The 63426-nt window shown below is 62.5% G+C and overlaps 16 pseudogenes; all 16 read right to left on the bottom strand.

Moving 5' to 3' along the window:
* Nucleotides 1-1997: 1997 nt before the first annotated feature.
* On the bottom strand, nucleotides 1998-2116 carry LOC142869340 (uncharacterized; annotated as a pseudogene).
* Nucleotides 2117-5971: 3855 nt separating this feature from the next.
* Nucleotides 5972-6090, bottom strand: LOC142869338 (uncharacterized; annotated as a pseudogene).
* A 3853-nt stretch (nucleotides 6091-9943) lies between these two features.
* On the bottom strand, nucleotides 9944-10062 carry LOC142869337 (uncharacterized; annotated as a pseudogene).
* A 3857-nt stretch (nucleotides 10063-13919) lies between these two features.
* Nucleotides 13920-14038, bottom strand: LOC142869336 (uncharacterized; annotated as a pseudogene).
* A 3858-nt stretch (nucleotides 14039-17896) lies between these two features.
* On the bottom strand, nucleotides 17897-18015 carry LOC142869335 (uncharacterized; annotated as a pseudogene).
* Nucleotides 18016-21872: 3857 nt separating this feature from the next.
* LOC142869334 (uncharacterized) lies at nucleotides 21873-21991 on the bottom strand (annotated as a pseudogene).
* Nucleotides 21992-25849: 3858 nt separating this feature from the next.
* Nucleotides 25850-25968, bottom strand: LOC142869333 (uncharacterized; annotated as a pseudogene).
* A 3859-nt stretch (nucleotides 25969-29827) lies between these two features.
* On the bottom strand, nucleotides 29828-29946 carry LOC142869332 (uncharacterized; annotated as a pseudogene).
* Nucleotides 29947-33802: 3856 nt separating this feature from the next.
* Nucleotides 33803-33921, bottom strand: LOC142869331 (uncharacterized; annotated as a pseudogene).
* A 3859-nt stretch (nucleotides 33922-37780) lies between these two features.
* LOC142869330 (uncharacterized) lies at nucleotides 37781-37899 on the bottom strand (annotated as a pseudogene).
* A 3861-nt stretch (nucleotides 37900-41760) lies between these two features.
* Nucleotides 41761-41879, bottom strand: LOC142869329 (uncharacterized; annotated as a pseudogene).
* A 3857-nt stretch (nucleotides 41880-45736) lies between these two features.
* On the bottom strand, nucleotides 45737-45855 carry LOC142869343 (uncharacterized; annotated as a pseudogene).
* A 3861-nt stretch (nucleotides 45856-49716) lies between these two features.
* Nucleotides 49717-49835, bottom strand: LOC142869342 (uncharacterized; annotated as a pseudogene).
* Nucleotides 49836-53692: 3857 nt separating this feature from the next.
* Nucleotides 53693-53811, bottom strand: LOC142869341 (uncharacterized; annotated as a pseudogene).
* Nucleotides 53812-57664: 3853 nt separating this feature from the next.
* Nucleotides 57665-57783, bottom strand: LOC142869339 (uncharacterized; annotated as a pseudogene).
* Nucleotides 57784-61639: 3856 nt separating this feature from the next.
* LOC142869328 (uncharacterized) lies at nucleotides 61640-61758 on the bottom strand (annotated as a pseudogene).
* Nucleotides 61759-63426: the final 1668 nt, after the last annotated feature.

Below are 63426 nucleotides of genomic sequence, written 5' to 3'. Positions count from 1 at the left end.
GGATGTTTTTGCCACTCTAAGGACCCGCAGGCCAGCTGGGCCTTCGGGCAGGACAGAGAGCCCCGGAATCCGACGTGGAGAGCTGCGTGTACGTCCCCATCAGGAGGCGGTCCCCACCTCCGGGGCTCTCCCCTTGCGGGGAGCGGCAGCCCCAGGGCCTCAGGCAAGACACCAGGCTGGGCCCCCCCACGGCACAGCGGGGGGGGGGGGGAGGGGGCACAGCGGGGGGGGGCACGTTCCCCCGCACAAGCGCCTTAGGGACGGCTGCTGGAGACTGCTGCGGCCACCCTGCTGCCGGGTTTCTGGAGGGCTTCCTGGAAGCAGCGTCCACACCAAGCCCTTGGAAGGCCCAGGCGACGGAGGAGCCAGCCGGTCAGGCAGGGGCCGAGGACGGTGAGAGGCCGGGCGGGAAGGAGCATGTCAGGCAGGGGCAGAGGACGGTGACAGGCCGGGCGGGAAGGAGCCGGTCAGGCGGGGGCCCAGGACAGTGACGGGCCTGGCCGGGGAGGAGCGAGTCAGGCAGGGGCAGAGGAGACGGGCTGGGTAAGGGTTAGGGTTACAGTTAGGGCACAATTCACAATCGCAAAGATGTGGAAGCCACCCGAGTGCCCATCCATCCAGGAGTGCATTAATAAAATGTGGCGCGTGGACACCACGGAGTGCCATTCGGCTGTGAGGAGCAGCGGTGAGAGGGCACCTCTCGTGTTCTCCTGGCCAGAGCTGGAACCCGTTCCAGTAAGCCAAGTATCCCAAGAATGGACACACGAGCACCACGTGAGCGCGCTCACCGGCAAATTGGTACGAACGGATGGACACCTAAGTGGACAGAGAGGAATCCCCTTCCTCGGGTGGGTGTCGGGCGGGTGGGGGGAGGGGATGGGCATACACATCCATTAGGAATGGGGTGGGTGCGCACCGACTGGGGCATGGGCGCACTTGAAGCTAATGACCCGAGGGGGGAGGCTGGGAGAGGGCAACGTACCCGACCTTAACATTGGTACCCCCACAATACGCTGGAGGTATACAACATGAGAGGTAAATGAATAAGAACACAGGGGGGAGGGGGGCACGGGCAACACATGTCACCTGAATACTTGTACTCCCATCATCTGCTTGAAAAGAGAGAGAAAAGAAAATGCAATAATAGAGGCCGGGCGCGGTGGCTCACGCCTGTAATCCTAGCTCTTGGGAGGCCGAGGCGGGTGGATTGCTCAAGGTCAGGAGTTCAAAACCAGCCTGAGCAAGAGCGAGACCCCGTCTCTACTATAAATAGAAAGAAATTGATTGGCCAACTGATATATATATATATATAAAAAAAATTAGCCGGGCATAGTGGCGCATGCCTGTAGTCCCAGCTACTCGGGAGGCTGAGGCAGAAGGATCACTCGAGCCCAGGAGTTTGAGGTTGCTGTGAGCTAGGGTGACGCCACGGCACTCACTCTAGCCTGGACAACAAAGTGAGACTCTGTCTCAAAAAAAAAAAAAAAAAAGAAAAAAAAAAAAAAGAAAATGCAATAATAGAGGTAAGAGACACTTTTTAAAAATAATGAATCCGAAGAGAAAAGTAAAAGGAGGCCTGTGGAGCAGGTCTGGGTGTGACTCCGGATCCCCCAACATCAGGTGCCACCACCAAAGATTCCTACGTGGAGCCCGTAGAACCCCAAAAGCAACGGGACGAGTTCTGGTCACATACTCCCTCAAAATGACATCCTGGCCTTCTTCTGGAACTCCCTCCCCTCTCAGACTCTCAAGGTTTCCTCCAGCGTGTCGGTTCCCACAGAGCAGACCTTTGGTCTGAGACCTGACAGTCCAGATGCCACGCGTGCTGCCGCGTGGCGGCGGTGTCGCGGCTTGGGACAAGAGGAGGCCCCACGGTGCGGGCTGGGGCGCCAGGCACAGCGGCGGGCGCTGAGGGTGGGGGTGACCCCCACCCCGGGCCGCCGCCGCGCTCCCAGAAAGGGGACAGAACGAGAGGCAAAAAAAAAAAAAAAAGCCGCCGCCTAGGGCACCCGTGATTCCCGGGCGGTCTCCCATCCAAGTACTAACGAGGCCCGACCCTGCTTAGCTTCCGAGACCAGAGGAGATGGGGGGCGTTCAGGGTGGTGTGGCCCTAGACGGCGGAGGGCGCCCCTGCCCCGCTCGAGAAGCCGAGCCTCTCTGCGCTTCCCCGCCGCCGCCTCCCGCCCCAGGCCCCGCGCCGGGCCGGGCCTGTTGAGTTCGCCGGCGGCCGGGTCCGGCGGGCTCCGAGGGACCGGGGTGATGGGCGGGGCGGGGCGGGGCGGGGCGGGGCGGGGGGCTGTCTCTCTCTACACACACACACACTCACACTCACTCACACTCACACAAGATGCGCCTCCACGGCTGGACTCGCCAAGGTGGAGACCTTCCAGCCCCCCTCCTCTCCCCGCCTGGCCTCCTTCACCTACCCGCCGCCCACCCCCAGCGCGTCGCCGCCGCTGACTGCGCACGCGCCCGGCGCTCGCCCTCTGACCCCAGCCAGGGGCCGCCCTCCCCCACAACCGCTTTCAGCTGTGCCCCCCTCCCCCCGCCCTGTGGGTGGGCTGCCGCCTATTCCCCCGGGCCAGGACTGGGGCACAGCGCAAGGGGGAGGGGAGCGAGTGTATGGGGCATCTCTCTCTGGGGATGTGTCCCATGGGTGGGGTGGGGTGGGGTGGCGTGGTTTGTGGGGCGCTGAAGAAATCAGTCCCCTCCATCTCCCACCTCTGGAAAACGCCCAAGCCCTTGGAGAACTGCCGGCACCGCTACCGTGGGGGCCGGGACCCTCCTCTGTGTCCTCCTGTGGCCCAGTCCAAGGGGCCTGGGCCTGGCCGGGGCTGCATTGGACCCCGACCACCCTGGCGTGTGGACTCGCCAAAAATCGGCCATTAGATATTGGATTCCAGCTTCCTTGAGGTCATTTCACTAATGAGTGCACCGGAAAGAGTTTCCTAATCCATCTGTGAGGGTGGCAACTGAAAGAGAATTTGAAAGCTGACAGAATAGGCGAGGGAAGGCATAGGAGATTTCCACACCCAGCAAGGAAGCCTTTCCCGAAATGGAAGAAAGAAACGAGCAAACAGAGACACCGGTAGCCCGCCCGGATCAGAGTCTGCCCCCGAGAGAAAGCACCCTGACCAGGTTCACCCGTGGGTGGGTGGCGAGCTAGCGGCATTCAGAAGAGCGAGGCCCGCAGTCTGTGCGGAAGACACCTGCACTCGGGTGTGTGTGGCGGCACAATTCCCAAGCAGCTCCAGATGTTAAACCAAGGAGAAGCCAGGGAGTTCCCAACGCCCCAGGTGTCCTCAGCCCACGACTGGCTGCTGTGGGAATGCGAAGCCCGGCTCCTTGTCTCAGAGCGGGGTTCCCAGGAGGATCAGGCTGAAGCTGGGACTTGGCCTCAAAGTGTCCCCTCGAATGGCCACCCCCTTCCCCTTCCTGCTCCTCTACTCCTGGTGCCCCTCCATCCAGGGGCCAGACCTTAGAGTCACCGCAAGAGAATCCTGGTCCCAAAGGAGCCTTCTGGGGGACCGGTGCTGAGAGAGGTTGTGGGCATGGCCCGCTGGGGCTCTGCCCGACCCAGGGCTGAGAGACGCAACCTCCCAGCTCTGGGTCCCTGCAGGAAGTGTTGGCAAGCACAGGGCCGGTCCTCCAAAGGCCCAGGTGCAGGGAGCCCAGGCCAAGCAGCCTGTGGAAGAAGCCACTTGCCGTGCCACCCCGGGAACAGGACTGCAGGCCCCGGCCCTTCCCACCTCCTCCTCCTCCTCTTCCCCCCCACCCCCCGCCCCCACCCCTCCACCGACATGGCACAGGGCTCAGAGACACCTCAGACCCTTGCTACCCAAAGTGCAAAGGGCATCGGTTGCTCCTCCAAACCCCCCGCCCAGCAGACCACGTTGTCCAGCCAGCCCCCGGGCCTCCCTGGGGTGCCCAGCACAAAAGTGCAGACACCCACGGGACCCTCAGTCTCAGTTTTCGGATGTTTTTGCCACTCTAAGGACCCGCAGGCCAGCTGGGCCTTCGGGCAGGACAGAGAGCCCCGGAATCCGACGTGGAGAGCTGCGTGTACGTCCCCATCAGGAGGCGGTCCCCACCTCCGGGGCTCTCCCCTTGCGGGGAGCGGCAGCCCCAGGGCCTCAGGCAAGACACCAGGCTGGGCCCCCCCACGGCACAGCGGGGGGGGGGGGGGAGGGGGCACAGCGGGGGGGCACGTTCCCCCCGCACAAGCGCCTTAGGGACGGCTGCTGGAGACTGCTGCGGCCACCCTGCTGCCGGGTTTCTGGAGGGCTTCCTGGAAGCAGCGTCCACACCAAGCCCTTGGAAGGCCCAGGCGACGGAGGAGCCAGCCGGTCAGGCAGGGGCCGAGGACGGTGAGAGGCCGGGCGGGAAGGAGCATGTCAGGCAGGGGCAGAGGACGGTGACAGGCCGGGCGGGAAGGAGCCGGTCAGGCGGGGGCCCAGGACAGTGACGGGCCTGGCCGGGGAGGAGCGAGTCAGGCAGGGGCAGAGGAGACGGGCTGGGTAAGGGTTAGGGTTACAGTTAGGGCACAATTCACAATCGCAAAGATGTGGAAGCCACCCGAGTGCCCATCCATCCAGGAGTGCATTAATAAAATGTGGCGCGTGGACACCACGGAGTGCCATTCGGCTGTGAGGAGCAGCGGTGAGAGGGCACCTCTCGTGTTCTCCTGGCCAGAGCTGGAACCCGTTCCAGTAAGCCAAGTATCCCAAGAATGGACACACGAGCACCACGTGAGCGCGCTCACCGGCAAATTGGTACGAACGGATGGACACCTAAGTGGACAGAGAGGAATCCCCTTCCTCGGGTGGGTGTCGGGCGGGTGGGGGGAGGGGATGGGCATACACATCCATTAGGAATGGGGTGGGTGCGCACCGACTGGGGCATGGGCGCACTTGAAGCTAATGACCCGAGGGGGGAGGCTGGGAGAGGGCAACGTACCCGACCTTAACATTGGTACCCCCACAATACGCTGGAGGTATACAACATGAGAGGTAAATGAATAAGAACACAGGGGGGAGGGGGGCACGGGCAACACATGTCACCTGAATACTTGTACTCCCATCATCTGCTTGAAAAGAGAGAGAAAAGAAAATGCAATAATAGAGGCCGGGCGCGGTGGCTCACGCCTGTAATCCTAGCTCTTGGGAGGCCGAGGCGGGTGGATTGCTCAAGGTCAGGAGTTCAAAACCAGCCTGAGCAAGAGCGAGACCCCGTCTCTACTATAAATAGAAAGAAATTGATTGGCCAACTGATATATATATATATATAAAAAAAATTAGCCGGGCATAGTGGCGCATGCCTGTAGTCCCAGCTACTCGGGAGGCTGAGGCAGAAGGATCACTCGAGCCCAGGAGTTTGAGGTTGCTGTGAGCTAGGGTGACGCCACGGCACTCACTCTAGCCTGGACAACAAAGTGAGACTCTGTCTCAAAAAAAAAAAAAAAAAAGAAAAAAAAAAAAAAGAAAATGCAATAATAGAGGTAAGAGACACTTTTTAAAAATAATGAATCCGAAGAGAAAAGTAAAAGGAGGCCTGTGGAGCAGGTCTGGGTGTGACTCCGGATCCCCCAACATCAGGTGCCACCACCAAAGATTCCTACGTGGAGCCCGTAGAACCCCAAAAGCAACGGGACGAGTTCTGGTCACATACTCCCTCAAAATGACATCCTGGCCTTCTTCTGGAACTCCCTCCCCTCTCAGACTCTCAAGGTTTCCTCCAGCGTGTCGGTTCCCACAGAGCAGACCTTTGGTCTGAGACCTGACAGTCCAGATGCCACGCGTGCTGCCGCGTGGCGGCGGTGTCGCGGCTTGGGACAAGAGGAGGCCCCACGGTGCGGGCTGGGGCGCCAGGCACAGCGGCGGGCGCTGAGGGTGGGGGTGACCCCCACCCCGGGCCGCCGCCGCGCTCCCAGAAAGGGGACAGAACGAGAGGCAAAAAAAAAAAAAAAAGCCGCCGCCTAGGGCACCCGTGATTCCCGGGCGGTCTCCCATCCAAGTACTAACGAGGCCCGACCCTGCTTAGCTTCCGAGACCAGAGGAGATGGGGGGCGTTCAGGGTGGTGTGGCCCTAGACGGCGGAGGGCGCCCCTGCCCCGCTCGAGAAGCCGAGCCTCTCTGCGCTTCCCCGCCGCCGCCTCCCGCCCCAGGCCCCGCGCCGGGCCGGGCCTGTTGAGTTCGCCGGCGGCCGGGTCCGGCGGGCTCCGAGGGACCGGGGTGATGGGCGGGGCGGGGCGGGGCGGGGCGGGGCGGGGGGCTGTCTCTCTCTACACACACACACACTCACACTCACTCACACTCACACAAGATGCGCCTCCACGGCTGGACTTGCCAAGGTGGAGACCTTCCAGCCCCCCTCCTCTCCCCGCCTGGCCTCCTTCACCTACCCGCCGCCCACCCCCAGCGCGTCGCCGCCGCTGACTGCGCACGCGCCCGGCGCTCGCCCTCTGACCCCAGCCAGGGGCCGCCCTCCCCCACAACCGCTTTCAGCTGTGCCCCCCTCCCCCCGCCCTGTGGGTGGGCTGCCGCCTATTCCCCCGGGCCAGGACTGGGGCACAGCGCAAGGGGGAGGGGAGCGAGTGTATGGGGCATCTCTCTCTGGGGATGTGTCCCATGGGTGGGGTGGGGTGGGGTGGCGTGGTTTGTGGGGCGCTGAAGAAATCAGTCCCCTCCATCTCCCACCTCTGGAAAACGCCCAAGCCCTTGGAGAACTGCCGGCACCGCTACCGTGGGGGCCGGGACCCTCCTCTGTGTCCTCCTGTGGCCCAGTCCAAGGGGCCTGGGCCTGGCCGGGGCTGCATTGGACCCCGACCACCCTGGCGTGTGGACTCGCCAAAAATCGGCCATTAGATATTGGATTCCAGCTTCCTTGAGGTCATTTCACTAATGAGTGCACCGGAAAGAGTTTCCTAATCCATCTGTGAGGGTGGCAACTGAAAGAGAATTTGAAAGCTGACAGAATAGGCGAGGGAAGGCATAGGAGATTTCCACACCCAGCAAGGAAGCCTTTCCCGAAATGGAAGAAAGAAACGAGCAAACAGAGACACCGGTAGCCCGCCCGGATCAGAGTCTGCCCCCGAGAGAAAGCACCCTGACCAGGTTCACCCGTGGGTGGGTGGCGAGCTAGCGGCATTCAGAAGAGCGAGGCCCGCAGTCTGTGCGGAAGACACCTGCACTCGGGTGTGTGTGGCGGCACAATTCCCAAGCAGCTCCAGATGTTAAACCAAGGAGAAGCCAGGGAGTTCCCAACGCCCCAGGTGTCCTCAGCCCACGACTGGCTGCTGTGGGAATGCGAAGCCCGGCTCCTTGTCTCAGAGCGGGGTTCCCAGGAGGATCAGGCTGAAGCTGGGACTTGGCCGCAAAGTGTCCCCTCGCATGGCCACCCCCTTCCCCTTCCTGCTCCTCTACTCCTGGTGCCCCTCCATCCAGGGGCCAGACCTTAAAGAGTCACCGCAAGAGAATCCTGGTCCCAAAGGAGCCTTCTGGGGGACCGGTGCTGAGAGAGGTTGTGGGCATGGCCCGCTGGGGCTCTGCCCGACCCAGGGCTGAGAGACGCCACCTCCCAGCTCTGGGTCCCTGCAGGAAGTGTTGGCAAGCACAGGGCCGGTCCTCCAAAGGCCCAGGTGCAGGGAGCCCAGGCCAAGCAGCCTGTGGAAGAAGCCACTTGCCGTGCCACCCCGGGAACAGGACTGCAGGCCCCGGCCCTTCCCACCTCCTCCTCCTCCTCTTCCCCCCCACCCCCCGCCCCCACCCCTCCACCGACATGGCACAGGGCTCAGAGACACCTCAGACCCTTGCTACCCAAAGTGCAAAGGGCATCGGTTGCTCCTCCAAACCCCCCGCCCAGCAGACCACGTTGTCCAGCCAGCCCCCGGGCCTCCCTGGGGTGCCCAGCACAAAAGTGCAGACACCCACGGGACCCTCAGTCTCAGTTTTCGGATGTTTTTGCCACTCTAAGGACCCGCAGGCCAGCTGGGCCTTCGGGCAGGACAGAGAGCCCCGGAATCCGACGTGGAGAGCTGCGTGTACGTCCCCATCAGGAGGCGGTCCCCACCTCCGGGGCTCTCCCCTTGCGGGGAGCGGCAGCCCCAGGGCCTCAGGCAAGACACCAGGCTGGGCCCCCCCACGGCACAGCGGGGGGGGGGAGGGGGCACAGCGGGGGGGCACGTTCCCCCCGCACAAGCGCCTTAGGGACGGCTGCTGGAGACTGCTGCGGCCACCCTGCTGCCGGGTTTCTGGAGAGCTTCCTGGAAGCAGCGTCCACACCAAGCCCTTGGAAGGCCCAGGCGACGGAGGAGCCAGCCGGTCAGGCAGGGGCCGAGGACGGTGAGAGGCCGGGCGGGAAGGAGCATGTCAGGCAGGGGCAGAGGACGGTGACAGGCCGGGCGGGAAGGAGCCGGTCAGGCGGGGGCCCAGGACAGTGACGGGCCTGGCCGGGGAGGAGCGAGTCAGGCAGGGGCAGAGGAGACGGGCTGGGTAAGGGTTAGGGTTACAGTTAGGGCACAATTCACAATCGCAAAGATGTGGAAGCCACCCGAGTGCCCATCCATCCAGGAGTGCATTAATAAAATGTGGCGCGTGGACACCACGGAGTGCCATTCGGCTGTGAGGAGCAGCGGTGAGAGGGCACCTCTCGTGTTCTCCTGGCCAGAGCTGGAACCCGTTCCAGTAAGCCAAGTATCCCAAGAATGGACACACGAGCACCACGTGAGCGCGCTCACCGGCAAATTGGTACGAACGGATGGACACCTAAGTGGACAGAGAGGAATCCCCTTCCTCGGGTGGGTGTCGGGCGGGTGGGGGGAGGGGATGGGCATACACATCCATTAGGAATGGGGTGGGTGCGCACCGACTGGGGCATGGGCGCACTTGAAGCTAATGACCCGAGGGGGGAGGCTGGGAGAGGGCAACGTACCCGACCTTAACATTGGTACCCCCACAATACGCTGGAGGTATACAACATGAGAGGTAAATGAATAAGAACACAGGGGGGAGGGGGGCACGGGCAACACATGTCACCTGAATACTTGTACTCCCATCATCTGCTTGAAAAGAGAGAGAAAAGAAAATGCAATAATAGAGGCCGGGCGCGGTGGCTCACGCCTGTAATCCTAGCTCTTGGGAGGCCGAGGCGGGTGGATTGCTCAAGGTCAGGAGTTCAAAACCAGCCTGAGCAAGAGCGAGACCCCGTCTCTACTATAAATAGAAAGAAATTGATTGGCCAACTGATATATATATATATATAAAAAAAATTAGCCGGGCATAGTGGCGCATGCCTGTAGTCCCAGCTACTCGGGAGGCTGAGGCAGAAGGATCACTCGAGCCCAGGAGTTTGAGGTTGCTGTGAGCTAGGGTGACGCCACGGCACTCACTCTAGCCTGGACAACAAAGTGAGACTCTGTCTCAAAAAAAAAAAAAAAAAAGAAAAAAAAAAAAAAGAAAATGCAATAATAGAGGTAAGAGACACTTTTTAAAAATAATGAATCCGAAGAGAAAAGTAAAAGGAGGCCTGTGGAGCAGGTCTGGGTGTGACTCCGGATCCCCCAACATCAGGTGCCACCACCAAAGATTCCTACGTGGAGCCCGTAGAACCCCAAAAGCAACGGGACGAGTTCTGGTCACATACTCCCTCAAAATGACATCCTGGCCTTCTTCTGGAACTCCCTCCCCTCTCAGACTCTCAAGGTTTCCTCCAGCGTGTCGGTTCCCACAGAGCAGACCTTTGGTCTGAGACCTGACAGTCCAGATGCCACGCGTGCTGCCGCGTGGCGGCGGTGTCGCGGCTTGGGACAAGAGGAGGCCCCACGGTGCGGGCTGGGGCGCCAGGCACAGCGGCGGGCGCTGAGGGTGGGGGTGACCCCCACCCCGGGCCGCCGCCGCGCTCCCAGAAAGGGGACAGAACGAGAGGCAAAAAAAAAAAAAAAAGCCGCCGCCTAGGGCACCCGTGATTCCCGGGCGGTCTCCCATCCAAGTACTAACGAGGCCCGACCCTGCTTAGCTTCCGAGACCAGAGGAGATGGGGGGCGTTCAGGGTGGTGTGGCCCTAGACGGCGGAGGGCGCCCCTGCCCCGCTCGAGAAGCCGAGCCTCTCTGCGCTTCCCCGCCGCCGCCTCCCGCCCCAGGCCCCGCGCCGGGCCGGGCCTGTTGAGTTCGCCGGCGGCCGGGTCCGGCGGGCTCCGAGGGACCGGGGTGATGGGCGGGGCGGGGCGGGGCGGGGCGGGGCGGGGGGCTGTCTCTCTCTACACACACACACACTCACACTCACTCACACTCACACAAGATGCGCCTCCACGGCTGGACTCGCCAAGGTGGAGACCTTCCAGCCCCCCTCCTCTCCCCGCCTGGCCTCCTTCACCTACCCGCCGCCCACCCCCAGCGCGTCGCCGCCGCTGACTGCGCACGCGCCCGGCGCTCGCCCTCTGACCCCAGCCAGGGGCCGCCCTCCCCCACAACCGCTTTCAGCTGTGCCCCCCTCCCCCCGCCCTGTGGGTGGGCTGCCGCCTATTCCCCCGGGCCAGGACTGGGGCACAGCGCAAGGGGGAGGGGAGCGAGTGTATGGGGCATCTCTCTCTGGGGATGTGTCCCATGGGTGGGGTGGGGTGGGGTGGCGTGGTTTGTGGGGCGCTGAAGAAATCAGTCCCCTCCATCTCCCACCTCTGGAAAACGCCCAAGCCCTTGGAGAACTGCCGGCACCGCTACCGTGGGGGCCGGGACCCTCCTCTGTGTCCTCCTGTGGCCCAGTCCAAGGGGCCTGGGCCTGGCCGGGGCTGCATTGGACCCCGACCACCCTGGCGTGTGGACTCGCCAAAAATCGGCCATTAGATATTGGATTCCAGCTTCCTTGAGGTCATTTCACTAATGAGTGCACCGGAAAGAGTTTCCTAATCCATCTGTGAGGGTGGCAACTGAAAGAGAATTTGAAAGCTGACAGAATAGGCGAGGGAAGGCATAGGAGATTTCCACACCCAGCAAGGAAGCCTTTCCCGAAATGGAAGAAAGAAACGAGCAAACAGAGACACCGGTAGCCCGCCCGGATCAGAGTCTGCCCCCGAGAGAAAGCACCCTGACCAGGTTCACCCGTGGGTGGGTGGCGAGCTAGCGGCATTCAGAAGAGCGAGGCCCGCAGTCTGTGCGGAAGACACCTGCACTCGGGTGTGTGTGGCGGCACAATTCCCAAGCAGCTCCAGATGTTAAACCAAGGAGAAGCCAGGGAGTTCCCAACGCCCCAGGTGTCCTCAGCCCACGACTGGCTGCTGTGGGAATGCGAAGCCCGGCTCCTTGTCTCAGAGCGGGGTTCCCAGGAGGATCAGGCTGAAGCTGGGACTTGGCCGCAAAGTGTCCCCTCGCATGGCCACCCCCTTCCCCTTCCTGCTCCTCTACTCCTGGTGCCCCTCCATCCAGGGGCCAGACCTTAAAGAGTCACCGCAAGAGAATCCTGGTCCCAAAGGAGCCTTCTGGGGGACCGGTGCTGAGAGAGGTTGTGGGCATGGCCCGCTGGGGCTCTGCCCGACCCAGGGCTGAGAGACGCCACCTCCCAGCTCTGGGTCCCTGCAGGAAGTGTTGGCAAGCACAGGGCCGGTCCTCCAAAGGCCCAGGTGCAGGGAGCCCAGGCCAAGCAGCCTGTGGAAGAAGCCACTTGCCGTGCCACCCCGGGAACAGGACTGCAGGCCCCGGCCCTTCCCACCTCCTCCTCCTCCTCTTCCCCCCCACCCCCCGCCCCCACCCCTCCACCGACATGGCACAGGGCTCAGAGACACCTCAGACCCTTGCTACCCAAAGTGCAAAGGGCATCGGTTGCTCCTCCAAACCCCCCGCCCAGCAGACCACGTTGTCCAGCCAGCCCCCGGGCCTCCCTGGGGTGCCCAGCACAAAAGTGCAGACACCCACGGGACCCTCAGTCTCAGTTTTCGGATGTTTTTGCCACTCTAAGGACCCGCAGGCCAGCTGGGCCTTCGGGCAGGACAGAGAGCCCCGGAATCCGACGTGGAGAGCTGCGTGTACGTCCCCATCAGGAGGCGGTCCCCACCTCCGGGGCTCTCCCCTTGCGGGGAGCGGCAGCCCCAGGGCCTCAGGCAAGACACCAGGCTGGGCCCCCCCACGGCACAGCGGGGGGGGGGGGGGAGGGGGCACAGCGGGGGGGCACGTTCCCCCCGCACAAGCGCCTTAGGGACGGCTGCTGGAGACTGCTGCGGCCACCCTGCTGCCGGGTTTCTGGAGGGCTTCCTGGAAGCAGCGTCCACACCAAGCCCTTGGAAGGCCCAGGCGACGGAGGAGCCAGCCGGTCAGGCAGGGGCCGAGGACGGTGAGAGGCCGGGCGGGAAGGAGCATGTCAGGCAGGGGCAGAGGACGGTGACAGGCCGGGCGGGAAGGAGCCGGTCAGGCGGGGGCCCAGGACAGTGACGGGCCTGGCCGGGGAGGAGCGAGTCAGGCAGGGGCAGAGGAGACGGGCTGGGTAAGGGTTAGGGTTACAGTTAGGGCACAATTCACAATCGCAAAGATGTGGAAGCCACCCGAGTGCCCATCCATCCAGGAGTGCATTAATAAAATGTGGCGCGTGGACACCACGGAGTGCCATTCGGCTGTGAGGAGCAGCGGTGAGAGGGCACCTCTCGTGTTCTCCTGGCCAGAGCTGGAACCCGTTCCAGTAAGCCAAGTATCCCAAGAATGGACACACGAGCACCACGTGAGCGCGCTCACCGGCAAATTGGTACGAACGGATGGACACCTAAGTGGACAGAGAGGAATCCCCTTCCTCGGGTGGGTGTCGGGCGGGTGGGGGGAGGGGATGGGCATACACATCCATTAGGAATGGGGTGGGTGCGCACCGACTGGGGCATGGGCGCACTTGAAGCTAATGACCCGAGGGGGGAGGCTGGGAGAGGGCAACGTACCCGACCTTAACATTGGTACCCCCACAATACGCTGGAGGTATACAACATGAGAGGTAAATGAATAAGAACACAGGGGGGAGGGGGGCACGGGCAACACATGTCACCTGAATACTTGTACTCCCATCATCTGCTTGAAAAGAGAGAGAAAAGAAAATGCAATAATAGAGGCCGGGCGCGGTGGCTCACGCCTGTAATCCTAGCTCTTGGGAGGCCGAGGCGGGTGGATTGCTCAAGGTCAGGAGTTCAAAACCAGCCTGAGCAAGAGCGAGACCCCGTCTCTACTATAAATAGAAAGAAATTGATTGGCCAACTGATATATATATATATATAAAAAAAATTAGCCGGGCATAGTGGCGCATGCCTGTAGTCCCAGCTACTCGGGAGGCTGAGGCAGAAGGATCACTCGAGCCCAGGAGTTTGAGGTTGCTGTGAGCTAGGGTGACGCCACGGCACTCACTCTAGCCTGGACAACAAAGTGAGACTCTGTCTCAAAAAAAAAAAAAAAAAAGAAAAAAAAAAAAAAGAAAATGCAATAATAGAGGTAAGAGACACTTTTTAAAAATAATGAATCCGAAGAGAAAAGTAAAAGGAGGCCTGTGGAGCAGGTCTGGGTGTGACTCCGGATCCCCCAACATCAGGTGCCACCACCAAAGATTCCTACGTGGAGCCCGTAGAACCCCAAAAGCAACGGGACGAGTTCTGGTCACATACTCCCTCAAAATGACATCCTGGCCTTCTTCTGGAACTCCCTCCCCTCTCAGACTCTCAAGGTTTCCTCCAGCGTGTCGGTTCCCACAGAGCAGACCTTTGGTCTGAGACCTGACAGTCCAGATGCCACGCGTGCTGCCGCGTGGCGGCGGTGTCGCGGCTTGGGACAAGAGGAGGCCCCACGGTGCGGGCTGGGGCGCCAGGCACAGCGGCGGGCGCTGAGGGTGGGGGTGACCCCCACCCCGGGCCGCCGCCGCGCTCCCAGAAAGGGGACAGAACGAGAGGCAAAAAAAAAAAAAAAAGCCGCCGCCTAGGGCACCCGTGATTCCCGGGCGGTCTCCCATCCAAGTACTAACGAGGCCCGACCCTGCTTAGCTTCCGAGACCAGAGGAGATGGGGGGCGTTCAGGGTGGTGTGGCCCTAGACGGCGGAGGGCGCCCCTGCCCCGCTCGAGAAGCCGAGCCTCTCTGCGCTTCCCCGCCGCCGCCTCCCGCCCCAGGCCCCGCGCCGGGCCGGGCCTGTTGAGTTCGCCGGCGGCCGGGTCCGGCGGGCTCCGAGGGACCGGGGTGATGGGCGGGGCGGGGCGGGGCGGGGCGGGGCGGGGGGCTGTCTCTCTCTACACACACACACACTCACACTCACTCACACTCACACAAGATGCGCCTCCACGGCTGGACTCGCCAAGGTGGAGACCTTCCAGCCCCCCTCCTCTCCCCGCCTGGCCTCCTTCACCTACCCGCCGCCCACCCCCAGCGCGTCGCCGCCGCTGACTGCGCACGCGCCCGGCGCTCGCCCTCTGACCCCAGCCAGGGGCCGCCCTCCCCCACAACCGCTTTCAGCTGTGCCCCCCTCCCCCCGCCCTGTGGGTGGGCTGCCGCCTATTCCCCCGGGCCAGGACTGGGGCACAGCGCAAGGGGGAGGGGAGCGAGTGTATGGGGCATCTCTCTCTGGGGATGTGTCCCATGGGTGGGGTGGGGTGGGGTGGCGTGGTTTGTGGGGCGCTGAAGAAATCAGTCCCCTCCATCTCCCACCTCTGGAAAACGCCCAAGCCCTTGGAGAACTGCCGGCACCGCTACCGTGGGGGCCGGGACCCTCCTCTGTGTCCTCCTGTGGCCCAGTCCAAGGGGCCTGGGCCTGGCCGGGGCTGCATTGGACCCCGACCACCCTGGCGTGTGGACTCGCCAAAAATCGGCCATTAGATATTGGATTCCAGCTTCCTTGAGGTCATTTCACTAATGAGTGCACCGGAAAGAGTTTCCTAATCCATCTGTGAGGGTGGCAACTGAAAGAGAATTTGAAAGCTGACAGAATAGGCGAGGGAAGGCATAGGAGATTTCCACACCCAGCAAGGAAGCCTTTCCCGAAATGGAAGAAAGAAACGAGCAAACAGAGACACCGGTAGCCCGCCCGGATCAGAGTCTGCCCCCGAGAGAAAGCACCCTGACCAGGTTCACCCGTGGGTGGGTGGCGAGCTAGCGGCATTCAGAAGAGCGAGGCCCGCAGTCTGTGCGGAAGACACCTGCACTCGGGTGTGTGTGGCGGCACAATTCCCAAGCAGCTCCAGATGTTAAACCAAGGAGAAGCCAGGGAGTTCCCAACGCCCCAGGTGTCCTCAGCCCACGACTGGCTGCTGTGGGAATGCGAAGCCCGGCTCCTTGTCTCAGAGCGGGGTTCCCAGGAGGATCAGGCTGAAGCTGGGACTTGGCCGCAAAGTGTCCCCTCGCATGGCCACCCCCTTCCCCTTCCTGCTCCTCTACTCCTGGTGCCCCTCCATCCAGGGGCCAGACCTTAAAGAGTCACCGCAAGAGAATCCTGGTCCCAAAGGAGCCTTCTGGGGGACCGGTGCTGAGAGAGGTTGTGGGCATGGCCCGCTGGGGCTCTGCCCGACCCAGGGCTGAGAGACGCCACCTCCCAGCTCTGGGTCCCTGCAGGAAGTGTTGGCAAGCACAGGGCCGGTCCTCCAAAGGCCCAGGTGCAGGGAGCCCAGGCCAAGCAGCCTGTGGAAGAAGCCACTTGCCGTGCCACCCCGGGAACAGGACTGCAGGCCCCGGCCCTTCCCACCTCCTCCTCCTCCTCTTCCCCCCCACCCCCCGCCCCCACCCCTCCACCGACATGGCACAGGGCTCAGAGACACCTCAGACCCTTGCTACCCAAAGTGCAAAGGGCATCGGTTGCTCCTCCAAACCCCCCGCCCAGCAGACCACGTTGTCCAGCCAGCCCCCGGGCCTCCCTGGGGTGCCCAGCACAAAAGTGCAGACACCCACGGGACCCTCAGTCTCAGTTTTCGGATGTTTTTGCCACTCTAAGGACCCGCAGGCCAGCTGGGCCTTCGGGCAGGACAGAGAGCCCCGGAATCCGACGTGGAGAGCTGCGTGTACGTCCCCATCAGGAGGCGGTCCCCACCTCCGGGGCTCTCCCCTTGCGGGGAGCGGCAGCCCCAGGGCCTCAGGCAAGACACCAGGCTGGGCCCCCCCACGGCACAGCGGGGGGGGGGGGGGGAGGGGGCACAGCGGGGGGGCACGTTCCCCCCGCACAAGCGCCTTAGGGACGGCTGCTGGAGACTGCTGCGGCCACCCTGCTGCCGGGTTTCTGGAGGGCTTCCTGGAAGCAGCGTCCACACCAAGCCCTTGGAAGGCCCAGGCGACGGAGGAGCCAGCCGGTCAGGCAGGGGCCGAGGACGGTGAGAGGCCGGGCGGGAAGGAGCATGTCAGGCAGGGGCAGAGGACGGTGACAGGCCGGGCGGGAAGGAGCCGGTCAGGCGGGGGCCCAGGACAGTGACGGGCCTGGCCGGGGAGGAGCGAGTCAGGCAGGGGCAGAGGAGACGGGCTGGGTAAGGGTTAGGGTTACAGTTAGGGCACAATTCACAATCGCAAAGATGTGGAAGCCACCCGAGTGCCCATCCATCCAGGAGTGCATTAATAAAATGTGGCGCGTGGACACCACGGAGTGCCATTCGGCTGTGAGGAGCAGCGGTGAGAGGGCACCTCTCGTGTTCTCCTGGCCAGAGCTGGAACCCGTTCCAGTAAGCCAAGTATCCCAAGAATGGACACACGAGCACCACGTGAGCGCGCTCACCGGCAAATTGGTACGAACGGATGGACACCTAAGTGGACAGAGAGGAATCCCCTTCCTCGGGTGGGTGTCGGGCGGGTGGGGGGAGGGGATGGGCATACACATCCATTAGGAATGGGGTGGGTGCGCACCGACTGGGGCATGGGCGCACTTGAAGCTAATGACCCGAGGGGGGAGGCTGGGAGAGGGCAACGTACCCGACCTTAACATTGGTACCCCCACAATACGCTGGAGGTATACAACATGAGAGGTAAATGAATAAGAACACAGGGGGGAGGGGGGCACGGGCAACACATGTCACCTGAATACTTGTACTCCCATCATCTGCTTGAAAAGAGAGAGAAAAGAAAATGCAATAATAGAGGCCGGGCGCGGTGGCTCACGCCTGTAATCCTAGCTCTTGGGAGGCCGAGGCGGGTGGATTGCTCAAGGTCAGGAGTTCAAAACCAGCCTGAGCAAGAGCGAGACCCCGTCTCTACTATAAATAGAAAGAAATTGATTGGCCAACTGATATATATATATATATAAAAAAAATTAGCCGGGCATAGTGGCGCATGCCTGTAGTCCCAGCTACTCGGGAGGCTGAGGCAGAAGGATCACTCGAGCCCAGGAGTTTGAGGTTGCTGTGAGCTAGGGTGACGCCACGGCACTCACTCTAGCCTGGACAACAAAGTGAGACTCTGTCTCAAAAAAAAAAAAAAAAAAGAAAAAAAAAAAAAAGAAAATGCAATAATAGAGGTAAGAGACACTTTTTAAAAATAATGAATCCGAAGAGAAAAGTAAAAGGAGGCCTGTGGAGCAGGTCTGGGTGTGACTCCGGATCCCCCAACATCAGGTGCCACCACCAAAGATTCCTACGTGGAGCCCGTAGAACCCCAAAAGCAACGGGACGAGTTCTGGTCACATACTCCCTCAAAATGACATCCTGGCCTTCTTCTGGAACTCCCTCCCCTCTCAGACTCTCAAGGTTTCCTCCAGCGTGTCGGTTCCCACAGAGCAGACCTTTGGTCTGAGACCTGACAGTCCAGATGCCACGCGTGCTGCCGCGTGGCGGCGGTGTCGCGGCTTGGGACAAGAGGAGGCCCCACGGTGCGGGCTGGGGCGCCAGGCACAGCGGCGGGCGCTGAGGGTGGGGGTGACCCCCACCCCGGGCCGCCGCCGCGCTCCCAGAAAGGGGACAGAACGAGAGGCAAAAAAAAAAAAAAAAGCCGCCGCCTAGGGCACCCGTGATTCCCGGGCGGTCTCCCATCCAAGTACTAACGAGGCCCGACCCTGCTTAGCTTCCGAGACCAGAGGAGATGGGGGGCGTTCAGGGTGGTGTGGCCCTAGACGGCGGAGGGCGCCCCTGCCCCGCTCGAGAAGCCGAGCCTCTCTGCGCTTCCCCGCCGCCGCCTCCCGCCCCAGGCCCCGCGCCGGGCCGGGCCTGTTGAGTTCGCCGGCGGCCGGGTCCGGCGGGCTCCGAGGGACCGGGGTGATGGGCGGGGCGGGGCGGGGCGGGGCGGGGCGGGGGGCTGTCTCTCTCTACACACACACACACTCACACTCACTCACACTCACACAAGATGCGCCTCCACGGCTGGACTCGCCAAGGTGGAGACCTTCCAGCCCCCCTCCTCTCCCCGCCTGGCCTCCTTCACCTACCCGCCGCCCACCCCCAGCGCGTCGCCGCCGCTGACTGCGCACGCGCCCGGCGCTCGCCCTCTGACCCCAGCCAGGGGCCGCCCTCCCCCACAACCGCTTTCAGCTGTGCCCCCCTCCCCCCGCCCTGTGGGTGGGCTGCCGCCTATTCCCCCGGGCCAGGACTGGGGCACAGCGCAAGGGGGAGGGGAGCGAGTGTATGGGGCATCTCTCTCTGGGGATGTGTCCCATGGGTGGGGTGGGGTGGGGTGGCGTGGTTTGTGGGGCGCTGAAGAAATCAGTCCCCTCCATCTCCCACCTCTGGAAAACGCCCAAGCCCTTGGAGAACTGCCGGCACCGCTACCGTGGGGGCCGGGACCCTCCTCTGTGTCCTCCTGTGGCCCAGTCCAAGGGGCCTGGGCCTGGCCGGGGCTGCATTGGACCCCGACCACCCTGGCGTGTGGACTCGCCAAAAATCGGCCATTAGATATTGGATTCCAGCTTCCTTGAGGTCATTTCACTAATGAGTGCACCGGAAAGAGTTTCCTAATCCATCTGTGAGGGTGGCAACTGAAAGAGAATTTGAAAGCTGACAGAATAGGCGAGGGAAGGCATAGGAGATTTCCACACCCAGCAAGGAAGCCTTTCCCGAAATGGAAGAAAGAAACGAGCAAACAGAGACACCGGTAGCCCGCCCGGATCAGAGTCTGCCCCCGAGAGAAAGCACCCTGACCAGGTTCACCCGTGGGTGGGTGGCGAGCTAGCGGCATTCAGAAGAGCGAGGCCCGCAGTCTGTGCGGAAGACACCTGCACTCGGGTGTGTGTGGCGGCACAATTCCCAAGCAGCTCCAGATGTTAAACCAAGGAGAAGCCAGGGAGTTCCCAACGCCCCAGGTGTCCTCAGCCCACGACTGGCTGCTGTGGGAATGCGAAGCCCGGCTCCTTGTCTCAGAGCGGGGTTCCCAGGAGGATCAGGCTGAAGCTGGGACTTGGCCGCAAAGTGTCCCCTCGCATGGCCACCCCCTTCCCCTTCCTGCTCCTCTACTCCTGGTGCCCCTCCATCCAGGGGCCAGACCTTAAAGAGTCACCGCAAGAGAATCCTGGTCCCAAAGGAGCCTTCTGGGGGACCGGTGCTGAGAGAGGTTGTGGGCATGGCCCGCTGGGGCTCTGCCCGACCCAGGGCTGAGAGACGCCACCTCCCAGCTCTGGGTCCCTGCAGGAAGTGTTGGCAAGCACAGGGCCGGTCCTCCAAAGGCCCAGGTGCAGGGAGCCCAGGCCAAGCAGCCTGTGGAAGAAGCCACTTGCCGTGCCACCCCGGGAACAGGACTGCAGGCCCCGGCCCTTCCCACCTCCTCCTCCTCCTCTTCCCCCCCACCCCCCGCCCCCACCCCTCCACCGACATGGCACAGGGCTCAGAGACACCTCAGACCCTTGCTACCCAAAGTGCAAAGGGCATCGGTTGCTCCTCCAAACCCCCCGCCCAGCAGACCACGTTGTCCAGCCAGCCCCCGGGCCTCCCTGGGGTGCCCAGCACAAAAGTGCAGACACCCACGGGACCCTCAGTCTCAGTTTTCGGATGTTTTTGCCACTCTAAGGACCCGCAGGCCAGCTGGGCCTTCGGGCAGGACAGAGAGCCCCGGAATCCGACGTGGAGAGCTGCGTGTACGTCCCCATCAGGAGGCGGTCCCCACCTCCGGGGCTCTCCCCTTGCGGGGAGCGGCAGCCCCAGGGCCTCAGGCAAGACACCAGGCTGGGCCCCCCCACGGCACAGCGGGGGGGGGGGGGGAGGGGGCACAGCGGGGGGGCACGTTCCCCCCGCACAAGCGCCTTAGGGACGGCTGCTGGAGACTGCTGCGGCCACCCTGCTGCCGGGTTTCTGGAGGGCTTCCTGGAAGCAGCGTCCACACCAAGCCCTTGGAAGGCCCAGGCGACGGAGGAGCCAGCCGGTCAGGCAGGGGCCGAGGACGGTGAGAGGCCGGGCGGGAAGGAGCATGTCAGGCAGGGGCAGAGGACGGTGACAGGCCGGGCGGGAAGGAGCCGGTCAGGCGGGGGCCCAGGACAGTGACGGGCCTGGCCGGGGAGGAGCGAGTCAGGCAGGGGCAGAGGAGACGGGCTGGGTAAGGGTTAGGGTTACAGTTAGGGCACAATTCACAATCGCAAAGATGTGGAAGCCACCCGAGTGCCCATCCATCCAGGAGTGCATTAATAAAATGTGGCGCGTGGACACCACGGAGTGCCATTCGGCTGTGAGGAGCAGCGGTGAGAGGGCACCTCTCGTGTTCTCCTGGCCAGAGCTGGAACCCGTTCCAGTAAGCCAAGTATCCCAAGAATGGACACACGAGCACCACGTGAGCGCGCTCACCGGCAAATTGGTACGAACGGATGGACACCTAAGTGGACAGAGAGGAATCCCCTTCCTCGGGTGGGTGTCGGGCGGGTGGGGGGAGGGGATGGGCATACACATCCATTAGGAATGGGGTGGGTGCGCACCGACTGGGGCATGGGCGCACTTGAAGCTAATGACCCGAGGGGGGAGGCTGGGAGAGGGCAACGTACCCGACCTTAACATTGGTACCCCCACAATACGCTGGAGGTATACAACATGAGAGGTAAATGAATAAGAACACAGGGGGGAGGGGGGCACGGGCAACACATGTCACCTGAATACTTGTACTCCCATCATCTGCTTGAAAAGAGAGAGAAAAGAAAATGCAATAATAGAGGCCGGGCGCGGTGGCTCACGCCTGTAATCCTAGCTCTTGGGAGGCCGAGGCGGGTGGATTGCTCAAGGTCAGGAGTTCAAAACCAGCCTGAGCAAGAGCGAGACCCCGTCTCTACTATAAATAGAAAGAAATTGATTGGCCAACTGATATATATATATATATAAAAAAAATTAGCCGGGCATAGTGGCGCATGCCTGTAGTCCCAGCTACTCGGGAGGCTGAGGCAGAAGGATCACTCGAGCCCAGGAGTTTGAGGTTGCTGTGAGCTAGGGTGACGCCACGGCACTCACTCTAGCCTGGACAACAAAGTGAGACTCTGTCTCAAAAAAAAAAAAAAAAAAGAAAAAAAAAAAAAAGAAAATGCAATAATAGAGGTAAGAGACACTTTTTAAAAATAATGAATCCGAAGAGAAAAGTAAAAGGAGGCCTGTGGAGCAGGTCTGGGTGTGACTCCGGATCCCCCAACATCAGGTGCCACCACCAAAGATTCCTACGTGGAGCCCGTAGAACCCCAAAAGCAACGGGACGAGTTCTGGTCACATACTCCCTCAAAATGACATCCTGGCCTTCTTCTGGAACTCCCTCCCCTCTCAGACTCTCAAGGTTTCCTCCAGCGTGTCGGTTCCCACAGAGCAGACCTTTGGTCTGAGACCTGACAGTCCAGATGCCACGCGTGCTGCCGCGTGGCGGCGGTGTCGCGGCTTGGGACAAGAGGAGGCCCCACGGTGCGGGCTGGGGCGCCAGGCACAGCGGCGGGCGCTGAGGGTGGGGGTGACCCCCACCCCGGGCCGCCGCCGCGCTCCCAGAAAGGGGACAGAACGAGAGGCAAAAAAAAAAAAAAAAGCCGCCGCCTAGGGCACCCGTGATTCCCGGGCGGTCTCCCATCCAAGTACTAACGAGGCCCGACCCTGCTTAGCTTCCGAGACCAGAGGAGATGGGGGGCGTTCAGGGTGGTGTGGCCCTAGACGGCGGAGGGCGCCCCTGCCCCGCTCGAGAAGCCGAGCCTCTCTGCGCTTCCCCGCCGCCGCCTCCCGCCCCAGGCCCCGCGCCGGGCCGGGCCTGTTGAGTTCGCCGGCGGCCGGGTCCGGCGGGCTCCGAGGGACCGGGGTGATGGGCGGGGCGGGGCGGGGCGGGGCGGGGCGGGGGGCTGTCTCTCTCTACACACACACACACTCACACTCACTCACACTCACACAAGATGCGCCTCCACGGCTGGACTCGCCAAGGTGGAGACCTTCCAGCCCCCCTCCTCTCCCCGCCTGGCCTCCTTCACCTACCCGCCGCCCACCCCCAGCGCGTCGCCGCCGCTGACTGCGCACGCGCCCGGCGCTCGCCCTCTGACCCCAGCCAGGGGCCGCCCTCCCCCACAACCGCTTTCAGCTGTGCCCCCCTCCCCCCGCCCTGTGGGTGGGCTGCCGCCTATTCCCCCGGGCCAGGACTGGGGCACAGCGCAAGGGGGAGGGGAGCGAGTGTATGGGGCATCTCTCTCTGGGGATGTGTCCCATGGGTGGGGTGGGGTGGGGTGGCGTGGTTTGTGGGGCGCTGAAGAAATCAGTCCCCTCCATCTCCCACCTCTGGAAAACGCCCAAGCCCTTGGAGAACTGCCGGCACCGCTACCGTGGGGGCCGGGACCCTCCTCTGTGTCCTCCTGTGGCCCAGTCCAAGGGGCCTGGGCCTGGCCGGGGCTGCATTGGACCCCGACCACCCTGGCGTGTGGACTCGCCAAAAATCGGCCATTAGATATTGGATTCCAGCTTCCTTGAGGTCATTTCACTAATGAGTGCACCGGAAAGAGTTTCCTAATCCATCTGTGAGGGTGGCAACTGAAAGAGAATTTGAAAGCTGACAGAATAGGCGAGGGAAGGCATAGGAGATTTCCACACCCAGCAAGGAAGCCTTTCCCGAAATGGAAGAAAGAAACGAGCAAACAGAGACACCGGTAGCCCGCCCGGATCAGAGTCTGCCCCCGAGAGAAAGCACCCTGACCAGGTTCACCCGTGGGTGGGTGGCGAGCTAGCGGCATTCAGAAGAGCGAGGCCCGCAGTCTGTGCGGAAGACACCTGCACTCGGGTGTGTGTGGCGGCACAATTCCCAAGCAGCTCCAGATGTTAAACCAAGGAGAAGCCAGGGAGTTCCCAACGCCCCAGGTGTCCTCAGCCCACGACTGGCTGCTGTGGGAATGCGAAGCCCGGCTCCTTGTCTCAGAGCGGGGTTCCCAGGAGGATCAGGCTGAAGCTGGGACTTGGCCGCAAAGTGTCCCCTCGCATGGCCACCCCCTTCCCCTTCCTGCTCCTCTACTCCTGGTGCCCCTCCATCCAGGGGCCAGACCTTAAAGAGTCACCGCAAGAGAATCCTGGTCCCAAAGGAGCCTTCTGGGGGACCGGTGCTGAGAGAGGTTGTGGGCATGGCCCGCTGGGGCTCTGCCCGACCCAGGGCTGAGAGACGCCACCTCCCAGCTCTGGGTCCCTGCAGGAAGTGTTGGCAAGCACAGGGCCGGTCCTCCAAAGGCCCAGGTGCAGGGAGCCCAGGCCAAGCAGCCTGTGGAAGAAGCCACTTGCCGTGCCACCCCGGGAACAGGACTGCAGGCCCCGGCCCTTCCCACCTCCTCCTCCTCCTCTTCCCCCCCACCCCCCGCCCCCACCCCTCCACCGACATGGCACAGGGCTCAGAGACACCTCAGACCCTTGCTACCCAAAGTGCAAAGGGCATCGGTTGCTCCTCCAAACCCCCCGCCCAGCAGACCACGTTGTCCAGCCAGCCCCCGGGCCTCCCTGGGGTGCCCAGCACAAAAGTGCAGACACCCACGGGACCCTCAGTCTCAGTTTTCGGATGTTTTTGCCACTCTAAGGACCCGCAGGCCAGCTGGGCCTTCGGGCAGGACAGAGAGCCCCGGAATCCGACGTGGAGAGCTGCGTGTACGTCCCCATCAGGAGGCGGTCCCCACCTCCGGGGCTCTCCCCTTGCGGGGAGCGGCAGCCCCAGGGCCTCAGGCAAGACACCAGGCTGGGCCCCCCCACGGCACAGCGGGGGGGGGGGGGGGAGGGGGCACAGCGGGGGGGCACGTTCCCCCCGCACAAGCGCCTTAGGGACGGCTGCTGGAGACTGCTGCGGCCACCCTGCTGCCGGGTTTCTGGAGGGCTTCCTGGAAGCAGCGTCCACACCAAGCCCTTGGAAGGCCCAGGCGACGGAGGAGCCAGCCGGTCAGGCAGGGGCCGAGGACGGTGAGAGGCCGGGCGGGAAGGAGCATGTCAGGCAGGGGCAGAGGACGGTGACAGGCCGGGCGGGAAGGAGCCGGTCAGGCGGGGGCCCAGGACAGTGACGGGCCTGGCCGGGGAGGAGCGAGTCAGGCAGGGGCAGAGGAGACGGGCTGGGTAAGGGTTAGGGTTACAGTTAGGGCACAATTCACAATCGCAAAGATGTGGAAGCCACCCGAGTGCCCATCCATCCAGGAGTGCATTAATAAAATGTGGCGCGTGGACACCACGGAGTGCCATTCGGCTGTGAGGAGCAGCGGTGAGAGGGCACCTCTCGTGTTCTCCTGGCCAGAGCTGGAACCCGTTCCAGTAAGCCAAGTATCCCAAGAATGGACACACGAGCACCACGTGAGCGCGCTCACCGGCAAATTGGTACGAACGGATGGACACCTAAGTGGACAGAGAGGAATCCCCTTCCTCGGGTGGGTGTCGGGCGGGTGGGGGGAGGGGATGGGCATACACATCCATTAGGAATGGGGTGGGTGCGCACCGACTGGGGCATGGGCGCACTTGAAGCTAATGACCCGAGGGGGGAGGCTGGGAGAGGGCAACGTACCCGACCTTAACATTGGTACCCCCACAATACGCTGGAGGTATACAACATGAGAGGTAAATGAATAAGAACACAGGGGGGAGGGGGGCACGGGCAACACATGTCACCTGAATACTTGTACTCCCATCATCTGCTTGAAAAGAGAGAGAAAAGAAAATGCAATAATAGAGGCCGGGCGCGGTGGCTCACGCCTGTAATCCTAGCTCTTGGGAGGCCGAGGCGGGTGGATTGCTCAAGGTCAGGAGTTCAAAACCAGCCTGAGCAAGAGCGAGACCCCGTCTCTACTATAAATAGAAAGAAATTGATTGGCCAACTGATATATATATATATATAAAAAAAATTAGCCGGGCATAGTGGCGCATGCCTGTAGTCCCAGCTACTCGGGAGGCTGAGGCAGAAGGATCACTCGAGCCCAGGAGTTTGAGGTTGCTGTGAGCTAGGGTGACGCCACGGCACTCACTCTAGCCTGGACAACAAAGTGAGACTCTGTCTCAAAAAAAAAAAAAAAAAAGAAAAAAAAAAAAAAGAAAATGCAATAATAGAGGTAAGAGACACTTTTTAAAAATAATGAATCCGAAGAGAAAAGTAAAAGGAGGCCTGTGGAGCAGGTCTGGGTGTGACTCCGGATCCCCCAACATCAGGTGCCACCACCAAAGATTCCTACGTGGAGCCCGTAGAACCCCAAAAGCAACGGGACGAGTTCTGGTCACATACTCCCTCAAAATGACATCCTGGCCTTCTTCTGGAACTCCCTCCCCTCTCAGACTCTCAAGGTTTCCTCCAGCGTGTCGGTTCCCACAGAGCAGACCTTTGGTCTGAGACCTGACAGTCCAGATGCCACGCGTGCTGCCGCGTGGCGGCGGTGTCGCGGCTTGGGACAAGAGGAGGCCCCACGGTGCGGGCTGGGGCGCCAGGCACAGCGGCGGGCGCTGAGGGTGGGGGTGACCCCCACCCCGGGCCGCCGCCGCGCTCCCAGAAAGGGGACAGAACGAGAGGCAAAAAAAAAAAAAAAAGCCGCCGCCTAGGGCACCCGTGATTCCCGGGCGGTCTCCCATCCAAGTACTAACGAGGCCCGACCCTGCTTAGCTTCCGAGACCAGAGGAGATGGGGGGCGTTCAGGGTGGTGTGGCCCTAGACGGCGGAGGGCGCCCCTGCCCCGCTCGAGAAGCCGAGCCTCTCTGCGCTTCCCCGCCGCCGCCTCCCGCCCCAGGCCCCGCGCCGGGCCGGGCCTGTTGAGTTCGCCGGCGGCCGGGTCCGGCGGGCTCCGAGGGACCGGGGTGATGGGCGGGGCGGGGCGGGGCGGGGCGGGGCGGGGGGCTGTCTCTCTCTACACACACACACACTCACACTCACTCACACTCACACAAGATGCGCCTCCACGGCTGGACTCGCCAAGGTGGAGACCTTCCAGCCCCCCTCCTCTCCCCGCCTGGCCTCCTTCACCTACCCGCCGCCCACCCCCAGCGCGTCGCCGCCGCTGACTGCGCACGCGCCCGGCGCTCGCCCTCTGACCCCAGCCAGGGGCCGCCCTCCCCCACAACCGCTTTCAGCTGTGCCCCCCTCCCCCCGCCCTGTGGGTGGGCTGCCGCCTATTCCCCCGGGCCAGGACTGGGGCACAGCGCAAGGGGGAGGGGAGCGAGTGTATGGGGCATCTCTCTCTGGGGATGTGTCCCATGGGTGGGGTGGGGTGGGGTGGCGTGGTTTGTGGGGCGCTGAAGAAATCAGTCCCCTCCATCTCCCACCTCTGGAAAACGCCCAAGCCCTTGGAGAACTGCCGGCACCGCTACCGTGGGGGCCGGGACCCTCCTCTGTGTCCTCCTGTGGCCCAGTCCAAGGGGCCTGGGCCTGGCCGGGGCTGCATTGGACCCCGACCACCCTGGCGTGTGGACTCGCCAAAAATCGGCCATTAGATATTGGATTCCAGCTTCCTTGAGGTCATTTCACTAATGAGTGCACCGGAAAGAGTTTCCTAATCCATCTGTGAGGGTGGCAACTGAAAGAGAATTTGAAAGCTGACAGAATAGGCGAGGGAAGGCATAGGAGATTTCCACACCCAGCAAGGAAGCCTTTCCCGAAATGGAAGAAAGAAACGAGCAAACAGAGACACCGGTAGCCCGCCCGGATCAGAGTCTGCCCCCGAGAGAAAGCACCCTGACCAGGTTCACCCGTGGGTGGGTGGCGAGCTAGCGGCATTCAGAAGAGCGAGGCCCGCAGTCTGTGCGGAAGACACCTGCACTCGGGTGTGTGTGGCGGCACAATTCCCAAGCAGCTCCAGATGTTAAACCAAGGAGAAGCCAGGGAGTTCCCAACGCCCCAGGTGTCCTCAGCCCACGACTGGCTGCTGTGGGAATGCGAAGCCCGGCTCCTTGTCTCAGAGCGGGGTTCCCAGGAGGATCAGGCTGAAGCTGGGACTTGGCCTCAAAGTGTCCCCTCGAATGGCCACCCCCTTCCCCTTCCTGCTCCTCTACTCCTGGTGCCCCTCCATCCAGGGGCCAGACCTTAGAGTCACCGCAAGAGAATCCTGGTCCCAAAGGAGCCTTCTGGGGGACCGGTGCTGAGAGAGGTTGTGGGCATGGCCCGCTGGGGCTCTGCCCGACCCAGGGCTGAGAGACGCAACCTCCCAGCTCTGGGTCCCTGCAGGAAGTGTTGGCAAGCACAGGGCCGGTCCTCCAAAGGCCCAGGTGCAGGGAGCCCAGGCCAAGCAGCCTGTGGAAGAAGCCACTTGCCGTGCCACCCCGGGAACAGGACTGCAGGCCCCGGCCCTTCCCACCTCCTCCTCCTCCTCTTCCCCCCCACCCCCCGCCCCCACCCCTCCACCGACATGGCACAGGGCTCAGAGACACCTCAGACCCTTGCTACCCAAAGTGCAAAGGGCATCGGTTGCTCCTCCAAACCCCCCGCCCAGCAGACCACGTTGTCCAGCCAGCCCCCGGGCCTCCCTGGGGTGCCCAGCACAAAAGTGCAGACACCCACGGGACCCTCAGTCTCAGTTTTCGGATGTTTTTGCCACTCTAAGGACCCGCAGGCCAGCTGGGCCTTCGGGCAGGACAGAGAGCCCCGGAATCCGACGTGGAGAGCTGCGTGTACGTCCCCATCAGGAGGCGGTCCCCACCTCCGGGGCTCTCCCCTTGCGGGGAGCGGCAGCCCCAGGGCCTCAGGCAAGACACCAGGCTGGGCCCCCCCACGGCACAGCGGGGGGGGGGGGGGGAGGGGGCACAGCGGGGGGGGGGCACGTTCCCCCGCACAAGCGCCTTAGGGACGGCTGCTGGAGACTGCTGCGGCCACCCTGCTGCCGGGTTTCTGGAGGGCTTCCTGGAAGCAGCGTCCACACCAAGCCCTTGGAAGGCCCAGGCGACGGAGGAGCCAGCCGGTCAGGCAGGGGCCGAGGACGGTGAGAGGCCGGGCGGGAAGGAGCATGTCAGGCAGGGGCAGAGGACGGTGACAGGCCGGGCGGGAAGGAGCCGGTCAGGCGGGGGCCCAGGACAGTGACGGGCCTGGCCGGGGAGGAGCGAGTCAGGCAGGGGCAGAGGAGACGGGCTGGGTAAGGGTTAGGGTTACAGTTAGGGCACAATTCACAATCGCAAAGATGTGGAAGCCACCCGAGTGCCCATCCATCCAGGAGTGCATTAATAAAATGTGGCGCGTGGACACCACGGAGTGCCATTCGGCTGTGAGGAGCAGCGGTGAGAGGGCACCTCTCGTGTTCTCCTGGCCAGAGCTGGAACCCGTTCCAGTAAGCCAAGTATCCCAAGAATGGACACACGAGCACCACGTGAGCGCGCTCACCGGCAAATTGGTACGAACGGATGGACACCTAAGTGGACAGAGAGGAATCCCCTTCCTCGGGTGGGTGTCGGGCGGGTGGGGGGAGGGGATGGGCATACACATCCATTAGGAATGGGGTGGGTGCGCACCGACTGGGGCATGGGCGCACTTGAAGCTAATGACCCGAGGGGGGAGGCTGGGAGAGGGCAACGTACCCGACCTTAACATTGGTACCCCCACAATACGCTGGAGGTATACAACATGAGAGGTAAATGAATAAGAACACAGGGGGGAGGGGGGCACGGGCAACACATGTCACCTGAATACTTGTACTCCCATCATCTGCTTGAAAAGAGAGAGAAAAGAAAATGCAATAATAGAGGCCGGGCGCGGTGGCTCACGCCTGTAATCCTAGCTCTTGGGAGGCCGAGGCGGGTGGATTGCTCAAGGTCAGGAGTTCAAAACCAGCCTGAGCAAGAGCGAGACCCCGTCTCTACTATAAATAGAAAGAAATTGATTGGCCAACTGATATATATATATATATAAAAAAAATTAGCCGGGCATAGTGGCGCATGCCTGTAGTCCCAGCTACTCGGGAGGCTGAGGCAGAAGGATCACTCGAGCCCAGGAGTTTGAGGTTGCTGTGAGCTAGGGTGACGCCACGGCACTCACTCTAGCCTGGACAACAAAGTGAGACTCTGTCTCAAAAAAAAAAAAAAAAAAAGAAAAAAAAAAAAAAGAAAATGCAATAATAGAGGTAAGAGACACTTTTTAAAAATAATGAATCCGAAGAGAAAAGTAAAAGGAGGCCTGTGGAGCAGGTCTGGGTGTGACTCCGGATCCCCCAACATCAGGTGCCACCACCAAAGATTCCTACGTGGAGCCCGTAGAACCCCAAAAGCAACGGGACGAGTTCTGGTCACATACTCCCTCAAAATGACATCCTGGCCTTCTTCTGGAACTCCCTCCCCTCTCAGACTCTCAAGGTTTCCTCCAGCGTGTCGGTTCCCACAGAGCAGACCTTTGGTCTGAGACCTGACAGTCCAGATGCCACGCGTGCTGCCGCGTGGCGGCGGTGTCGCGGCTTGGGACAAGAGGAGGCCCCACGGTGCGGGCTGGGGCGCCAGGCACAGCGGCGGGCGCTGAGGGTGGGGGTGACCCCCACCCCGGGCCGCCGCCGCGCTCCCAGAAAGGGGACAGAACGAGAGGCAAAAAAAAAAAAAAAAGCCGCCGCCTAGGGCACCCGTGATTCCCGGGCGGTCTCCCATCCAAGTACTAACGAGGCCCGACCCTGCTTAGCTTCCGAGACCAGAGGAGATGGGGGGCGTTCAGGGTGGTGTGGCCCTAGACGGCGGAGGGCGCCCCTGCCCCGCTCGAGAAGCCGAGCCTCTCTGCGCTTCCCCGCCGCCGCCTCCCGCCCCAGGCCCCGCGCCGGGCCGGGCCTGTTGAGTTCGCCGGCGGCCGGGTCCGGCGGGCTCCGAGGGACCGGGGTGATGGGCGGGGCGGGGCGGGGCGGGGCGGGGCGGGGGGCTGTCTCTCTCTACACACACACACACTCACACTCACTCACACTCACACAAGATGCGCCTCCACGGCTGGACTCGCCAAGGTGGAGACCTTCCAGCCCCCCTCCTCTCCCCGCCTGGCCTCCTTCACCTACCCGCCGCCCACCCCCAGCGCGTCGCCGCCGCTGACTGCGCACGCGCCCGGCGCTCGCCCTCTGACCCCAGCCAGGGGCCGCCCTCCCCCACAACCGCTTTCAGCTGTGCCCCCCTCCCCCCGCCCTGTGGGTGGGCTGCCGCCTATTCCCCCGGGCCAGGACTGGGGCACAGCGCAAGGGGGAGGGGAGCGAGTGTATGGGGCATCTCTCTCTGGGGATGTGTCCCATGGGTGGGGTGGGGTGGGGTGGCGTGGTTTGTGGGGCGCTGAAGAAATCAGTCCCCTCCATCTCCCACCTCTGGAAAACGCCCAAGCCCTTGGAGAACTGCCGGCACCGCTACCGTGGGGGCCGGGACCCTCCTCTGTGTCCTCCTGTGGCCCAGTCCAAGGGGCCTGGGCCTGGCCGGGGCTGCATTGGACCCCGACCACCCTGGCGTGTGGACTCGCCAAAAATCGGCCATTAGATATTGGATTCCAGCTTCCTTGAGGTCATTTCACTAATGAGTGCACCGGAAAGAGTTTCCTAATCCATCTGTGAGGGTGGCAACTGAAAGAGAATTTGAAAGCTGACAGAATAGGCGAGGGAAGGCATAGGAGATTTCCACACCCAGCAAGGAAGCCTTTCCCGAAATGGAAGAAAGAAACGAGCAAACAGAGACACCGGTAGCCCGCCCGGATCAGAGTCTGCCCCCGAGAGAAAGCACCCTGACCAGGTTCACCCGTGGGTGGGTGGCGAGCTAGCGGCATTCAGAAGAGCGAGGCCCGCAGTCTGTGCGGAAGACACCTGCACTCGGGTGTGTGTGGCGGCACAATTCCCAAGCAGCTCCAGATGTTAAACCAAGGAGAAGCCAGGGAGTTCCCAACGCCCCAGGTGTCCTCAGCCCACGACTGGCTGCTGTGGGAATGCGAAGCCCGGCTCCTTGTCTCAGAGCGGGGTTCCCAGGAGGATCAGGCTGAAGCTGGGACTTGGCCTCAAAGTGTCCCCTCGAATGGCCACCCCCTTCCCCTTCCTGCTCCTCTACTCCTGGTGCCCCTCCATCCAGGGGCCAGACCTTAGAGTCACCGCAAGAGAATCCTGGTCCCAAAGGAGCCTTCTGGGGGACCGGTGCTGAGAGAGGTTGTGGGCATGGCCCGCTGGGGCTCTGCCCGACCCAGGGCTGAGAGACGCAACCTCCCAGCTCTGGGTCCCTGCAGGAAGTGTTGGCAAGCACAGGGCCGGTCCTCCAAAGGCCCAGGTGCAGGGAGCCCAGGCCAAGCAGCCTGTGGAAGAAGCCACTTGCCGTGCCACCCCGGGAACAGGACTGCAGGCCCCGGCCCTTCCCACCTCCTCCTCCTCCTCTTCCCCCCCACCCCCCGCCCCCACCCCTCCACCGACATGGCACAGGGCTCAGAGACACCTCAGACCCTTGCTACCCAAAGTGCAAAGGGCATCGGTTGCTCCTCCAAACCCCCCGCCCAGCAGACCACGTTGTCCAGCCAGCCCCCGGGCCTCCCTGGGGTGCCCAGCACAAAAGTGCAGACACCCACGGGACCCTCAGTCTCAGTTTTCGGATGTTTTTGCCACTCTAAGGACCCGCAGGCCAGCTGGGCCTTCGGGCAGGACAGAGAGCCCCGGAATCCGACGTGGAGAGCTGCGTGTACGTCCCCATCAGGAGGCGGTCCCCACCTCCGGGGCTCTCCCCTTGCGGGGAGCGGCAGCCCCAGGGCCTCAGGCAAGACACCAGGCTGGGCCCCCCCACGGCACAGCGGGGGGGGGGGGGGAGGGGGCACAGCGGGGGGGGGCACGTTCCCCCGCACAAGCGCCTTAGGGACGGCTGCTGGAGACTGCTGCGGCCACCCTGCTGCCGGGTTTCTGGAGGGCTTCCTGGAAGCAGCGTCCACACCAAGCCCTTGGAAGGCCCAGGCGACGGAGGAGCCAGCCGGTCAGGCAGGGGCCGAGGACGGTGAGAGGCCGGGCGGGAAGGAGCATGTCAGGCAGGGGCAGAGGACGGTGACAGGCCGGGCGGGAAGGAGCCGGTCAGGCGGGGGCCCAGGACAGTGACGGGCCTGGCCGGGGAGGAGCGAGTCAGGCAGGGGCAGAGGAGACGGGCTGGGTAAGGGTTAGGGTTACAGTTAGGGCACAATTCACAATCGCAAAGATGTGGAAGCCACCCGAGTGCCCATCCATCCAGGAGTGCATTAATAAAATGTGGCGCGTGGACACCACGGAGTGCCATTCGGCTGTGAGGAGCAGCGGTGAGAGGGCACCTCTCGTGTTCTCCTGGCCAGAGCTGGAACCCGTTCCAGTAAGCCAAGTATCCCAAGAATGGACACACGAGCACCACGTGAGCGCGCTCACCGGCAAATTGGTACGAACGGATGGACACCTAAGTGGACAGAGAGGAATCCCCTTCCTCGGGTGGGTGTCGGGCGGGTGGGGGGAGGGGATGGGCATACACATCCATTAGGAATGGGGTGGGTGCGCACCGACTGGGGCATGGGCGCACTTGAAGCTAATGACCCGAGGGGGGAGGCTGGGAGAGGGCAACGTACCCGACCTTAACATTGGTACCCCCACAATACGCTGGAGGTATACAACATGAGAGGTAAATGAATAAGAACACAGGGGGGAGGGGGGCACGGGCAACACATGTCACCTGAATACTTGTACTCCCATCATCTGCTTGAAAAGAGAGAGAAAAGAAAATGCAATAATAGAGGCCGGGCGCGGTGGCTCACGCCTGTAATCCTAGCTCTTGGGAGGCCGAGGCGGGTGGATTGCTCAAGGTCAGGAGTTCAAAACCAGCCTGAGCAAGAGCGAGACCCCGTCTCTACTATAAATAGAAAGAAATTGATTGGCCAACTGATATATATATATATATAAAAAAAATTAGCCGGGCATAGTGGCGCATGCCTGTAGTCCCAGCTACTCGGGAGGCTGAGGCAGAAGGATCACTCGAGCCCAGGAGTTTGAGGTTGCTGTGAGCTAGGGTGACGCCACGGCACTCACTCTAGCCTGGACAACAAAGTGAGACTCTGTCTCAAAAAAAAAAAAAAAAAAGAAAAAAAAAAAAAAGAAAATGCAATAATAGAGGTAAGAGACACTTTTTAAAAATAATGAATCCGAAGAGAAAAGTAAAAGGAGGCCTGTGGAGCAGGTCTGGGTGTGACTCCGGATCCCCCAACATCAGGTGCCACCACCAAAGATTCCTACGTGGAGCCCGTAGAACCCCAAAAGCAACGGGACGAGTTCTGGTCACATACTCCCTCAAAATGACATCCTGGCCTTCTTCTGGAACTCCCTCCCCTCTCAGACTCTCAAGGTTTCCTCCAGCGTGTCGGTTCCCACAGAGCAGACCTTTGGTCTGAGACCTGACAGTCCAGATGCCACGCGTGCTGCCGCGTGGCGGCGGTGTCGCGGCTTGGGACAAGAGGAGGCCCCACGGTGCGGGCTGGGGCGCCAGGCACAGCGGCGGGCGCTGAGGGTGGGGGTGACCCCCACCCCGGGCCGCCGCCGCGCTCCCAGAAAGGGGACAGAACGAGAGGCAAAAAAAAAAAAAAAAGCCGCCGCCTAGGGCACCCGTGATTCCCGGGCGGTCTCCCATCCAAGTACTAACGAGGCCCGACCCTGCTTAGCTTCCGAGACCAGAGGAGATGGGGGGCGTTCAGGGTGGTGTGGCCCTAGACGGCGGAGGGCGCCCCTGCCCCGCTCGAGAAGCCGAGCCTCTCTGCGCTTCCCCGCCGCCGCCTCCCGCCCCAGGCCCCGCGCCGGGCCGGGCCTGTTGAGTTCGCCGGCGGCCGGGTCCGGCGGGCTCCGAGGGACCGGGGTGATGGGCGGGGCGGGGCGGGGCGGGGCGGGGCGGGGGGCTGTCTCTCTCTACACACACACACACTCACACTCACTCACACTCACACAAGATGCGCCTCCACGGCTGGACTCGCCAAGGTGGAGACCTTCCAGCCCCCCTCCTCTCCCCGCCTGGCCTCCTTCACCTACCCGCCGCCCACCCCCAGCGCGTCGCCGCCGCTGACTGCGCACGCGCCCGGCGCTCGCCCTCTGACCCCAGCCAGGGGCCGCCCTCCCCCACAACCGCTTTCAGCTGTGCCCCCCTCCCCCCGCCCTGTGGGTGGGCTGCCGCCTATTCCCCCGGGCCAGGACTGGGGCACAGCGCAAGGGGGAGGGGAGCGAGTGTATGGGGCATCTCTCTCTGGGGATGTGTCCCATGGGTGGGGTGGGGTGGGGTGGCGTGGTTTGTGGGGCGCTGAAGAAATCAGTCCCCTCCATCTCCCACCTCTGGAAAACGCCCAAGCCCTTGGAGAACTGCCGGCACCGCTACCGTGGGGGCCGGGACCCTCCTCTGTGTCCTCCTGTGGCCCAGTCCAAGGGGCCTGGGCCTGGCCGGGGCTGCATTGGACCCCGACCACCCTGGCGTGTGGACTCGCCAAAAATCGGCCATTAGATATTGGATTCCAGCTTCCTTGAGGTCATTTCACTAATGAGTGCACCGGAAAGAGTTTCCTAATCCATCTGTGAGGGTGGCAACTGAAAGAGAATTTGAAAGCTGACAGAATAGGCGAGGGAAGGCATAGGAGATTTCCACACCCAGCAAGGAAGCCTTTCCCGAAATGGAAGAAAGAAACGAGCAAACAGAGACACCGGTAGCCCGCCCGGATCAGAGTCTGCCCCCGAGAGAAAGCACCCTGACCAGGTTCACCCGTGGGTGGGTGGCGAGCTAGCGGCATTCAGAAGAGCGAGGCCCGCAGTCTGTGCGGAAGACACCTGCACTCGGGTGTGTGTGGCGGCACAATTCCCAAGCAGCTCCAGATGTTAAACCAAGGAGAAGCCAGGGAGTTCCCAACGCCCCAGGTGTCCTCAGCCCACGACTGGCTGCTGTGGGAATGCGAAGCCCGGCTCCTTGTCTCAGAGCGGGGTTCCCAGGAGGATCAGGCTGAAGCTGGGACTTGGCCTCAAAGTGTCCCCTCGAATGGCCACCCCCTTCCCCTTCCTGCTCCTCTACTCCTGGTGCCCCTCCATCCAGGGGCCAGACCTTAGAGTCACCGCAAGAGAATCCTGGTCCCAAAGGAGCCTTCTGGGGGACCGGTGCTGAGAGAGGTTGTGGGCATGGCCCGCTGGGGCTCTGCCCGACCCAGGGCTGAGAGACGCAACCTCCCAGCTCTGGGTCCCTGCAGGAAGTGTTGGCAAGCACAGGGCCGGTCCTCCAAAGGCCCAGGTGCAGGGAGCCCAGGCCAAGCAGCCTGTGGCAGAAGCCACTTGCCGTGCCACCCCGGGAACAGGACTGCAGGCCCCGGCCCTTCCCACCTCCTCCTCCTCCTCTTCCCCCCCACCCCCCGCCCCCACCCCTCCACCGACATGGCACAGGGCTCAGAGACACCTCAGACCCTTGCTACCCAAAGTGCAAAGGGCATCGGTTGCTCCTCCAAACCCCCCGCCCAGCAGACCACGTTGTCCAGCCAGCCCCCGGGCCTCCCTGGGGTGCCCAGCACAAAAGTGCAGACACCCACGGGACCCTCAGTCTCAGTTTTCGGATGTTTTTGCCACTCTAAGGACCCGCAGGCCAGCTGGGCCTTCGGGCAGGACAGAGAGCCCCGGAATCCGACGTGGAGAGCTGCGTGTACGTCCCCATCAGGAGGCGGTCCCCACCTCCGGGGCTCTCCCCTTGCGGGGAGCGGCAGCCCCAGGGCCTCAGGCAAGACACCAGGCTGGGCCCCCCCACGGCACAGCGGGGGGGGGGGGGAGGGGGCACAGCGGGGGGGGGGGGGGCACGTTCCCCCGCACAAGCGCCTTAGGGACGGCTGCTGGAGACTGCTGCGGCCACCCTGCTGCCGGGTTTCTGGAGGGCTTCCTGGAAGCAGCGTCCACACCAAGCCCTTGGAAGGCCCAGGCGACGGAGGAGCCAGCCGGTCAGGCAGGGGCCGAGGACGGTGAGAGGCCGGGCGGGAAGGAGCATGTCAGGCAGGGGCAGAGGACGGTGACAGGCCGGGCGGGAAGGAGCCGGTCAGGCGGGGGCCCAGGACAGTGACGGGCCTGGCCGGGGAGGAGCGAGTCAGGCAGGGGCAGAGGAGACGGGCTGGGTAAGGGTTAGGGTTACAGTTAGGGCACAATTCACAATCGCAAAGATGTGGAAGCCACCCGAGTGCCCATCCATCCAGGAGTGCATTAATAAAATGTGGCGCGTGGACACCACGGAGTGCCATTCGGCTGTGAGGAGCAGCGGTGAGAGGGCACCTCTCGTGTTCTCCTGGCCAGAGCTGGAACCCGTTCCAGTAAGCCAAGTATCCCAAGAATGGACCACGAGCACCACGTGAGCGCGCTCACCGGCAAATTGGTACGAACGGATGGACACCTAAGTGGACAGAGAGGAATCCCCTTCCTCGGGTGGGTGTCGGGCGGGTGGGGGGAGGGGATGGGCATACACATCCATTAGGAATGGGGTGGGTGCGCACCGACTGGGGCATGGGCGCACTTGAAGCTAATGACCCGAGGGGGGAGGCTGGGAGAGGGCAACGTACCCGACCTTAACATTGGTACCCCCACAATACGCTGGAGGTATACAACATGAGAGGTAAATGAATAAGAACACAGGGGGGAGGGGGGCACGGGCAACACATGTCACCTGAATACTTGTACTCCCATCATCTGCTTGAAAAGAGAGAGAAAAGAAAATGCAATAATAGAGGCCGGGCGCGGTGGCTCACGCCTGTAATCCTAGCTCTTGGGAGGCCGAGGCGGGTGGATTGCTCAAGGTCAGGAGTTCAAAACCAGCCTGAGCAAGAGCGAGACCCCGTCTCTACTATAAATAGAAAGAAATTGATTGGCCAACTGATATATATATATATATAAAAAAAATTAGCCGGGCATAGTGGCGCATGCCTGTAGTCCCAGCTACTCGGGAGGCTGAGGCAGAAGGATCACTCGAGCCCAGGAGTTTGAGGTTGCTGTGAGCTAGGGTGACGCCACGGCACTCACTCTAGCCTGGACAACAAAGTGAGACTCTGTCTCAAAAAAAAAAAAAAAAAAGAAAAAAAAAAAAAAGAAAATGCAATAATAGAGGTAAGAGACACTTTTTAAAAATAATGAATCCGAAGAGAAAAGTAAAAGGAGGCCTGTGGAGCAGGTCTGGGTGTGACTCCGGATCCCCCAACATCAGGTGCCACCACCAAAGATTCCTACGTGGAGCCCGTAGAACCCCAAAAGCAACGGGACGAGTTCTGGTCACATACTCCCTCAAAATGACATCCTGGCCTTCTTCTGGAACTCCCTCCCCTCTCAGACTCTCAAGGTTTCCTCCAGCGTGTCGGTTCCCACAGAGCAGACCTTTGGTCTGAGACCTGACAGTCCAGATGCCACGCGTGCTGCCGCGTGGCGGCGGTGTCGCGGCTTGGGACAAGAGGAGGCCCCACGGTGCGGGCTGGGGCGCCAGGCACAGCGGCGGGCGCTGAGGGTGGGGGTGACCCCCACCCCGGGCCGCCGCCGCGCTCCCAGAAAGGGGACAGAACGAGAGGCAAAAAAAAAAAAAAAAGCCGCCGCCTAGGGCACCCGTGATTCCCGGGCGGTCTCCCATCCAAGTACTAACGAGGCCCGACCCTGCTTAGCTTCCGAGACCAGAGGAGATGGGGGGCGTTCAGGGTGGTGTGGCCCTAGACGGCGGAGGGCGCCCCTGCCCCGCTCGAGAAGCCGAGCCTCTCTGCGCTTCCCCGCCGCCGCCTCCCGCCCCAGGCCCCGCGCCGGGCCGGGCCTGTTGAGTTCGCCGGCGGCCGGGTCCGGCGGGCTCCGAGGGACCGGGGTGATGGGCGGGGCGGGGCGGGGCGGGGCGGGGCGGGGGGCTGTCTCTCTCTACACACACACACACTCACACTCACTCACACTCACACAAGATGCGCCTCCACGGCTGGACTCGCCAAGGTGGAGACCTTCCAGCCCCCCTCCTCTCCCCGCCTGGCCTCCTTCACCTACCCGCCGCCCACCCCCAGCGCGTCGCCGCCGCTGACTGCGCACGCGCCCGGCGCTCGCCCTCTGACCCCAGCCAGGGGCCGCCCTCCCCCACAACCGCTTTCAGCTGTGCCCCCCTCCCCCCGCCCTGTGGGTGGGCTGCCGCCTATTCCCCCGGGCCAGGACTGGGGCACAGCGCAAGGGGGAGGGGAGCGAGTGTATGGGGCATCTCTCTCTGGGGATGTGTCCCATGGGTGGGGTGGGGTGGGGTGGCGTGGTTTGTGGGGCGCTGAAGAAATCAGTCCCCTCCATCTCCCACCTCTGGAAAACGCCCAAGCCCTTGGAGAACTGCCGGCACCGCTACCGTGGGGGCCGGGACCCTCCTCTGTGTCCTCCTGTGGCCCAGTCCAAGGGGCCTGGGCCTGGCCGGGGCTGCATTGGACCCCGACCACCCTGGCGTGTGGACTCGCCAAAAATCGGCCATTAGATATTGGATTCCAGCTTCCTTGAGGTCATTTCACTAATGAGTGCACCGGAAAGAGTTTCCTAATCCATCTGTGAGGGTGGCAACTGAAAGAGAATTTGAAAGCTGACAGAATAGGCGAGGGAAGGCATAGGAGATTTCCACACCCAGCAAGGAAGCCTTTCCCGAAATGGAAGAAAGAAACGAGCAAACAGAGACACCGGTAGCCCGCCCGGATCAGAGTCTGCCCCCGAGAGAAAGCACCCTGACCAGGTTCACCCGTGGGTGGGTGGCGAGCTAGCGGCATTCAGAAGAGCGAGGCCCGCAGTCTGTGCGGAAGACACCTGCACTCGGGTGTGTGTGGCGGCACAATTCCCAAGCAGCTCCAGATGTTAAACCAAGGAGAAGCCAGGGAGTTCCCAACGCCCCAGGTGTCCTCAGCCCACGACTGGCTGCTGTGGGAATGCGAAGCCCGGCTCCTTGTCTCAGAGCGGGGTTCCCAGGAGGATCAGGCTGAAGCTGGGACTTGGCCTCAAAGTGTCCCCTCGAATGGCCACCCCCTTCCCCTTCCTGCTCCTCTACTCCTGGTGCCCCTCCATCCAGGGGCCAGACCTTAGAGTCACCGCAAGAGAATCCTGGTCCCAAAGGAGCCTTCTGGGGGACCGGTGCTGAGAGAGGTTGTGGGCATGGCCCGCTGGGGCTCTGCCCGACCCAGGGCTGAGAGACGCAACCTCCCAGCTCTGGGTCCCTGCAGGAAGTGTTGGCAAGCACAGGGCCGGTCCTCCAAAGGCCCAGGTGCAGGGAGCCCAGGCCAAGCAGCCTGTGGCAGAAGCCACTTGCCGTGCCACCCCGGGAACAGGACTGCAGGCCCCGGCCCTTCCCACCTCCTCCTCCTCCTCTTCCCCCCCACCCCCCGCCCCCACCCCTCCACCGACATGGCACAGGGCTCAGAGACACCTCAGACCCTTGCTACCCAAAGTGCAAAGGGCATCGGTTGCTCCTCCAAACCCCCCGCCCAGCAGACCACGTTGTCCAGCCAGCCCCCGGGCCTCCCTGGGGTGCCCAGCACAAAAGTGCAGACACCCACGGGACCCTCAGTCTCAGTTTTCGGATGTTTTTGCCACTCTAAGGACCCGCAGGCCAGCTGGGCCTTCGGGCAGGACAGAGAGCCCCGGAATCCGACGTGGAGAGCTGCGTGTACGTCCCCATCAGGAGGCGGTCCCCACCTCCGGGGCTCTCCCCTTGCGGGGAGCGGCAGCCCCAGGGCCTCAGGCAAGACACCAGGCTGGGCCCCCCCACGGCACAGCGGGGGGGGGGGGGAGGGGGCACAGCGGGGGGGGGGGGGGCACGTTCCCCCGCACAAGCGCCTTAGGGACGGCTGCTGGAGACTGCTGCGGCCACCCTGCTGCCGGGTTTCTGGAGGGCTTCCTGGAAGCAGCGTCCACACCAAGCCCTTGGAAGGCCCAGGCGACGGAGGAGCCAGCCGGTCAGGCAGGGGCCGAGGACGGTGAGAGGCCGGGCGGGAAGGAGCATGTCAGGCAGGGGCAGAGGACGGTGACAGGCCGGGCGGGAAGGAGCCGGTCAGGCGGGGGCCCAGGACAGTGACGGGCCTGGCCGGGGAGGAGCGAGTCAGGCAGGGGCAGAGGAGACGGGCTGGGTAAGGGTTAGGGTTACAGTTAGGGCACAATTCACAATCGCAAAGATGTGGAAGCCACCCGAGTGCCCATCCATCCAGGAGTGCATTAATAAAATGTGGCGCGTGGACACCACGGAGTGCCATTCGGCTGTGAGGAGCAGCGGTGAGAGGGCACCTCTCGTGTTCTCCTGGCCAGAGCTGGAACCCGTTCCAGTAAGCCAAGTATCCCAAGAATGGACACACGAGCACCACGTGAGCGCGCTCACCGGCAAATTGGTACGAACGGATGGACACCTAAGTGGACAGAGAGGAATCCCCTTCCTCGGGTGGGTGTCGGGCGGGTGGGGGGAGGGGATGGGCATACACATCCATTAGGAATGGGGTGGGTGCGCACCGACTGGGGCATGGGCGCACTTGAAGCTAATGACCCGAGGGGGGAGGCTGGGAGAGGGCAACGTACCCGACCTTAACATTGGTACCCCCACAATACGCTGGAGGTATACAACATGAGAGGTAAATGAATAAGAACACAGGGGGGAGGGGGGCACGGGCAACACATGTCACCTGAATACTTGTACTCCCATCATCTGCTTGAAAAGAGAGAGAAAAGAAAATGCAATAATAGAGGCCGGGCGCGGTGGCTCACGCCTGTAATCCTAGCTCTTGGGAGGCCGAGGCGGGTGGATTGCTCAAGGTCAGGAGTTCAAAACCAGCCTGAGCAAGAGCGAGACCCCGTCTCTACTATAAATAGAAAGAAATTGATTGGCCAACTGATATATATATATATATAAAAAAAATTAGCCGGGCATAGTGGCGCATGCCTGTAGTCCCAGCTACTCGGGAGGCTGAGGCAGAAGGATCACTCGAGCCCAGGAGTTTGAGGTTGCTGTGAGCTAGGGTGACGCCACGGCACTCACTCTAGCCTGGACAACAAAGTGAGACTCTGTCTCAAAAAAAAAAAAAAAAAAAGAAAAAAAAAAAAAAGAAAATGCAATAATAGAGGTAAGAGACACTTTTTAAAAATAATGAATCCGAAGAGAAAAGTAAAAGGAGGCCTGTGGAGCAGGTCTGGGTGTGACTCCGGATCCCCCAACATCAGGTGCCACCACCAAAGATTCCTACGTGGAGCCCGTAGAACCCCAAAAGCAACGGGACGAGTTCTGGTCACATACTCCCTCAAAATGACATCCTGGCCTTCTTCTGGAACTCCCTCCCCTCTCAGACTCTCAAGGTTTCCTCCAGCGTGTCGGTTCCCACAGAGCAGACCTTTGGTCTGAGACCTGACAGTCCAGATGCCACGCGTGCTGCCGCGTGGCGGCGGTGTCGCGGCTTGGGACAAGAGGAGGCCCCACGGTGCGGGCTGGGGCGCCAGGCACAGCGGCGGGCGCTGAGGGTGGGGGTGACCCCCACCCCGGGCCGCCGCCGCGCTCCCAGAAAGGGGACAGAACGAGAGGCAAAAAAAAAAAAAAAAGCCGCCGCCTAGGGCACCCGTGATTCCCGGGCGGTCTCCCATCCAAGTACTAACGAGGCCCGACCCTGCTTAGCTTCCGAGACCAGAGGAGATGGGGGGCGTTCAGGGTGGTGTGGCCCTAGACGGCGGAGGGCGCCCCTGCCCCGCTCGAGAAGCCGAGCCTCTCTGCGCTTCCCCGCCGCCGCCTCCCGCCCCAGGCCCCGCGCCGGGCCGGGCCTGTTGAGTTCGCCGGCGGCCGGGTCCGGCGGGCTCCGAGGGACCGGGGTGATGGGCGGGGCGGGGCGGGGCGGGGCGGGGCGGGGGGCTGTCTCTCTCTACACACACACACACTCACACTCACTCACACTCACACAAGATGCGCCTCCACGGCTGGACTCGCCAAGGTGGAGACCTTCCAGCCCCCCTCCTCTCCCCGCCTGGCCTCCTTCACCTACCCGCCGCCCACCCCCAGCGCGTCGCCGCCGCTGACTGCGCACGCGCCCGGCGCTCGCCCTCTGACCCCAGCCAGGGGCCGCCCTCCCCCACAACCGCTTTCAGCTGTGCCCCCCTCCCCCCGCCCTGTGGGTGGGCTGCCGCCTATTCCCCCGGGCCAGGACTGGGGCACAGCGCAAGGGGGAGGGGAGCGAGTGTATGGGGCATCTCTCTCTGGGGATGTGTCCCATGGGTGGGGTGGGGTGGGGTGGCGTGGTTTGTGGGGCGCTGAAGAAATCAGTCCCCTCCATCTCCCACCTCTGGAAAACGCCCAAGCCCTTGGAGAACTGCCGGCACCGCTACCGTGGGGGCCGGGACCCTCCTCTGTGTCCTCCTGTGGCCCAGTCCAAGGGGCCTGGGCCTGGCCGGGGCTGCATTGGACCCCGACCACCCTGGCGTGTGGACTCGCCAAAAATCGGCCATTAGATATTGGATTCCAGCTTCCTTGAGGTCATTTCACTAATGAGTGCACCGGAAAGAGTTTCCTAATCCATCTGTGAGGGTGGCAACTGAAAGAGAATTTGAAAGCTGACAGAATAGGCGAGGGAAGGCATAGGAGATTTCCACACCCAGCAAGGAAGCCTTTCCCGAAATGGAAGAAAGAAACGAGCAAACAGAGACACCGGTAGCCCGCCCGGATCAGAGTCTGCCCCCGAGAGAAAGCACCCTGACCAGGTTCACCCGTGGGTGGGTGGCGAGCTAGCGGCATTCAGAAGAGCGAGGCCCGCAGTCTGTGCGGAAGACACCTGCACTCGGGTGTGTGTGGCGGCACAATTCCCAAGCAGCTCCAGATGTTAAACCAAGGAGAAGCCAGGGAGTTCCCAACGCCCCAGGTGTCCTCAGCCCACGACTGGCTGCTGTGGGAATGCGAAGCCCGGCTCCTTGTCTCAGAGCGGGGTTCCCAGGAGGATCAGGCTGAAGCTGGGACTTGGCCTCAAAGTGTCCCCTCGAATGGCCACCCCCTTCCCCTTCCTGCTCCTCTACTCCTGGTGCCCCTCCATCCAGGGGCCAGACCTTAGAGTCACCGCAAGAGAATCCTGGTCCCAAAGGAGCCTTCTGGGGGACCGGTGCTGAGAGAGGTTGTGGGCATGGCCCGCTGGGGCTCTGCCCGACCCAGGGCTGAGAGACGCAACCTCCCAGCTCTGGGTCCCTGCAGGAAGTGTTGGCAAGCACAGGGCCGGTCCTCCAAAGGCCCAGGTGCAGGGAGCCCAGGCCAAGCAGCCTGTGGAAGAAGCCACTTGCCGTGCCACCCCGGGAACAGGACTGCAGGCCCCGGCCCTTCCCACCTCCTCCTCCTCCTCTTCCCCCCCACCCCCCGCCCCCACCCCTCCACCGACATGGCACAGGGCTCAGAGACACCTCAGACCCTTGCTACCCAAAGTGCAAAGGGCATCGGTTGCTCCTCCAAACCCCCCGCCCAGCAGACCACGTTGTCCAGCCAGCCCCCGGGCCTCCCTGGGGTGCCCAGCACAAAAGTGCAGACACCCACGGGACCCTCAGTCTCAGTTTTCGGATGTTTTTGCCACTCTAAGGACCCGCAGGCCAGCTGGGCCTTCGGGCAGGACAGAGAGCCCCGGAATCCGACGTGGAGAGCTGCGTGTACGTCCCCATCAGGAGGCGGTCCCCACCTCCGGGGCTCTCCCCTTGCGGGGAGCGGCAGCCCCAGGGCCTCAGGCAAGACACCAGGCTGGGCCCCCCCACGGCACAGCGGGGGGGGGGGGGGAGGGGGCACAGCGGGGGGGGGCACGTTCCCCCGCACAAGCGCCTTAGGGACGGCTGCTGGAGACTGCTGCGGCCACCCTGCTGCCGGGTTTCTGGAGGGCTTCCTGGAAGCAGCGTCCACACCAAGCCCTTGGAAGGCCCAGGCGACGGAGGAGCCAGCCGGTCAGGCAGGGGCCGAGGACGGTGAGAGGCCGGGCGGGAAGGAGCATGTCAGGCAGGGGCAGAGGACGGTGACAGGCCGGGCGGGAAGGAGCCGGTCAGGCGGGGGCCCAGGACAGTGACGGGCCTGGCCGGGGAGGAGCGAGTCAGGCAGGGGCAGAGGAGACGGGCTGGGTAAGGGTTAGGGTTACAGTTAGGGCACAATTCACAATCGCAAAGATGTGGAAGCCACCCGAGTGCCCATCCATCCAGGAGTGCATTAATAAAATGTGGCGCGTGGACACCACGGAGTGCCATTCGGCTGTGAGGAGCAGCGGTGAGAGGGCACCTCTCGTGTTCTCCTGGCCAGAGCTGGAACCCGTTCCAGTAAGCCAAGTATCCCAAGAATGGACACACGAGCACCACGTGAGCGCGCTCACCGGCAAATTGGTACGAACGGATGGACACCTAAGTGGACAGAGAGGAATCCCCTTCCTCGGGTGGGTGTCGGGCGGGTGGGGGGAGGGGATGGGCATACACATCCATTAGGAATGGGGTGGGTGCGCACCGACTGGGGCATGGGCGCACTTGAAGCTAATGACCCGAGGGGGGAGGCTGGGAGAGGGCAACGTACCCGACCTTAACATTGGTACCCCCACAATACGCTGGAGGTATACAACATGAGAGGTAAATGAATAAGAACACAGGGGGGAGGGGGGCACGGGCAACACATGTCACCTGAATACTTGTACTCCCATCATCTGCTTGAAAAGAGAGAGAAAAGAAAATGCAATAATAGAGGCCGGGCGCGGTGGCTCACGCCTGTAATCCTAGCTCTTGGGAGGCCGAGGCGGGTGGATTGCTCAAGGTCAGGAGTTCAAAACCAGCCTGAGCAAGAGCGAGACCCCGTCTCTACTATAAATAGAAAGAAATTGATTGGCCAACTGATATATATATATATATAAAAAAAATTAGCCGGGCATAGTGGCGCATGCCTGTAGTCCCAGCTACTCGGGAGGCTGAGGCAGAAGGATCACTCGAGCCCAGGAGTTTGAGGTTGCTGTGAGCTAGGGTGACGCCACGGCACTCACTCTAGCCTGGACAACAAAGTGAGACTCTGTCTCAAAAAAAAAAAAAAAAAAAGAAAAAAAAAAAAAAGAAAATGCAATAATAGAGGTAAGAGACACTTTTTAAAAATAATGAATCCGAAGAGAAAAGTAAAAGGAGGCCTGTGGAGCAGGTCTGGGTGTGACTCCGGATCCCCCAACATCAGGTGCCACCACCAAAGATTCCTACGTGGAGCCCGTAGAACCCCAAAAGCAACGGGACGAGTTCTGGTCACATACTCCCTCAAAATGACATCCTGGCCTTCTTCTGGAACTCCCTCCCCTCTCAGACTCTCAAGGTTTCCTCCAGCGTGTCGGTTCCCACAGAGCAGACCTTTGGTCTGAGACCTGACAGTCCAGATGCCACGCGTGCTGCCGCGTGGCGGCGGTGTCGCGGCTTGGGACAAGAGGAGGCCCCACGGTGCGGGCTGGGGCGCCAGGCACAGCGGCGGGCGCTGAGGGTGGGGGTGACCCCCACCCCGGGCCGCCGCCGCGCTCCCAGAAAGGGGACAGAACGAGAGGCAAAAAAAAAAAAAAAAGCCGCCGCCTAGGGCACCCGTGATTCCCGGGCGGTCTCCCATCCAAGTACTAACGAGGCCCGACCCTGCTTAGCTTCCGAGACCAGAGGAGATGGGGGGCGTTCAGGGTGGTGTGGCCCTAGACGGCGGAGGGCGCCCCTGCCCCGCTCGAGAAGCCGAGCCTCTCTGCGCTTCCCCGCCGCCGCCTCCCGCCCCAGGCCCCGCGCCGGGCCGGGCCTGTTGAGTTCGCCGGCGGCCGGGTCCGGCGGGCTCCGAGGGACCGGGGTGATGGGCGGGGCGGGGCGGGGCGGGGCGGGGCGGGGGGCTGTCTCTCTCTACACACACACACACTCACACTCACTCACACTCACACAAGATGCGCCTCCACGGCTGGACTCGCCAAGGTGGAGACCTTCCAGCCCCCCTCCTCTCCCCGCCTGGCCTCCTTCACCTACCCGCCGCCCACCCCCAGCGCGTCGCCGCCGCTGACTGCGCACGCGCCCGGCGCTCGCCCTCTGACCCCAGCCAGGGGCCGCCCTCCCCCACAACCGCTTTCAGCTGTGCCCCCCTCCCCCCGCCCTGTGGGTGGGCTGCCGCCTATTCCCCCGGGCCAGGACTGGGGCACAGCGCAAGGGGGAGGGGAGCGAGTGTATGGGGCATCTCTCTCTGGGGATGTGTCCCATGGGTGGGGTGGGGTGGGGTGGCGTGGTTTGTGGGGCGCTGAAGAAATCAGTCCCCTCCATCTCCCACCTCTGGAAAACGCCCAAGCCCTTGGAGAACTGCCGGCACCGCTACCGTGGGGGCCGGGACCCTCCTCTGTGTCCTCCTGTGGCCCAGTCCAAGGGGCCTGGGCCTGGCCGGGGCTGCATTGGACCCCGACCACCCTGGCGTGTGGACTCGCCAAAAATCGGCCATTAGATATTGGATTCCAGCTTCCTTGAGGTCATTTCACTAATGAGTGCACCGGAAAGAGTTTCCTAATCCATCTGTGAGGGTGGCAACTGAAAGAGAATTTGAAAGCTGACAGAATAGGCGAGGGAAGGCATAGGAGATTTCCACACCCAGCAAGGAAGCCTTTCCCGAAATGGAAGAAAGAAACGAGCAAACAGAGACACCGGTAGCCCGCCCGGATCAGAGTCTGCCCCCGAGAGAAAGCACCCTGACCAGGTTCACCCGTGGGTGGGTGGCGAGCTAGCGGCATTCAGAAGAGCGAGGCCCGCAGTCTGTGCGGAAGACACCTGCACTCGGGTGTGTGTGGCGGCACAATTCCCAAGCAGCTCCAGATGTTAAACCAAGGAGAAGCCAGGGAGTTCCCAACGCCCCAGGTGTCCTCAGCCCACGACTGGCTGCTGTGGGAATGCGAAGCCCGGCTCCTTGTCTCAGAGCGGGGTTCCCAGGAGGATCAGGCTGAAGCTGGGACTTGGCCTCAAAGTGTCCCCTCGAATGGCCACCCCCTTCCCCTTCCTGCTCCTCTACTCCTGGTGCCCCTCCATCCAGGGGCCAGACCTTAGAGTCACCGCAAGAGAATCCTGGTCCCAAAGGAGCCTTCTGGGGGACCGGTGCTGAGAGAGGTTGTGGGCATGGCCCGCTGGGGCTCTGCCCGACCCAGGGCTGAGAGACGCAACCTCCCAGCTCTGGGTCCCTGCAGGAAGTGTTGGCAAGCACAGGGCCGGTCCTCCAAAGGCCCAGGTGCAGGGAGCCCAGGCCAAGCAGCCTGTGGCAGAAGCCACTTGCCGTGCCACCCCGGGAACAGGACTGCAGGCCCCGGCCCTTCCCACCTCCTCCTCCTCCTCTTCCCCCCCACCCCCCGCCCCCACCCCTCCACCGACATGGCACAGGGCTCAGAGACACCTCAGACCCTTGCTACCCAAAGTGCAAAGGGCATCGGTTGCTCCTCCAAACCCCCCGCCCAGCAGACCACGTTGTCCAGCCAGCCCCCGGGCCTCCCTGGGGTGCCCAGCACAAAAGTGCAGACACCCACGGGACCCTCAGTCTCAGTTTTCGGATGTTTTTGCCACTCTAAGGACCCGCAGGCCAGCTGGGCCTTCGGGCAGGACAGAGAGCCCCGGAATCCGACGTGGAGAGCTGCGTGTACGTCCCCATCAGGAGGCGGTCCCCACCTCCGGGGCTCTCCCCTTGCGGGGAGCGGCAGCCCCAGGGCCTCAGGCAAGACACCAGGCTGGGCCCCCCCACGGCACAGCGGGGGGGGGGGGGAGGGGGCACAGCGGGGGGGGGGGGGGCACGTTCCCCCGCACAAGCGCCTTAGGGACGGCTGCTGGAGACTGCTGCGGCCACCCTGCTGCCGGGTTTCTGGAGGGCTTCCTGGAAGCAGCGTCCACACCAAGCCCTTGGAAGGCCCAGGCGACGGAGGAGCCAGCCGGTCAGGCAGGGGCCGAGGACGGTGAGAGGCCGGGCGGGAAGGAGCATGTCAGGCAGGGGCAGAGGACGGTGACAGGCCGGGCGGGAAGGAGCCGGTCAGGCGGGGGCCCAGGACAGTGACGGGCCTGGCCGGGGAGGAGCGAGTCAGGCAGGGGCAGAGGAGACGGGCTGGGTAAGGGTTAGGGTTACAGTTAGGGCACAATTCACAATCGCAAAGATGTGGAAGCCACCCGAGTGCCCATCCATCCAGGAGTGCATTAATAAAATGTGGCGCGTGGACACCACGGAGTGCCATTCGGCTGTGAGGAGCAGCGGTGAGAGGGCACCTCTCGTGTTCTCCTGGCCAGAGCTGGAACCCGTTCCAGTAAGCCAAGTATCCCAAGAATGGACACACGAGCACCACGTGAGCGCGCTCACCGGCAAATTGGTACGAACGGATGGACACCTAAGTGGACAGAGAGGAATCCCCTTCCTCGGGTGGGTGTCGGGCGGGTGGGGGGAGGGGATGGGCATACACATCCATTAGGAATGGGGTGGGTGCGCACCGACTGGGGCATGGGCGCACTTGAAGCTAATGACCCGAGGGGGGAGGCTGGGAGAGGGCAACGTACCCGACCTTAACATTGGTACCCCCACAATACGCTGGAGGTATACAACATGAGAGGTAAATGAATAAGAACACAGGGGGGAGGGGGGCACGGGCAACACATGTCACCTGAATACTTGTACTCCCATCATCTGCTTGAAAAGAGAGAGAAAAGAAAATGCAATAATAGAGGCCGGGCGCGGTGGCTCACGCCTGTAATCCTAGCTCTTGGGAGGCCGAGGCGGGTGGATTGCTCAAGGTCAGGAGTTCAAAACCAGCCTGAGCAAGAGCGAGACCCCGTCTCTACTATAAATAGAAAGAAATTGATTGGCCAACTGATATATATATATATATAAAAAAAATTAGCCGGGCATAGTGGCGCATGCCTGTAGTCCCAGCTACTCGGGAGGCTGAGGCAGAAGGATCACTCGAGCCCAGGAGTTTGAGGTTGCTGTGAGCTAGGGTGACGCCACGGCACTCACTCTAGCCTGGACAACAAAGTGAGACTCTGTCTCAAAAAAAAAAAAAAAAAAAGAAAAAAAAAAAAAAGAAAATGCAATAATAGAGGTAAGAGACACTTTTTAAAAATAATGAATCCGAAGAGAAAAGTAAAAGGAGGCCTGTGGAGCAGGTCTGGGTGTGACTCCGGATCCCCCAACATCAGGTGCCACCACCAAAGATTCCTACGTGGAGCCCGTAGAACCCCAAAAGCAACGGGACGAGTTCTGGTCACATACTCCCTCAAAATGACATCCTGGCCTTCTTCTGGAACTCCCTCCCCTCTCAGACTCTCAAGGTTTCCTCCAGCGTGTCGGTTCCCACAGAGCAGACCTTTGGTCTGAGACCTGACAGTCCAGATGCCACGCGTGCTGCCGCGTGGCGGCGGTGTCGCGGCTTGGGACAAGAGGAGGCCCCACGGTGCGGGCTGGGGCGCCAGGCACAGCGGCGGGCGCTGAGGGTGGGGGTGACCCCCACCCCGGGCCGCCGCCGCGCTCCCAGAAAGGGGACAGAACGAGAGGCAAAAAAAAAAAAAAAAGCCGCCGCCTAGGGCACCCGTGATTCCCGGGCGGTCTCCCATCCAAGTACTAACGAGGCCCGACCCTGCTTAGCTTCCGAGACCAGAGGAGATGGGGGGCGTTCAGGGTGGTGTGGCCCTAGACGGCGGAGGGCGCCCCTGCCCCGCTCGAGAAGCCGAGCCTCTCTGCGCTTCCCCGCCGCCGCCTCCCGCCCCAGGCCCCGCGCCGGGCCGGGCCTGTTGAGTTCGCCGGCGGCCGGGTCCGGCGGGCTCCGAGGGACCGGGGTGATGGGCGGGGCGGGGCGGGGCGGGGCGGGGCGGGGGGCTGTCTCTCTCTACACACACACACACTCACACTCACTCACACTCACACAAGATGCGCCTCCACGGCTGGACTCGCCAAGGTGGAGACCTTCCAGCCCCCCTCCTCTCCCCGCCTGGCCTCCTTCACCTACCCGCCGCCCACCCCCAGCGCGTCGCCGCCGCTGACTGCGCACGCGCCCGGCGCTCGCCCTCTGACCCCAGCCAGGGGCCGCCCTCCCCCACAACCGCTTTCAGCTGTGCCCCCCTCCCCCCGCCCTGTGGGTGGGCTGCCGCCTATTCCCCCGGGCCAGGACTGGGGCACAGCGCAAGGGGGAGGGGAGCGAGTGTATGGGGCATCTCTCTCTGGGGATGTGTCCCATGGGTGGGGTGGGGTGGGGTGGCGTGGTTTGTGGGGCGCTGAAGAAATCAGTCCCCTCCATCTCCCACCTCTGGAAAACGCCCAAGCCCTTGGAGAACTGCCGGCACCGCTACCGTGGGGGCCGGGACCCTCCTCTGTGTCCTCCTGTGGCCCAGTCCAAGGGGCCTGGGCCTGGCCGGGGCTGCATTGGACCCCGACCACCCTGGCGTGTGGACTCGCCAAAAATCGGCCATTAGATATTGGATTCCAGCTTCCTTGAGGTCATTTCACTAATGAGTGCACCGGAAAGAGTTTCCTAATCCATCTGTGAGGGTGGCAACTGAAAGAGAATTTGAAAGCTGACAGAATAGGCGAGGGAAGGCATAGGAGATTTCCACACCCAGCAAGGAAGCCTTTCCCGAAATGGAAGAAAGAAACGAGCAAACAGAGACACCGGTAGCCCGCCCGGATCAGAGTCTGCCCCCGAGAGAAAGCACCCTGACCAGGTTCACCCGTGGGTGGGTGGCGAGCTAGCGGCATTCAGAAGAGCGAGGCCCGCAGTCTGTGCGGAAGACACCTGCACTCGGGTGTGTGTGGCGGCACAATTCCCAAGCAGCTCCAGATGTTAAACCAAGGAGAAGCCAGGGAGTTCCCAACGCCCCAGGTGTCCTCAGCCCACGACTGGCTGCTGTGGGAATGCGAAGCCCGGCTCCTTGTCTCAGAGCGGGGTTCCCAGGAGGATCAGGCTGAAGCTGGGACTTGGCCTCAAAGTGTCCCCTCGAATGGCCACCCCCTTCCCCTTCCTGCTCCTCTACTCCTGGTGCCCCTCCATCCAGGGGCCAGACCTTAGAGTCACCGCAAGAGAATCCTGGTCCCAAAGGAGCCTTCTGGGGGACCGGTGCTGAGAGAGGTTGTGGGCATGGCCCGCTGGGGCTCTGCCCGACCCAGGGCTGAGAGACGCAACCTCCCAGCTCTGGGTCCCTGCAGGAAGTGTTGGCAAGCACAGGGCCGGTCCTCCAAAGGCCCAGGTGCAGGGAGCCCAGGCCAAGCAGCCTGTGGAAGAAGCCACTTGCCGTGCCACCCCGGGAACAGGACTGCAGGCCCCGGCCCTTCCCACCTCCTCCTCCTCCTCTTCCCCCCCACCCCCCGCCCCCACCCCTCCACCGACATGGCACAGGGCTCAGAGACACCTCAGACCCTTGCTACCCAAAGTGCAAAGGGCATCGGTTGCTCCTCCAAACCCCCCGCCCAGCAGACCACGTTGTCCAGCCAGCCCCCGGGCCTCCCTGGGGTGCCCAGCACAAAAGTGCAGACACCCACGGGACCCTCAGTCTCAGTTTTCGGATGTTTTTGCCACTCTAAGGACCCGCAGGCCAGCTGGGCCTTCGGGCAGGACAGAGAGCCCCGGAATCCGACGTGGAGAGCTGCGTGTACGTCCCCATCAGGAGGCGGTCCCCACCTCCGGGGCTCTCCCCTTGCGGGGAGCGGCAGCCCCAGGGCCTCAGGCAAGACACCAGGCTGGGCCCCCCCACGGCACAGCGGGGGGGGGGGGGGAGGGGGCACAGCGGGGGGGGGCACGTTCCCCCGCACAAGCGCCTTAGGGACGGCTGCTGGAGACTGCTGCGGCCACCCTGCTGCCGGGTTTCTGGAGGGCTTCCTGGAAGCAGCGTCCACACCAAGCCCTTGGAAGGCCCAGGCGACGGAGGAGCCAGCCGGTCAGGCAGGGGCCGAGGACGGTGAGAGGCCGGGCGGGAAGGAGCATGTCAGGCAGGGGCAGAGGACGGTGACAGGCCGGGCGGGAAGGAGCCGGTCAGGCGGGGGCCCAGGACAGTGACGGGCCTGGCCGGGGAGGAGCGAGTCAGGCAGGGGCAGAGGAGACGGGCTGGGTAAGGGTTAGGGTTACAGTTAGGGCACAATTCACAATCGCAAAGATGTGGAAGCCACCCGAGTGCCCATCCATCCAGGAGTGCATTAATAAAATGTGGCGCGTGGACACCACGGAGTGCCATTCGGCTGTGAGGAGCAGCGGTGAGAGGGCACCTCTCGTGTTCTCCTGGCCAGAGCTGGAACCCGTTCCAGTAAGCCAAGTATCCCAAGAATGGACACACGAGCACCACGTGAGCGCGCTCACCAGCAAATTGGTACGAACGGATGGACGCCTAAGTGGACAGAGAGGAATCCCCTTCCTCGGGTGGGTGTCGGGCGGGTGGGGGGAGGGGATGGGCATACACATCCATTAGGAATGGGGTGGGTGCGCACCGACTGGGGCATGGGCGCACTTGAAGCTAATGACCCGAGGGGGGAGGCTGGGAGAGGGCAACGTACCCGACCTTAACATTGGTACCCCCACAATACGCTGGAGGTATACAACATGAGAGGTAAATGAATAAGAACACAGGGGGGAGGGGGGCACGGGCAACACATGTCACCTGAATACTTGTACTCCCATCATCTGCTTGAAAAGAGAGAGAAAAGAAAATGCAATAATAGAGGCCGGGCGCGGTGGCTCACGCCTGTAATCCTAGCTCTTGGGAGGCCGAGGCGGGTGGATTGCTCAAGGTCAGGAGTTCAAAACCAGCCTGAGCAAGAGCGAGACCCCGTCTCTACTATAAATAGAAAGAAATTGATTGGCCAACTGATATATATATATATATAAAAAAAATTAGCCGGGCATAGTGGCGCATGCCTGTAGTCCCAGCTACTCGGGAGGCTGAGGCAGAAGGATCACTCGAGCCCAGGAGTTTGAGGTTGCTGTGAGCTAGGGTGACGCCACGGCACTCACTCTAGCCTGGACAACAAAGTGAGACTCTGTCTCAAAAAAAAAAAAAAAAAAAGAAAAAAAAAAAAAAGAAAATGCAATAATAGAGGTAAGAGACACTTTTTAAAAATAATGAATCCGAAGAGAAAAGTAAAAGGAGGCCTGTGGAGCAGGTCTGGGTGTGACTCCGGATCCCCCAACATCAGGTGCCACCACCAAAGATTCCTACGTGGAGCCCGTAGAACCCCAAAAGCAACGGGACGAGTTCTGGTCACATACTCCCTCAAAATGACATCCTGGCCTTCTTCTGGAACTCCCTCCCCTCTCAGACTCTCAAGGTTTCCTCCAGCGTGTCGGTTCCCACAGAGCAGACCTTTGGTCTGAGACCTGACAGTCCAGATGCCACGCGTGCTGCCGCGTGGCGGCGGTGTCGCGGCTTGGGACAAGAGGAGGCCCCACGGTGCGGGCTGGGGCGCCAGGCACAGCGGCGGGCGCTGAGGGTGGGGGTGACCCCCACCCCGGGCCGCCGCCGCGCTCCCAGAAAGGGGACAGAACGAGAGGCAAAAAAAAAAAAAAAAGCCGCCGCCTAGGGCACCCGTGATTCCCGGGCGGTCTCCCATCCAAGTACTAACGAGGCCCGACCCTGCTTAGCTTCCGAGACCAGAGGAGATGGGGGGCGTTCAGGGTGGTGTGGCCCTAGACGGCGGAGGGCGCCCCTGCCCCGCTCGAGAAGCCGAGCCTCTCTGCGCTTCCCCGCCGCCGCCTCCCGCCCCAGGCCCCGCGCCGGGCCGGGCCTGTTGAGTTCGCCGGCGGCCGGGTCCGGCGGGCTCCGAGGGACCGGGGTGATGGGCGGGGCGGGGCGGGGCGGGGCGGGGCGGGGGGCTGTCTCTCTCTACACACACACACACTCACACTCACTCACACTCACACAAGATGCGCCTCCACGGCTGGACTCGCCAAGGTGGAGACCTTCCAGCCCCCCTCCTCTCCCCGCCTGGCCTCCTTCACCTACCCGCCGCCCACCCCCAGCGCGTCGCCGCCGCTGACTGCGCACGCGCCCGGCGCTCGCCCTCTGACCCCAGCCAGGGGCCGCCCTCCCCCACAACCGCTTTCAGCTGTGCCCCCCTCCCCCCGCCCTGTGGGTGGGCTGCCGCCTATTCCCCCGGGCCAGGACTGGGGCACAGCGCAAGGGGGAGGGGAGCGAGTGTATGGGGCATCTCTCTCTGGGGATGTGTCCCATGGGTGGGGTGGGGTGGGGTGGCGTGGTTTGTGGGGCGCTGAAGAAATCAGTCCCCTCCATCTCCCACCTCTGGAAAACGCCCAAGCCCTTGGAGAACTGCCGGCACCGCTACCGTGGGGGCCGGGACCCTCCTCTGTGTCCTCCTGTGGCCCAGTCCAAGGGGCCTGGGCCTGGCCGGGGCTGCATTGGACCCCGACCACCCTGGCGTGTGGACTCGCCAAAAATCGGCCATTAGATATTGGATTCCAGCTTCCTTGAGGTCATTTCACTAATGAGTGCACCGGAAAGAGTTTCCTAATCCATCTGTGAGGGTGGCAACTGAAAGAGAATTTGAAAGCTGACAGAATAGGCGAGGGAAGGCATAGGAGATTTCCACACCCAGCAAGGAAGCCTTTCCCGAAATGGAAGAAAGAAACGAGCAAACAGAGACACCGGTAGCCCGCCCGGATCAGAGTCTGCCCCCGAGAGAAAGCACCCTGACCAGGTTCACCCGTGGGTGGGTGGCGAGCTAGCGGCATTCAGAAGAGCGAGGCCCGCAGTCTGTGCGGAAGACACCTGCACTCGGGTGTGTGTGGCGGCACAATTCCCAAGCAGCTCCAGATGTTAAACCAAGGAGAAGCCAGGGAGTTCCCAACGCCCCAGGTGTCCTCAGCCCACGACTGGCTGCTGTGGGAATGCGAAGCCCGGCTCCTTGTCTCAGAGCGGGGTTCCCAGGAGGATCAGGCTGAAGCTGGGACTTGGCCTCAAAGTGTCCCCTCGAATGGCCACCCCCTTCCCCTTCCTGCTCCTCTACTCCTGGTGCCCCTCCATCCAGGGGCCAGACCTTAGAGTCACCGCAAGAGAATCCTGGTCCCAAAGGAGCCTTCTGGGGGACCGGTGCTGAGAGAGGTTGTGGGCATGGCCCGCTGGGGCTCTGCCCGACCCAGGGCTGAGAGACGCAACCTCCCAGCTCTGGGTCCCTGCAGGAAGTGTTGGCAAGCACAGGGCCGGTCCTCCAAAGGCCCAGGTGCAGGGAGCCCAGGCCAAGCAGCCTGTGGAAGAAGCCACTTGCCGTGCCACCCCGGGAACAGGACTGCAGGCCCCGGCCCTTCCCACCTCCTCCTCCTCCTCTTCCCCCCCACCCCCCGCCCCCACCCCTCCACCGACATGGCACAGGGCTCAGAGACACCTCAGACCCTTGCTACCCAAAGTGCAAAGGGCATCGGTTGCTCCTCCAAACCCCCCGCCCAGCAGACCACGTTGTCCAGCCAGCCCCCGGGCCTCCCTGGGGTGCCCAGCACAAAAGTGCAGACACCCACGGGACCCTCAGTCTCAGTTTTCGGATGTTTTTGCCACTCTAAGGACCCGCAGGCCAGCTGGGCCTTCGGGCAGGACAGAGAGCCCCGGAATCCGACGTGGAGAGCTGCGTGTACGTCCCCATCAGGAGGCGGTCCCCACCTCCGGGGCTCTCCCCTTGCGGGGAGCGGCAGCCCCAGGGCCTCAGGCAAGACACCAGGCTGGGCCCCCCCACGGCACAGCGGGGGGGGGGGAGGGGGCACAGCGGGGGGGGGCACGTTCCCCCGCACAAGCGCCTTAGGGACGGCTGCTGGAGACTGCTGCGGCCACCCTGCTGCCGGGTTTCTGGAGGGCTTCCTGGAAGCAGCGTCCACACCAAGCCCTTGGAAGGCCCAGGCGACGGAGGAGCCAGCCGGTCAGGCAGGGGCCGAGGACGGTGAGAGGCCGGGCGGGAAGGAGCATGTCAGGCAGGGGCAGAGGACGGTGACAGGCCGGGCGGGAAGGAGCCGGTCAGGCGGGGGCCCAGGACAGTGACGGGCCTGGCCGGGGAGGAGCGAGTCAGGCAGGGGCAGAGGAGACGGGCTGGGTAAGGGTTAGGGTTACAGTTAGGGCACAATTCACAATCGCAAAGATGTGGAAGCCACCCGAGTGCCCATCCATCCAGGAGTGCATTAATAAAATGTGGCGCGTGGACACCACGGAGTGCCATTCGGCTGTGAGGAGCAGCGGTGAGAGGGCACCTCTCGTGTTCTCCTGGCCAGAGCTGGAACCCGTTCCAGTAAGCCAAGTATCCCAAGAATGGACACACGAGCACCACGTGAGCGCGCTCACCGGCAAATTGGTACGAACGGATGGACACCTAAGTGGACAGAGAGGAATCCCCTTCCTCGGGTGGGTGTCGGGCGGGTGGGGGGAGGGGATGGGCATACACATCCATTAGGAATGGGGTGGGTGCGCACCGACTGGGGCATGGGCGCACTTGAAGCTAATGACCCGAGGGGGGAGGCTGGGAGAGGGCAACGTACCCGACCTTAACATTGGTACCCCCACAATACGCTGGAGGTATACAACATGAGAGGTAAATGAATAAGAACACAGGGGGGAGGGGGGCACGGGCAACACATGTCACCTGAATACTTGTACTCCCATCATCTGCTTGAAAAGAGAGAGAAAAGAAAATGCAATAATAGAGGCCGGGCGCGGTGGCTCACGCCTGTAATCCTAGCTCTTGGGAGGCCGAGGCGGGTGGATTGCTCAAGGTCAGGAGTTCAAAACCAGCCTGAGCAAGAGCGAGACCCCGTCTCTACTATAAATAGAAAGAAATTGATTGGCCAACTGATATATATATATATATAAAAAAAATTAGCCGGGCATAGTGGCGCATGCCTGTAGTCCCAGCTACTCGGGAGGCTGAGGCAGAAGGATCACTCGAGCCCAGGAGTTTGAGGTTGCTGTGAGCTAGGGTGACGCCACGGCACTCACTCTAGCCTGGACAACAAAGTGAGACTCTGTCTCAAAAAAAAAAAAAAAAAAGAAAAAAAAAAAAAAGAAAATGCAATAATAGAGGTAAGAGACACTTTTTAAAAATAATGAATCCGAAGAGAAAAGTAAAAGGAGGCCTGTGGAGCAGGTCTGGGTGTGACTCCGGATCCCCCAACATCAGGTGCCACCACCAAAGATTCCTACGTGGAGCCCGTAGAACCCCAAAAGCAACGGGACGAGTTCTGGTCACATACTCCCTCAAAATGACATCCTGGCCTTCTTCTGGAACTCCCTCCCCTCTCAGACTCTCAAGGTTTCCTCCAGCGTGTCGGTTCCCACAGAGCAGACCTTTGGTCTGAGACCTGACAGTCCAGATGCCACGCGTGCTGCCGCGTGGCGGCGGTGTCGCGGCTTGGGACAAGAGGAGGCCCCACGGTGCGGGCTGGGGCGCCAGGCACAGCGGCGGGCGCTGAGGGTGGGGGTGACCCCCACCCCGGGCCGCCGCCGCGCTCCCAGAAAGGGGACAGAACGAGAGGCAAAAAAAAAAAAAAAAGCCGCCGCCTAGGGCACCCGTGATTCCCGGGCGGTCTCCCATCCAAGTACTAACGAGGCCCGACCCTGCTTAGCTTCCGAGACCAGAGGAGATGGGGGGCGTTCAGGGTGGTGTGGCCCTAGACGGCGGAGGGCGCCCCTGCCCCGCTCGAGAAGCCGAGCCTCTCTGCGCTTCCCCGCCGCCGCCTCCCGCCCCAGGCCCCGCGCCGGGCCGGGCCTGTTGAGTTCGCCGGCGGCCGGGTCCGGCGGGCTCCGAGGGACCGGGGTGATGGGCGGGGCGGGGCGGGGCGGGGCGGGGCGGGGGGCTGTCTCTCTCTACACACACACACACTCACACTCACTCACACTCACACAAGATGCGCCTCCACGGCTGGACTCGCCAAGGTGGAGACCTTCCAGCCCCCCTCCTCTCCCCGCCTGGCCTCCTTCACCTACCCGCCGCCCACCCCCAGCGCGTCGCCGCCGCTGACTGCGCACGCGCCCGGCGCTCGCCCTCTGACCCCAGCCAGGGGCCGCCCTCCCCCACAACCGCTTTCAGCTGTGCCCCCCTCCCCCCGCCCTGTGGGTGGGCTGCCGCCTATTCCCCCGGGCCAGGACTGGGGCACAGCGCAAGGGGGAGGGGAGCGAGTGTATGGGGCATCTCTCTCTGGGGATGTGTCCCATGGGTGGGGTGGGGTGGGGTGGCGTGGTTTGTGGGGCGCTGAAGAAATCAGTCCCCTCCATCTCCCACCTCTGGAAAACGCCCAAGCCCTTGGAGAACTGCCGGCACCGCTACCGTGGGGGCCGGGACCCTCCTCTGTGTCCTCCTGTGGCCCAGTCCAAGGGGCCTGGGCCTGGCCGGGGCTGCATTGGACCCCGACCACCCTGGCGTGTGGACTCGCCAAAAATCGGCCATTAGATATTGGATTCCAGCTTCCTTGAGGTCATTTCACTAATGAGTGCACCGGAAAGAGTTTCCTAATCCATCTGTGAGGGTGGCAACTGAAAGAGAATTTGAAAGCTGACAGAATAGGCGAGGGAAGGCATAGGAGATTTCCACACCCAGCAAGGAAGCCTTTCCCGAAATGGAAGAAAGAAACGAGCAAACAGAGACACCGGTAGCCCGCCCGGATCAGAGTCTGCCCCCGAGAGAAAGCACCCTGACCAGGTTCACCCGTGGGTGGGTGGCGAGCTAGCGGCATTCAGAAGAGCGAGGCCCGCAGTCTGTGCGGAAGACACCTGCACTCGGGTGTGTGTGGCGGCACAATTCCCAAGCAGCTCCAGATGTTAAACCAAGGAGAAGCCAGGGAGTTCCCAACGCCCCAGGTGTCCTCAGCCCACGACTGGCTGCTGTGGGAATGCGAAGCCCGGCTCCTTGTCTCAGAGCGGGGTTCCCAGGAGGATCAGGCTGAAGCTGGGACTTGGCCTCAAAGTGTCCCCTCGAATGGCCACCCCCTTCCCCTTCCTGCTCCTCTACTCCTGGTGCCCCTCCATCCAGGGGCCAGACCTTAGAGTCACCGCAAGAGAATCCTGGTCCCAAAGGAGCCTTCTGGGGGACCGGTGCTGAGAGAGGTTGTGGGCATGGCCCGCTGGGGCTCTGCCCGACCCAGGGCTGAGAGACGCAACCTCCCAGCTCTGGGTCCCTGCAGGAAGTGTTGGCAAGCACAGGGCCGGTCCTCCAAAGGCCCAGGTGCAGGGAGCCCAGGCCAAGCAGCCTGTGGAAGAAGCCACTTGCCGTGCCACCCCGGGAACAGGACTGCAGGCCCCGGCCCTTCCCACCTCCTCCTCCTCCTCTTCCCCCCCACCCCCCGCCCCCACCCCTCCACCGACATGGCACAGGGCTCAGAGACACCTCAGACCCTTGCTACCCAAAGTGCAAAGGGCATCGGTTGCTCCTCCAAACCCCCCGCCCAGCAGACCACGTTGTCCAGCCAGCCCCCGGGCCTCCCTGGGGTGCCCAGCACAAAAGTGCAGACACCCACGGGACCCTCAGTCTCAGTTTTCGGATGTTTTTGCCACTCTAAGGACCCGCAGGCCAGCTGGGCCTTCGGGCAGGACAGAGAGCCCCGGAATCCGACGTGGAGAGCTGCGTGTACGTCCCCATCAGGAGGCGGTCCCCACCTCCGGGGCTCTCCCCTTGCGGGGAGCGGCAGCCCCAGGGCCTCAGGCAAGACACCAGGCTGGGCCCCCCCACGGCACAGCGGGGGGGGGGGGGGAGGGGGCACAGCGGGGGGGGGCACGTTCCCCCGCACAAGCGCCTTAGGGACGGCTGCTGGAGACTGCTGCGGCCACCCTGCTGCCGGGTTTCTGGAGGGCTTCCTGGAAGCAGCGTCCACACCAAGCCCTTGGAAGGCCCAGGCGACGGAGGAGCCAGCCGGTCAGGCAGGGGCCGAGGACGGTGAGAGGCCGGGCGGGAAGGAGCATGTCAGGCAGGGGCAGAGGACGGTGACAGGCCGGGCGGGAAGGAGCCGGTCAGGCGGGGGCCCAGGACAGTGACGGGCCTGGCCGGGGAGGAGCGAGTCAGGCAGGGGCAGAGGAGACGGGCTGGGTAAGGGTTAGGGTTACAGTTAGGGCACAATTCACAATCGCAAAGATGTGGAAGCCACCCGAGTGCCCATCCATCCAGGAGTGCATTAATAAAATGTGGCGCGTGGACACCACGGAGTGCCATTCGGCTGTGAGGAGCAGCGGTGAGAGGGCACCTCTCGTGTTCTCCTGGCCAGAGCTGGAACCCGTTCCAGTAAGCCAAGTATCCCAAGAATGGACACACGAGCACCACGTGAGCGCGCTCACCGGCAAATTGGTACGAACGGATGGACACCTAAGTGGACAGAGAGGAATCCCCTTCCTCGGGTGGGTGTCGGGCGGGTGGGGGGAGGGGATGGGCATACACATCCATTAGGAATGGGGTGGGTGCGCACCGACTGGGGCATGGGCGCACTTGAAGCTAATGACCCGAGGGGGGAGGCTGGGAGAGGGCAACGTACCCGACCTTAACATTGGTACCCCCACAATACGCTGGAGGTATACAACATGAGAGGTAAATGAATAAGAACACAGGGGGGAGGGGGGCACGGGCAACACATGTCACCTGAATACTTGTACTCCCATCATCTGCTTGAAAAGAGAGAGAAAAGAAAATGCAATAATAGAGGCCGGGCGCGGTGGCTCACGCCTGTAATCCTAGCTCTTGGGAGGCCGAGGCGGGTGGATTGCTCAAGGTCAGGAGTTCAAAACCAGCCTGAGCAAGAGCGAGACCCCGTCTCTACTATAAATAGAAAGAAATTGATTGGCCAACTGATATATATATATATATAAAAAAAATTAGCCGGGCATAGTGGCGCATGCCTGTAGTCCCAGCTACTCGGGAGGCTGAGGCAGAAGGATCACTCGAGCCCAGGAGTTTGAGGTTGCTGTGAGCTAGGGTGACGCCACGGCACTCACTCTAGCCTGGACAACAAAGTGAGACTCTGTCTCAAAAAAAAAAAAAAAAAAGAAAAAAAAAAAAAAGAAAATGCAATAATAGAGGTAAGAGACACTTTTTAAAAATAATGAATCCGAAGAGAAAAGTAAAAGGAGGCCTGTGGAGCAGGTCTGGGTGTGACTCCGGATCCCCCAACATCAGGTGCCACCACCAAAGATTCCTACGTGGAGCCCGTAGAACCCCAAAAGCAACGGGACGAGTTCTGGTCACATACTCCCTCAAAATGACATCCTGGCCTTCTTCTGGAACTCCCTCCCCTCTCAGACTCTCAAGGTTTCCTCCAGCGTGTCGGTTCCCACAGAGCAGACCTTTGGTCTGAGACCTGACAGTCCAGATGCCACGCGTGCTGCCGCGTGGCGGCGGTGTCGCGGCTTGGGACAAGAGGAGGCCCCACGGTGCGGGCTGGGGCGCCAGGCACAGCGGCGGGCGCTGAGGGTGGGGGTGACCCCCACCCCGGGCCGCCGCCGCGCTCCCAGAAAGGGGACAGAACGAGAGGCAAAAAAAAAAAAAAAAGCCGCCGCCTAGGGCACCCGTGATTCCCGGGCGGTCTCCCATCCAAGTACTAACGAGGCCCGACCCTGCTTAGCTTCCGAGACCAGAGGAGATGGGGGGCGTTCAGGGTGGTGTGGCCCTAGACGGCGGAGGGCGCCCCTGCCCCGCTCGAGAAGCCGAGCCTCTCTGCGCTTCCCCGCCGCCGCCTCCCGCCCCAGGCCCCGCGCCGGGCCGGGCCTGTTGAGTTCGCCGGCGGCCGGGTCCGGCGGGCTCCGAGGGACCGGGGTGATGGGCGGGGCGGGGCGGGGCGGGGCGGGGCGGGGGGCTGTCTCTCTCTACACACACACACACTCACACTCACTCACACTCACACAAGATGCGCCTCCACGGCTGGACTCGCCAAGGTGGAGACCTTCCAGCCCCCCTCCTCTCCCCGCCTGGCCTCCTTCACCTACCCGCCGCCCACCCCCAGCGCGTCGCCGCCGCTGACTGCGCACGCGCCCGGCGCTCGCCCTCTGACCCCAGCCAGGGGCCGCCCTCCCCCACAACCGCTTTCAGCTGTGCCCCCCTCCCCCCGCCCTGTGGGTGGGCTGCCGCCTATTCCCCCGGGCCAGGACTGGGGCACAGCGCAAGGGGGAGGGGAGCGAGTGTATGGGGCATCTCTCTCTGGGGATGTGTCCCATGGGTGGGGTGGGGTGGGGTGGCGTGGTTTGTGGGGCGCTGAAGAAATCAGTCCCCTCCATCTCCCACCTCTGGAAAACGCCCAAGCCCTTGGAGAACTGCCGGCACCGCTACCGTGGGGGCCGGGACCCTCCTCTGTGTCCTCCTGTGGCCCAGTCCAAGGGGCCTGGGCCTGGCCGGGGCTGCATTGGACCCCGACCACCCTGGCGTGTGGACTCGCCAAAAATCGGCCATTAGATATTGGATTCCAGCTTCCTTGAGGTCATTTCACTAATGAGTGCACCGGAAAGAGTTTCCTAATCCATCTGTGAGGGTGGCAACTGAAAGAGAATTTGAAAGCTGACAGAATAGGCGAGGGAAGGCATAGGAGATTTCCACACCCAGCAAGGAAGCCTTTCCCGAAATGGAAGAAAGAAACGAGCAAACAGAGACACCGGTAGCCCGCCCGGATCAGAGTCTGCCCCCGAGAGAAAGCACCCTGACCAGGTTCACCCGTGGGTGGGTGGCGAGCTAGCGGCATTCAGAAGAGCGAGGCCCGCAGTCTGTGCGGAAGACACCTGCACTCGGGTGTGTGTGGCGGCACAATTCCCAAGCAGCTCCAGATGTTAAACCAAGGAGAAGCCAGGGAGTTCCCAACGCCCCAGGTGTCCTCAGCCCACGACTGGCTGCTGTGGGAATGCGAAGCCCGGCTCCTTGTCTCAGAGCGGGGTTCCCAGGAGGATCAGGCTGAAGCTGGGACTTGGCCTCAAAGTGTCCCCTCGAATGGCCACCCCCTTCCCCTTCCTGCTCCTCTACTCCTGGTGCCCCTCCATCCAGGGGCCAGACCTTAGAGTCACCGCAAGAGAATCCTGGTCCCAAAGGAGCCTTCTGGGGGACCGGTGCTGAGAGAGGTTGTGGGCATGGCCCGCTGGGGCTCTGCCCGACCCAGGGCTGAGAGACGCAACCTCCCAGCTCTGGGTCCCTGCAGGAAGTGTTGGCAAGCACAGGGCCGGTCCTCCAAAGGCCCAGGTGCAGGGAGCCCAGGCCAAGCAGCCTGTGGAAGAAGCCACTTGCCGTGCCACCCCGGGAACAGGACTGCAGGCCCCGGCCCTTCCCACCTCCTCCTCCTCCTCTTCCCCCCCACCCCCCGCCC

This window comes from Microcebus murinus, unplaced genomic scaffold, assembly GCF_040939455.1.
Source record: "Microcebus murinus isolate Inina unplaced genomic scaffold, M.murinus_Inina_mat1.0 scaf070_hap2_Mmur4.0, whole genome shotgun sequence".
NCBI lineage: Eukaryota > Metazoa > Chordata > Mammalia > Primates > Cheirogaleidae > Microcebus > Microcebus murinus.
This window is presented reverse-complemented; position numbering and strand designations above follow the sequence as displayed.